At 32.4% G+C, this 72089-nt stretch overlaps 5 protein-coding genes across 10 annotated transcripts; 4 read left to right on the forward strand and 1 right to left on the reverse strand.

The window, feature by feature from the left end:
• The first annotated feature begins 1451 nt into the window (after positions 1-1451).
• Positions 1452-23822, forward strand: LOC111637482 (max-like protein X). 6 transcript variants are annotated; one of them, XM_023382978.1, is made up of 7 exons: positions 1452-1644; positions 13655-13774; positions 14821-14918; positions 16864-16960; positions 20251-20350; positions 20432-20516; positions 21123-23822. In XM_023382978.1, the coding sequence occupies exons 1-7, from the start codon at positions 1602-1604 to the stop codon at positions 21294-21296; spliced, it is 717 nt and encodes a 238-aa protein (XP_023238746.1). In that variant the 5' UTR covers positions 1452-1601; the 3' UTR covers positions 21297-23822. The 6 variants fall into 6 exon arrangements, with proteins under 6 accessions (XP_023238746.1, XP_023238747.1, XP_023238748.1 ...); XM_023382979.1 differs by lacking the exon at positions 1452-1644 and adding an exon at positions 1671-2009 and having other exon boundaries at positions 21123-21296; XM_023382980.1 differs by lacking the exon at positions 1452-1644 and adding an exon at positions 4294-4986 and having other exon boundaries at positions 21123-21296.
• A 1590-nt stretch (positions 23823-25412) lies between these two features.
• Positions 25413-30032, reverse strand: LOC111637480. The gene is made up of 14 exons (XM_023382976.1): positions 29470-30032; positions 29177-29246; positions 28981-29097; positions 28768-28911; positions 28647-28700; positions 28508-28561; positions 28385-28441; positions 28160-28318; positions 27964-28092; positions 27607-27897; positions 27491-27547; positions 27324-27401; positions 27063-27140; positions 25413-26367 (listed from the first exon to the last, which is right to left on the reverse strand). Exons 1-14 carry the CDS (start codon positions 29800-29802, stop codon positions 25595-25597), a joined length of 2394 nt encoding a protein of 797 aa, XP_023238744.1. The 5' UTR covers positions 29803-30032; the 3' UTR covers positions 25413-25594.
• A 52-nt stretch (positions 30033-30084) lies between these two features.
• Positions 30085-32459, forward strand: LOC111637481. The gene is made up of 4 exons (XM_023382977.1): positions 30085-30322; positions 30528-30948; positions 31012-31085; positions 31808-32459. Exons 1-4 carry the CDS (start codon positions 30231-30233, stop codon positions 32367-32369), a joined length of 1149 nt encoding a protein of 382 aa, XP_023238745.1. The 5' UTR covers positions 30085-30230; the 3' UTR covers positions 32370-32459.
• A 1096-nt stretch (positions 32460-33555) lies between these two features.
• Positions 33556-36344, forward strand: LOC111637485. Its single transcript, XM_023382987.1, has 5 exons — positions 33556-33752; positions 34593-34920; positions 35022-35091; positions 35179-35226; positions 35533-36344. The coding sequence occupies exons 2-5, from the start codon at positions 34597-34599 to the stop codon at positions 36342-36344; spliced, it is 1254 nt and encodes a 417-aa protein (XP_023238755.1). The 5' UTR covers positions 33556-33752; positions 34593-34596.
• Positions 36345-66415: 30071 nt separating this feature from the next.
• Positions 66416-67453, forward strand: LOC111637486. The gene has a single exon (XM_023382988.1). It carries the CDS (start codon positions 66416-66418, stop codon positions 67451-67453), a length of 1038 nt encoding a protein of 345 aa, XP_023238756.1.
• The last annotated feature ends 4636 nt before the right edge of the window (positions 67454-72089 follow it).

The raw sequence follows: 72089 nt of genomic DNA on the forward strand, positions 1-72089 counted from the left end.
AGCCCTGCTAATTTGACTCGAGCATTTCCAAAACACGTATCGTTTTTGAGAACGATCCGTATAAACAAAAAGTTGTAGGAATACTTTCCGTGTGTGCATCGTCATTTTAGTTACCTAGGTATACATTAACGGTCTCTCTTAAATGAAACAAATATACGAAAGCACGAAACAGTTCGTACGCATTTATATATATATATATCATTCGATTCTGCGTTCGAAATGACGTCACAATACGTCTAAATATTCTCATTAATAAAAAATAAGACCTGTTTACGGGATGGAAAACGTTAGCTTCGGTCTAACGCGGACAACAAAGAAGTCGTAAAGACCAAAATAGCAGTTTGTCTTTGACCTACTTTATACTGTAAAATCAATTTCGGTATTTAAGTTTAATACTTACATTTACGTCAAATCCTCTTCAAAAGACAATAATATTGCTCAATTAACCATTTAAAAAGTGTCTATCCGACTGATTCCAATATTTTCTAGACGATAAACAACACAGACCAACACACTACGAACAATACCTTCTATGACGTGTTTTTATAGTCCGTTCATACTAACCTTGTTCTTCCGCGAGAAATAGTTCCCTGTAAAACTTAAATTCGTTAGAAAACAATGACGTGTTTCCAAATAATTCCATCGTCAGTGGTAGTATTAAAGGAATGAAACTAAAAAATGCAGGAAAGGTCATATATATTTAAAGATTTTGTATTTTAACTCTTTCCGCCCTGCGGACACTAAAGCTTAGTTCACACTGGACGCGATTCGCTAGCGAAAGCGAAAAACAGAGCGATTAATACGTCAGACATGACGTCGTTTCCGGCGAATTTTACTTCTTTTGGCCAGCCCATTATGTGTTCGCCAAACCCACAATAGGGCTGCCGGATATCGAGGGATGAGCCCGACGTGTCCGGATGGACCACCCCCGAAAAATTCCTGGAGATTTTTCGATCTAGTCTACATTCTATCTTGGATCCTTCGGAGCGGTCGGCTGCCACCTTAATCGCTCTGTCATCCGGCCAATAATATTCGAATGTTCATTAATTTTACAATTATTATATAATTTTTTTCTTATGTATTGTTAAATTATTTGTTATATAAAGTAATTAATTATATTAATTTCTCGATTAACTTTTAATTCATTTATTTCTTAAATTATTTTTTTAAAATTTAGAGTAATCGGTACATTGTTCAAAATACCACGGAGCATTCGATTATATTAACCGAACGCTCCGTGCTGCACCGAGCGCGCTGTGCAAATACCAAAGCTCGATATTTCAGTTTATATTACCATTTGCTAATTAAGAGTTATATTATAAATAATCACAAATATAAAAATTACGTTTTTTAAAAAAAATTACATTTATTAATTAAACTTGAATAACTTTTAATAATAATATTATTATTTTAAGAGTTCTGCTCAAAAACGAACACTGGTGGCGTAATAAATCAAAATGGCGGAAGTTATTTCAGTAACCATAGTAACTTCCTCTAAAATCGTATACTCGATTAATTATCGTATAATTTAAGTAATCGGTGACATTTTACGTTATTCGGAAGGTAAATTATTCAATAATCGATTAAGAAACGAGCCTTAAATGGCTGAAGTGAGTTTTTCTGAGTCGAAATCCAACGAACAAGGTGAGTTAAGGTTTACGAACACGCTGCACCGTTAGGCTTAATATGTTCTTTTTGTATTTCGGAACGGGTGGGAAACGGACGATAACACTAATCTATCGAAGACATATTACGATAAACAATGTTATCTGAAAGATGTATCGCAGTAGTGGATGTTGCCTTATCTGCTGCCATGCTATGTTACGTATTGGTTGATACGCTGTTGTTACATCATCACATTCTCCCCTCTTAACCGCTTAATAACACAAAGTAACGCAATTTAAGAGATTTTACATGCTCTTTAATCATTTCTGATGTCCACAATTTCTTCTATATTCACTGATGAAGATATATGTTCCATTATAATTACACCTTAGGGAGAAGATCAGGTTGGTTAAATGTTATTTTGTAAGCTTAATTTAATGTTTAAAGTTATTTTATGAAGTACAAACAAAGCACAAAAGGCCTAACTCTCTCCGCTGCGGGCGCTAAGAGGCCCTTTTCTTAGTACATTCAACCCCCCTATAACACTGTTTTATATGAATTCCGTGTTGTACGAGTCACTTAGATTTTACAAATACGTGTGCCGGGCTGTGAACGGCTCACGTATTTGTAAAATCTAAGTGACTCGTACAACGTGGAATTTATATAAAACGGAAAAATCAACAGTGTTATAGGGGGGTCAACTGTATACCGGTTATGGGTTTGGTTGGGTGCAGCGAGGCGACCTCTTCCGGTTGTGCCCGTTAAGGGTTTTGTTATTACCCGCCCGGTTTTGGCCACGCCTTCGAACGGGCCGTCGGTAGGGAGAGATGTTTCTCGATCGACCGACTCACAAAACATTCCCGGGATTTATATAAATGAACTGCTTGTATAATTGGATATCTCTCGGAAGTAAATACCGACGACAGAAACACTTTATTAGACAAACAAATGCTTTCGATTGTCTTAAACGGTTATTCTCGGATTCTATTTCAATAATGGTTGTTTAAGATGCCTCCGACTTGTTGACGATCGTTTAAGACGGTTTGAAACGTTTATCTGTCTGGCAAAGGGTTTGTCGTGATGGGTTTTTAGTGTCGCTCTGTTTGTTTTCAATTCCTGAGGTTTCTCGATCCGTCCGGATTCAATTCCGCGTCCCTCAGTTTGGCAGATTGCAACTTTAGTTGCTTGGGTATTTGGCCATCGGACTTTTTATGCTGTTACACTATTGATTTGATAAGTATGTTTGTCTCGCAGATTAATCTTGGCCAGTGAATCTAAAAAATAGATTCTTTGCCCTAGACTAAATATTTAAGAAAATTTATTACTCTCCTTTTGATGTTTATTTGTAAATGAGTCATTTCTAAAGATTAATTTCCTGTCATGGTATCTTGGTTAAAGTCTGGTCGAGTTAGACAGTAATGTACTTAGGTCATATTTACAAAAACCTAAACAAAGCTGCAGCTTAAAGCTTGCCTAATTTATATAGAATTTCATTTCATCTTTAAAAAAATAAGTTTGTATTTGATGTTAGTAGAGAGGAAGAATTGTTTTGAAAGAAAAATAATGTTACAGGTTATAAAATGTCTAAATATGTCTTCAATTCTGTGCTAGAGTTACCATATTTCAATTTTTCTTGAAGAGTGATGTGTGGGGGGTCATTACTGAGGACAACTCCCATTTTAATGTTTCTCAGATAAAAAGTTTTCAAGAAAGGTCTTGCAATATATCCCAGAAAAGCTGTTGTTATAAGCTTCTCTGCTATATTGTCAAGAAACACAAATTAATTTCACTGTACACTAGGTAAAATTAGAAGCATGGGCTGTCGTATTAGCCACAATACTTGTTTTTAATTTTTTCTATTTATTTTCCTGTTAAGAAGGACATCTTATTACTAAATAAGTATGGAAGGAATGTCCTGATTAAATAAGAACAAGAAACTACTACTTTCTACTGTAATATTTATTGAAAAATCATAATTAAAGTGGATATCTATTCTTAAATCTGCTGTTATTGGTGATTAACACGCACTTCCAATTATGTCTTATGTAACGTACACTTGAAAATGCTATCGATACCCAATTCCGACGAGAAGAATTGTATTACCTCTGCACACGATTCGCTATTTTATCTTGAAATAGTCAATAAATAACAAATTATAATTGTTATTAATTTAGTATTTATTTACTTAGTTAATACTTAAATATTGTGAACCTTTGTTCTAACAACACAGGAATCCTGTTTTGTCTGATATACTTGCCTATATTGTTTAATCAAATTCTATATTTAATATGTAAAGATTAAATAAGACTAGAACTGCTCTAAAGTACACCACAGATAACTGATACATCCGTCGAAATAATATGTAGCTATTTGTCTAATTTATACTATAAAAATGATTTTTCTATGGGAAAAATGAACGTCTCTACATAGACTTATGAATACAGAGTAAATTATAATAAATTAATAGTAATAGTTTTATTTCCGAAACATGTATAAAGTCGTTTAAAATGTCCGACCGTCTTCTTTAAACATTGCGCATATTTTTTATATTAATATCGAGTTATTTATCTCCTCGTATAAAGGTTAATGTGATTATTCTGTTGTCTGTCTTATCTTATATAACTCTTTTAAAGTTTTTTAGATGTTAGTTTGAACCACTATAAAGTGAAAGAAGTATATAATTTTTATCAAAGAATAAAGAATAATTTTAGCTATCAATTTTGGAAAGAAGAAATTATTTATGCTGGTATTTGGTATTATTTTTTAAAATACATTAGTCGTAAATTAATACCTACTTGCATTCGGTTACATCCAAGAAACTGAATACGAGGAGGTAGACGAGTACCGACTTACGTCCATTGGTTATGGCATTAAGAGGTTAGCCAAAACTCGTCTCTGGAAAGCGTTGTACTTCCCAGGTCATATAAATCTCCCTCCACCCTGTCCTCTACAAAGCTGTTTGCTTTAGAAAAGAAGTTACAACTGGTAGTTGATAAGTGCTGCTCATTTAAAGATTTAAATAGCTGTGTATATAATATGGAGATTGATAGACCTTCTGTGCACATTTTTGCTGTTTTAAAGAATATTTTAACATTAAATGAGACTTAATTGTACTCAGTTTGTGGGATTTAAAGATAGAATCTTTGGCTCTTATCTTTGATTTTGTCTTCAGTTTGCATGACCTTTGAATCATGCAAACTGAAGACAAACTTCCCTTTCACTGCATGTTCTATTTCCTGCACAATGTTATCAGTATTACTATGAGGGAGAGATGAATACATAGGACTATAACTGGTGTTTTATAAGAGGTAATTTGATATAAAGAGATCATCCTAATGCACTATTGACTGTGGCTGCAGATGCATATTTGGTTCCTAGTGTGTGAGTATGCATTGAAATTTATGGAAATATTTTCTTTTCAATGTAGTCTTTGTTGAGCTAAGACAATGACTTGTGCATTAAATGAGTTTGCTGCTTATTAAACTAGAGGTATTGAAAAGCACTGTCTATATGCTATGGCAAACATAAAGGGATACTGAACTTAAAAATGTTTATGACGGCAAATATGATTTTTTGGACTATCCACAATATGATCGTCGTCATATGATACTTCCTACTATTCGAGTATTCAACCACTTTTATTATCTAGCTGTTATATTGCACATTTCACTGTACTCAGTAGTAGTTTAATTTGAAAGCTGTCTTTGTATTTAAAAACTTTGTTTATATTACAACAAAATCTTCAATTAATTTATAAATATCTACTTGAAATCACCTTTAGTTTGTAACATTGTTAAGTTTTTTAACTTAAATTTATCTTTCTCTTGAGATTAAGTAAACAAATTACGTTTAAATTTAGAAGTCAAAAGTAGTACTGTTTAGTTAGTGATTCTGGGAATGCTCCATCTTCATCTTGTGTAAATTATAATCAGATATTAACATTAGGAAGACTCAAAAAAGGCTACAAATTCCTATTAAGACTCGTGCCATAGTTTTTATGTAATAAATGGTAGTTCGAGTGAAAACTAGTTGATGGAGTCTAGCAGTTCAAGGTCAAGGTTAGGTTTGGAAGGGTTATATTTAATTAAGGTTAATTTTTTTACTTAATCTTATATTAAGATAAGTTGTTTTTAAATCTGTTACTAAATTTCTCATCTTCATTTATGTTGTATCTACTGAATGTAAAACATAAAATAAAGTGAGGCAAACTTCCAATCTTCTTTTATTGGAGTGAAAAATCTAGTACTGTATTGTAAAATAAATGCTGTGATAGTGTGTGACGGATAACATACGGGACTATTTTCTTCATAGTTATATCTCAGATTATTGGTTATTCTTAGATAAAATCACGAAATGCTAATGCTTATCTCTTGATATTCCAACTTGTTAGATGTTGTCTAAAATAAGGTTTTTTGGGTAGCATAACTGGCAATGAACCTGCTTGTAAATGGGAGTTGTGGGTTTGAGTTCCATACCAGGTCAATTTTATCTTCCAGAATACTTTAAATTAAATTAAATTTAACACAAGTTTTCAGCTTAATAGTCTACTGGATAGCTTGATAAGAATCCAGCTACTTGTTTGGATAATTATATTCAAATCACATCCTGTTAATATACTATAATACAATACATTCTTACTTCCAGCATATCTGTTTTATATTTGAACCTGTAATTATTTGTGTATCCATTTCTTTCTTTATTTAAACTGTATTTTTATGTCACTAGACTTTGTAGCTGGTCTTCATTTTGTTGCGTTATCTAACTGTATGCAAAACATACTCTATCTTGTAAGTGTAATTGCATAACCAAGACATTCGTAGTTTGTGTGGTTAGTAAATGAAAAATCGTACACCTGCCCTAATCAATGATGATTTACTTCACTGCTCAATATGGTTTTTAAACCACCACTTGGACTATTCTATTTAAATATTCATAAATTTTTTGATATGGATCTATGTCTCATGTATACTGTGCCTATTTGAAATGTAGCAAAACATGGAGAATCTCATCTCTGGATGCCCAAGTTGTTATGCTAAGTGTTTACAGAATCTAAACATTAATTTTAATGAAATGCTGAAGAATATTTTCAAATTTAAGCTGAATTTGAGGGTTAAGTATGCTTCTAAAAACTTTTAAATACTTCAAAGTTCATTACAATAAGTTTTCTCTGATTCTTGTTGATTCTTGTATTGAGTGTGATGTAGGCAGACTGATATAAATTGCATATACTTGCTGTTTATTAGGTGCTATTTGCAAATTTTACAAGTCAGATTTTGTCAGCAACTAATTTTCTTCTTACACAAACCAAATAACAATTGTGAATAGCATAGAAATGAAAGTAACGACCTTCCAGAGGTGTTTTAGGTCAGTATTATATACAGTGGAGTAAAATTTATTAATTTATCTCCGATGGGATAAAAGGAAACTGCATCTAACAAAGTGCAAGTAATTTTTATACTGATAAATATAGTTAAAAAACTAAACGTTTTTTGTTTTAAATAGCAATAGAGAAATTAAATAACAACAGAAAAATACATTTAGAATTTTTCATTCTTTTAAATTTAAAAATGAATTATTAACAAAACAAAATATTAATATAACACTTTTAATAATGTTAGAGTTATAATTTCGTACGTGCGTTAAATGATTAACAAAGTCGTCAAGCAGTTTAGTTGGTTAGAGATTAACAGTGTTCTCAGGAAAAATATACACTCGCCTTGATAAATTTACATTCTTTAGTGTAAATTATTTACACTTAAAATTTTAAAACTGCATTTTTAATCCAAAACAAACACACACAACACACATGCATACATGCATATAAACACAGAAATATGTAATGAAGAAAAATCAAGGACAAAATATTCATAACAAAATAATTATTTATTCAAATCACAGTTAACAGTCATTTTTTATATTCTCTGAAAAACAAGTTTTTACTGTGGAGGTATTTCGACCTTACATCTTTGGTATTCCGACTTGTCGCTCTCGGAGATTGTTTACTGCATTTTCATGCATACATTTTAGCAGTTTGCAAGTTCAAAAGTTTCTTCCATGGATAACTTTATTTTCTTATCCGGTACGCTTACGATTATTTTTATCAAATATGTTTTAACGAAAAGGATTTTAAGAGATTTTTTTATTATACATTAAGACACTGACTTGTTTAGGTATGTAAAGTGCATTCTTTATTGATTTGTATATAAACTTGTTCATTCTATTAACAGTTATAATTGCGAGTAGATAGTTTATTCTCACTGTTTTTAGTTGATTTTAGGTTTTTTTAAAGGTGTTTTTATTATTTATAATTGTTTTATATTTTTCTATAACTTGTAAGCTTTCACTCATAACAAAACTGAATAGGGTGTGTAATTTTAAATGTATAATTTATTGTTTAAACTACGGATGGGTGAATATCACTTATCTTGACTTCAAATATTAACCAAATCTCGAATACCTTGAATATATTAGTAATTTGTTTAATGTTTATTATTTAACTTGAAAATATCTTGGATGAATAAAAGGTATTAATGAAACATTCTTATATGTATTCAAATATTCTTAGTTTTTTGAGTTAGCACCCTTCTGGATACCACTACAAGGGTGCGACTATGCAGACGTGAGTGAGTGAGAATATGTTGCGAGAAGAGATGATGACTTCTCGCTCTCATCTGTGTGGTCATAATAAACAAGAGCGAGAAACAGAGAGCGTCATCACCTCTTCTTGCCATATATTCTTGCTTGCTTGGAAAATTCATATCTGCGTAGTCGCACCCTGACTGTATGATATTTGAGTATTCATTTCTCCTACTTATGCAGTGTTTTAGGTGTATTTCTTACTGCATTGTAAAATAATGTCTTTATAAACTACATTTTATGTTTATGTACTTTATTTTAAGTTTAGCTTCCTTAGTGAATCCTACATTAATAGGATTTCTGTATTATTCAGTATAGAAACTGTTTAATCAAAGAGTTATTTTGGAATCAAATAATAAGTATTAAAGTTTTTAGTATTAAAGTTCGAGTTTATCATAAACGAACAAAACAAAAGATGTAAAGAAGAAGAATCTGCATGTCATAGGCATGTCAAGTAGAGTGATTAACCAGATCCTTTTAGCATATAGTTGATTTGTTTTTACTTATCCCAAATTCTGAAGAAATTGTTATGTTTATTATTTCATTTATAATTAAAAATAGAAAAATTAAATACATATCAGCATTTGTAATGTTTTGTCTTCACTTTATTCACTGGTTTTTATTGGGTGACTGTAGTTAAGTAACAAATGGCCTAGATGCTCGGAAATTATCTTGATAAGGATAACATGGAATTGCCGACTTGCTCCGACTGAACCCAAGTCCAGATGAAAAGAACTTGTCAATAAGAGCATTAGGCTGTAAAATGAAGCCAAAACAAGAGAATGGATTTGATATACACTTCCTTTAACATTATCGTCATTTCATTTTCTTGCTACTCCAGCTGTGCTAGGTCAGCTGTATCAATTTACTTGTCATTCCTCTATTTCTTTTGAGCTTCATCCAATTTTCTTCATTGTTTCTTGCACTATTTCCCTTGGCTTGTCTTTTTTCAAATAATCTAAAAAAGGACTATATTTATTCAGTATTTTATATGATAAAACATCATCTTTCTCTTTGATTGTTATCCCATTTTCTGTTTCTTATTTGACTTCATATTCTAATTTGAGCCTCATGAATTTCCCTTATGAATTCCCCATTCTTTAGTGCAGGAACTGGTTTTGATTATGTTTACAGTTAAAATTTGATAATTCTTTAATTAAATTAAATTAAAATGGGTTATGATTTCAACTCAGTTATGCTGAAAAGTTAAATTTTATCATGCTTTTCCCAATGCTTAAAATGCAAGCATAAATGTATAAAGAATTTGAATAAAATTACTTCCAGCTATGTTCGTAACATGTTAATTTTCATACATTTTATTTAACTGGGTCATTTGTATAATTATACGACCTTAATAAACAGTTACGTAACAGATTTTTGTAATAAATAATTAAAATTTTTATATTATTTGCAAATTTTATTCATAAGTTTTGAAGAATAAACATGTGTATAACAAATTTTCTTAGTTGTAATGATATATTTTATTTTAATTTAAAAAGAGGAAAGCATGAAGTATCATTAGTGATCTAATATATTATTTAAATTATAACAATGGTCGTTAATATGATAAATGGTTTTCAGGTTTTGTACAACTTTTTCTATGAACGCGATTAACTATATCAATACAAGCTATTTATATATCATTATATAAGTTATTCTGACAATAGTATGCAGATATCTGATAATTCGACCTTCTTTTTGGCCGATGAACTCCTTGACGTTTAAAATACGTTTAATTTATTAAGCTAGACATATTAAAAATTGAATATTTAATTATGTAATTGGCAAATAATTTTAAGTAAGCATCCTGTTATTTTTACATCCCATGATAAAGCTTGCGTTTTTCATTTTTTGTGTGCAAATATGGTTTCTGACTTTTGACCTTTGACATAGTGAACATCAAAAAGTAATTATACAATTTAATAATTATTGCTGTATTTGTTTCTTTATAACATTAATAATTACTCCTTGTGCAACTGTCTTTAAAAATGTGTAGTTGACACTTAAATAATTATTTAATTAATGTAATTAACCTAACCATAGTCCAGAGTTTTCTACATTTGTATATGTCTCTTCATGCATGAGGATTCTATTTATATATTATATTTACAGAGGCATTACTTTATTTCTTTGTTAATAAAGTGTAATTACATATAATTTAGAGATTTACTTAATTGTAGGACCATATTTCTTTCTAATTCACAATACACAACTCTCACAATCAATTCCATTAGTCCGTCAAAGTTTCCTTTACTTGCTGCAAGTGTTTGAAGTATTTTCTCTTGGAGCTGTGACCACTTTATATGGCCATCCTTCTGGCAGTACAGCTATGCATCGCCGTTTGAATACTAACAGGAGTACAATCTCTTCAGGCAAGAATAAACCTTAGTCTTTTGTTCTATCTGCCGATATCATAGCCTATCTTTCTTTCCTTGTTTACTTTCCTAATTAGCAAATCTCTAGCACTTGTTCATGTCCGAAGTCGGCTTGTTAATGTGTCAAAAACGTTTGTTATGCTTGCATCATTATTTAAATATCTAGAAGAAGTGTTATTTTTATATATAGAAAAGTAAAATGAATATTTCTTAATATACTGAGCATAATAAAAGCATAACAAGTAGCAGCATGCTAGTAGAACAAAGCAAATTTCTAATTATTTTTTGATATTTTCCTACAACACATTAGAAATGAAATTAATATACCTATACTGTATTTAAATTTGCGTAAATCGACGTTCAGTGTTGTTAAAATAAAAGAAACAGTCGTGAAAGTTCTAAGAAGTCACTCGAAATATCAAAAGAAAAATAATAAAGAACAATCACAATCTTGTAATTACTTCGGGAGATATATTACTATTATTTAGAAAGTAGGTTATTGCTCGAAGCAAGAAAATATAATGAAGTTATGATGATATTTTTTTTACTAGAAAATGGACAATACGTCTCTTCGTGCACGAGAACGTCGACAAATTCTCGGGATTAAATTATTTGTTTCTGCTGCAAAACGCATGCATTCTGGAGATTTTGCTGGTCATTCTATATAAATTTTAACCAATGCTTCTAGTTATTTATATACCGGATGAGCTAAGTAACGAACAAATCAGCGTTTAGATGATGTATAACAAATCGGCATTTTATTTCATTAATGTAATGACATAAAATTCATGAGTTTACTTCACTAAAATTAAATATCTAAATATAAAAATTTGGAAAAATTCCTCGTAGAAAGTATTTCGTAAAAGTTAAGTATTTACGGACTTATTTTTTTTGTTCGTTAATTATAATTTAGGTCAAATATTACTTTTATGTTACAGGAATTTAACACATGCATTAATATTTAAAATTTTTTTAGCAATGATTAAGATTGTTACTAAAAAAATCTGGTAAAGCATACTTTTCTTATAAATTACAGTTTTAATTAACGAAAATTTGTGAGAAATCATCATAACTTTCAGGTTTTTAAGTCACCTTACCAGGATTTTTTCAGAAAGTATTTATTTTTTTGTTAAAAAACGTCTGCCAAAATCGGCCGACTTCAAATATTACTTTTCCGAACTATATTTAGCTTCAAACCAGGCAAAAATAATATATTTTTCGTAATCTTTGACGATCTGTACAAACCGTAAGTAGTCAAGAGTAATAATAATGTATCTCAGATAGCTGTAATGAGTTTTATTGTACGTTAATTGTATGTGCAGGTGCTTTTCTTTTAGAATTTTAAACATTCCGAAAGAAAAGCACCTGTGTGTTCAAAATTTTCATGGCTTAAATAATTATAATGATTTATTTTGAGTGTAAACACAATATTAATCTTGTTTATGCTACAAGATTGTGCGTTTAAATATTTTCAAATGAAATATTTGTTCTGTTTTAAAATATTTTATACTATTTTTTTTTTTGCTTAATTTTGTTAGTTTTGTGCTTTGGATCCAAAGACAATGAGTACAATCTCTCAAAAGATGTTATATTTTGATTAAATCTACAAAACTTTGTGTATTTTTATTAATTTTTTATACTTCTGTTACTTTTAAGGTCTAGAAAAAGTATCTCTACCTATTTTTGACTACGTTCCAAGCTGTCGAAAACACTGGATTCATTCAATTTTTAAAACCATTCTATTTGAAAAAAAACGATACGAGGAACAGATTTTTATTATTATTTTAAGGAGTATTTTTTTAGACTTAAATTTATTATATTGAGTTGTAAAGGAGACATCTCAATCTAATTATTTTGAGCTCTTCGTATGTGGTTGCGAGAAATTTTACTTACTTTCTTTGGATTTCTCTTATTGACTACTCTTTGGAAAAGTGAACCAATGGATCTAGGACTTATGTGGATCGCAACGAGCAAAAGTTGAGATTTGGTGTTGGCTTCGCTGTTCGGCAGTCCTGCGTCGTACTAATAGATCACTAACTTTTTGATGTTTTACGTATTTTAGTTCACTTTAAATAGTTGACTTCAATTTTATGTAAATTTAATTTAATTAAATGAAAACGTGAATATTTAAAGTATTAAATTATGTCTCAAATTTTAGTCAAAGGTTAACTTTCTTGGTCATAAATTCATTCTATCTAATACGTTAGAATATTGAGATATCAAATGTATACTTTGAAGGATGTAATTTGAATATTTCAATAAATTTTCAATTAAATTCTCTGTAATCCAAGCCAATTCGTTCTTAAACTTTAAACTTGTTTCGTATCAATAGACCAATGCATATTGGTTACTTCTAGGTTTAATTTAAGAGCGACTACCATCATTAATTTCTAGAGAATTTGTAGAAAACATCATTCAAATGCGAATGTTAATGGTAGTTATTTCAATTGTTTTAATACTGTGACATTAAAAAAAATGCACCTTTGAGTTGTCTCGGTTATTGATTATAAACTTTCAATAGAAAAGTGCGTGCGTATGTGGTTTTAAACTTATCGCAACTGATTGGTAAATCTATAAAAGTATATTTTAATGTTTATGTAGTGCTGTAATATGTTTAAGAACCTTAGACTCTGTTGCACAATTGGACATTGTTCATGCATTTAAAGTAAGTCTTAATACTTATACACTATTTTGGTTTGTAAATTGCATTCTTTACACTTGTTTATCTTTATTAACGATTTCTCTTGCCACGTGAACAAGACGATTTTGATCTTAAAGATATCGAGACAATAGGATATGTAAATAGAGAAATTAAAAAAAACTTCTCCTCGGGTGTTTTGAATAGCATTACAAACAAGGTCATTCAGATTAATTTTTGATCTGATTATACTTTTAAGGTTAAGGTGGTCTTTACTAGCAGACCAGAATATGCCTATATTAATAATGAGTTACTATCATTAACCCGAAAAGCAGTATAAAATGCTTCATACTAATGATTGATTTAAGGTCAGTTTACTAAAAATAATTAATTTAATTAGGTGAAGGAGATAATACCAGCATTCCCAGTCCAAACACTATTGCGGGAACGTTTCCATTTTCTCGTACGTCGTCGACCGGTTCCATAGACATGCTGACTTCTTCCTCCGCCCAGAATACAGGTACGTTGCCCTAATTGTAATATCTTACAACCATTTTATATCTAAAATTTAACATGTATCATAATAAACTCCTATAATTTATTATAAAGTATTGGGATTTTCAGAGGTAGAAAATTGCTAGGAATAATTGAAGCACTTTGAAAATTAGAAAATATTCTATACCATTCAATATATTTTTACGAAACTTGACACGAATATTCTTTGACAACCTAGAAAAATACTGTGGGCATTTCCCATCCTTCATCATCCCTAAAGCCTGAAAGTTTTTGAGTTCTGCTGTTTCATTATTGTAAATACTTGTCAATAAATGTACATTTTAGTTACTAAGATCATTGTTTTTATCATCCTCTCCCCATCCAAACTCATCAATTCCTACCCTTACAAAAGCTCGAGCAATGCTGGGCTCACACGGGTATAGTCCACACAGAGAAAGAGTAGACAAGAGTCAGCCTCAGCTGGAAGGGTGTATGTCAGACAAAAGGTATGAAAAGATACGTGTTATTAATCTCTATGAGTAATGTTAGAATTAAGAATAAGTAATAAAATTTGTAAAGAAAAATAAGACAATAAAATTATGATAAAAATGTTTTAAAAGTATAAAAAACAAAACAGTTAAGTGATCAGATCCATATGTCAACTCCCAAGGGGGTAGCCAAATGTCTCCTTCAATCCCTTTCATCCAACATAGACCTTTCCAGCTCAGGCTGACTCATATTTACTCTTTCACTGTGCAGATTATAGCAGACTATATATGCTAGACTACCTATGAAATGATGATGATGTGCTAAAAGTGTTAGCATGTATTTGAGGTATATTTGATATAATTGTGTTGTTCAATATTAACTTCCAATTCCCAATAAGTTATAGATTATCTACTTTATTGGAGAACAGAATTGCTTATTAACAGTTCTTAAATACTTTCGAGCATCACCAGTTCTTCCAATTTTAAACTTTCTTTTATTGTGATTTTAATCACATTTAAACATAGAAATGCTAAACTTATAACGAAAGGACAAATTAAACGTTACTTTGTTGGCTTATTTTAGATGACGAAGACAGCGACCACAAGTCTACTCTGAGTTACAAAGAAAGACGAAGAGAAGCGCACACTCAGGCTGAACAGAAGAGACGAGATGCCATTAAGGTAAAATGGAATTATAAATTTTTTTTGAACATTATGCAAAAATAAAATTATAAGTTTTTAAAAATGATTTTTCTTAAAAAATATATCTGAATATTAAATATAAGGACTTTGACATTTACACAAGTTATAATAATTACAATTGAAATTTAAATATTATGCTTACCATTATACAAGTTAAGGGATTCGGTCTTAAATTAGATCATCAAATTCTATTCATTTTAATAAGTAAAAATACATTTGGTTTAAATATAGCTTGAAAATCTGAGAATTAGATATTTTCATATTAATACCAAATATATAAATACTTGGGCACTTGAAAAGTTCCTAGAATTGTAGTATAACAATTTAATGATACAACATATGTAAACACTTACCTGATCACTTTTAAAATATGACCCTTTGATGCTGACATACTTGCCCCATTTATCCTGCTATTGTTGGAAACACTGTCAGAAGATGACTTTTGGAATTTTTGAGAGTTTGCCTGCTCATTTGATTTGATGTCCTCCATGACATGGATGATGTGGTGCACCGTATGTTTGTACTTACTGGATAGTGTGTTACTGTTCATTTCTATATGCAAGTTTTGCTTGGGTTGCAAGATGCAGTTCAGAGGAAATAGTGCAATGTGTGACTGGGAGGACTGTTTTTTATTGTGATAACATGACAAGTCACTTGTTGTTTGTCTTGAAGCAGTTCCGTGCTGACAGAAGACTTTTTGATGTCACCTGATTGCCTTACTCACTGGATATTCTTTTTTGGCCATCTCCTACACTGAAAATGGGTGTCAAAGGGTTGCGTTTTTGCAACCAGGGATGTCATCGAATTAAATGCAACTGCCAAACTCCCAAATATTAAAAAAAAAGCCTTCAGATGGCACTTCCAACATTGGCTGGATTAATGGGGCAAGTGTGTGTGTTCCAAAGAGTCCTACTTTGAAGGTGATTATGTTGCGTTTCTTACCACTACATTGCTATACTGCAATACCGCTATATATTTTTGTTCTGTAATTCTCGACTTAAAAATTTGTAAACCTTTTTTAATATTTAATATTATTTAGAAATAACTGACAATCAATCTAACCTCAATTGTTTCTTACAACAAACTTTCCTGCATAAGCTGAATAATTAATTACATTTCTAACTGTTACAGTTAGAAATGTAATTAATTATTTTTCAAATCAATAAAAAATTTGAAAAACTGACCATTCTCACACCTGTTCATCTGTCATTGTGCTCTCACATGATAAAATGGGATTCTTTGGTGTAAATAATTTATTTTTGGTGTAGAATGATATTGGAATTGTTTAATTTTATGTTATTTACAGTCTCATTTGATTTGTGCTTTGAAAAAGTTTTTTATTGTTTTGAGTGATATGAAGGTTATATAGGAAATAAGTTATACTATGCCAGAAATGTGTGGTTAAATTGGAAAATATTGTATAAGTAATTCAATTGAAGGTAGAAATTATTTTAATAATGTAGAAATAAGTTTTTAACTTTAAAGTGTGCGAGAAAATGATGTGTTTGTAAATATAAATTTAAAAAAGTGAACAATGTATGGCAGTGTTACAAACTCAACCCAGTATCACCAACTTGTTTTTGTGTGTAAAATTCCAAAAGCCGTTCTGCATAGCTCCCAAATGATAAATGTTGTAAAAATTACAAGATTTAATTTTAATTCATGTCTTTTCTATTTTATTTCTTTACAAATGATCTTTCACACTGAAAACTTTGGCATGCATAAACATTTTTCACATTTACAGACTTGTTTTTGGCACATGGACACAAAATTGTTTTCTGTCTTCATGTTAGTTGATGATCGTATAAATTATTAAAACAATTTCTGCAATAAATGATGACATATGGCGATTAAATATATAATCATATTTCAGTCCATCTCAATAACTAGATACATAATAATAAGTTTAGAAAATTTTATTTAGAAAGGATACGAAGATCTTCAGAATCTGGTCCCGACCTGTCAGCAACAAGACAGCGTTAGTAGTTACAAACTTAGCAAAGCCACGGTACTTCAAAGATGTAAGTAGCAATTAATATCTATTATAATGAGTGTAGTAAAGAGAATGTCATAACTTCATTTGAAGACATTTTTGAATTTATAGTCTAAATATTTATGACAAAATTAATTAGTAACTTTTATAGAATGAAAATGAATCTGAGGCTAAGTGCAAACTAGTTGATATCACAGCACACAATCACATGCGACGTTGAACTAAATTCATATGATTATTGTAGGTTCGTTCATCAACCATGTGATCCTTGTTTTGATATAACTATGTCACACTCTTCAACAGAAAGTTGGCGACTCATAGATCCAAGTTGTTTGATATTCTGTGTAATGAAATATTTATGCCACTTACTTCATCTAAAACTTGTAATTTTCAGTCAGTTTTTTGATTTATTATCATACTTATACGGACATTATAATTATTTCAATAAATTGTTTACATATGACTATATGTATTTTATATATCACTTTCTAATTAATTCATTGTCAATAAAAAACACATGAGGTTTTAGCATGAAGCTATAAGTAATACAATTGTGATCACCAATTTTCTTTATTTTGTAAACTAACTCTTATGAGTAATAGTTTGTAGAGGACATAACAAATGTTCATTAGTTCTTTGAAGCTTGTCATGAGTCAGATGTCATGAATTCGTTGGAGGAAAACAGTCACATGACTACAGGGGTCTTGTCTGACTTTGCATTGAAAGTAACGACATCTACTAGTTTGCACAGGGCTAAGTTATAAAGCCAAACAAAGGAGTATCACTACTTGTGTATAATTTAAAATAATTTTTTTATTAATATTGAGTTAAAACATCACTTTAATACTTTAATGATTGATGTTTCAAAAATTTCTCTCTAGTATAGATTTTGGATCAGTTTAACACAAGTTACTACATTAAAATGTATCTAAAAGGCACCTTCTATAAATGAAAATATGCCTAAACAAAAAATGAATTTTAGAAAATGACAATTTGATATGTAATATAGTATTGTAATGCAGAAACTGTTTTGGAAATCACTTATGTGATATAAACCGAGTTATGTTAAATTTTCTGGCGTAACAGCAGCTAATTTCTAAATCATAATCAACGATGATGGAGTTTGCCAACAGATATATTTGAATGCTGCATAAAATATATATTATAAATATATATGTTGCTTGTAGTGCCAAATGTGCCTTAAGCCCTGGTCACACTATGCGATTTCCAGCCGCGCAGGCGACTGCAACCGCGACAGTCATTCTCGTTAACTAGTAATCCCCCTCGAAAACTGGTGCGACTGCAATGACAATTAGAAACAAAAAGTTTGTTCTACTCACGACAATTGCAAACATGCATCCAATCAACAAATGCCTTTGTGCCACGTCATACAGTGACAACATTGAAAATAGTTCATCATCATTGCTGATAATTAGAGGATTACTACTTTTACAGAATTGAGATTGATTGCGCTTATTCATACTCACAAATACCTGTGGAATTTTAATTTTTTGTTTTATCGAAAATTTTATCTTTTTGTGTATTCTCTCCAGCTCTATCAAAATAATTACCTTTTTTCTTTTATTCATTCCGAAAAAGGAACTGCTTGCTATTTTAATAAGAAAATGGCTAAAATTCCATAAATACTGTGAAGTAGAATATAAAATGTCGGAAAACTCACAAAAGTAGTCAAAAACAAGCTACTGTAATTTTATTGGTTTATTATAGGGTCAGTGTTTCCGAGTTGCAACGTCAACGAACAATGTGTGACCACGAGAAGACACGCACAACTCGCGCTTGTTGCAGTTGCAGTCTCCTGCATGGCTAGAAATCGCATAGTGTGACCAGGGCTTTAGAGACTATATTTTTTATAGAAATATTTTCCATGCATCCCAAAATATTTCTTTACAAAACATCAAATAGAGGTACTCTCAGTTATGATCACTTGGTATACCTGTAATTTATTTTTTATAAGACTGTATAATAAATTAATAAAGAAAGGCTAAAAGAACTTATTTATTACAGTAAACAAGTTGATTTTATTTATCCAATCTGTAATGTCAATTTTCAAATGAGATTTCTGTAGTCATATCACTGTTTTTTTAGATGGTGTCAGTGTTGGAGATTATGATATTGTTTTTAATGTAGTTCTAACGACACAATAAATACTTCATCCAACCTCTAAATTATTTCTTGGAAGAATTTGTTTATAAAATCGGCAATTATGATGCGTTCCTTGTAGCTTTGTGCTACGACCTCTTGCATATTTTTTACTGAGAATGAATTAATAAGTGATATAATATCTATATACATTGATACCTCAGTTTTTGTTGATAATCCGTCTGAAAACAATCTGCAAAATCCGAAACCCGAAACCGACAAAAATTGAGGCAATTATTTCCATGTGAATCAATGTAAATCCAATTAATTTATTCTAGACACTCCAAAATACATATTAAAAATACATTTTATAGAGAATGAATATAGTGTTGTAATACTAAAAACAATAAGAAATTAATATAAAAAATGAATTTGAAAGATTAATATAAAGAATAAATGAACATTTAACATGGCATTCGATGGGCTACTGGCTCTGAAAACATTCTTTGGTCCCATGATGGAGCTAAAAGGAATGGAAAGCAATGGAATTGTTTGGCTAGACGTGCAGGATTTAGCTCACACAACGAGAAATGACACACTGAGCAGGAAAACATGTGGGTCTCACTATGTTTATGCAAAATTAGCAGGAAGTTATGTGGGTATGCTGATGAAATTCAAGGTGACCGGTGAAAACCGAGACAAATTTTTACAAAAAATCAACAGAAACCAAAACCGATGATAACCCAATAAAAACTGTTATAATTTCAATAATTATGGTAATCAATCAGAAACCTTTTATTCAAATTTGCAGCTTGTAGCCAAAACAAATGTCATAAATATTTTTTTAGTGCAAGAAATATTTAACATGTTGAATCCAAGAATTGTCAAAGGGACTGCCTACTTTCTGTCAAAGTGTGTAATTTGCAATGACATCCTTGCAATCTTCAACAACCTGGCAGTCATTAGTCAAACCTAGGATGAGCATATAAATTTAGTTTGATGTAAAGTCCCATGAGTTAGTTGCAACATCAACTATTTTGCACTTAGCCATAGGAATTTGGGTGTTAAGATTGATTAAGTTTAAGTAGAAAATAATTTTTTGTCACATTTTAGTTGTATACTTTTTATTATTGTGTGTAGTTAAGCTCAAATATATTAATAATTAATTGTGTTAGAATATAAAGTATAATCTTAATAAGTGATTGTTTTTATTTTCAGCTATAGATTATATCCAATTCTTATTACAACAGAAGAAAAAACAAGAAGACGAATTAAATGCGCTACGCAAAGACGTCGTAGCGCTGCAGATCATGGAAGCGTAAGATTTGTATTATGAATGATTTATCATTAGAAAATTTATTAAATTTCAGTTTTAATTTGTATATTTTGATGTCAATAGAAATTACCAGCAGATGGTTAAAATGCATCAGAGTCAGCCCGGGCAGAATCCTAGTCAAATCAGTGATGAAGTGAAATTTAAAGTTGTAAGTTGGATTTTTTTATATTAATAACAATCTGTGCTTTTAGCAAAGAATAACTGTATGGTCACATGTATATTTTTGTACACAGTAGATTTCTTACGTGGATATTTCATGGTTGTAATTATAGCATTAATTAATTAATTGAACATGACTTTGGATGCAATTCTTTAGAAGAAATTCAGCTAATTGTTAGTTATTTTGAATTTCTTTGATTAGCTGTGTGTTAGTAATTGAAATCATTGTACCATTATAGGTTTAATAAGTTTTATTACCTGAAGATTCTTAATTTATTAATAAAGATTCGAAGTTTGGTCACAAAAATTAAAACAATAATTCATTTCATCAAATATTTGAAAAAATTTCAAAGACATAAATAGATAGAAAAAAATGCTTTTTGTGAGAGTATAATGCACTAATTGTTGTAGAATTTTCAAACAAACAGGAACAAAAGAGTATACGAACAATATTTTGCTATGTTTCCATAGTAGCAGAACTGAATTTCTAATGACGAACTGTATTAGTACATTACATTACACAAATAGCATATTTTTCTGTTTATTGAATTCATTTCATAATGCTAATTTTAAATTTCTGTATTTCTTTTTTCAGTTTCAGGCCGTCTGCGATTCTCTCTTCCAGTCGTTTAACTCTTCGATTTCGGTCTCCAATTTCGCCGAATTATCGGGATGTGTTTTCAGTTGGTTAGAAGAGTTTTGTAAGCCTCAGAAACTTCAAGAATTAGTGTTATCCATACTTCGTCAGTTAAATAGTCAGTTATCTTAGTTGTATGTTATAAATCTAACATTTTTGCTGCAGATTTCGATTAATCTTTCACACCTGGTTATGGTTGAAAAGTAGTGTTTTAAGATAGAATCTCAGATAAGAAACAGTATTAGATTTATTTATCATAACTGTTTATTTTGTGTGCAAAAACTGTACTAAACAGTTAGAAAATAGTATATGTAACCTGATACAGTCACCTTCTACAATTTAAAAATGTTTTATAAATTAAAACTGTACTGTTAATTTTTCTGTTCAATTAATATAACACTAAAACGTATTTAAGTTTCACAAGTACATTAGACTGCAACAATTCTAAATTTAAAAGTTTTATATATAAAATATATATTAGGTAAACAAAGGGCAATACTTCAGCCTACTATCTTAAGAATTATACTTTTCAACACAATCTGCTTAGCTTTTTCATTTGAATTCTGAGAGAAACGAGTAAATATCCATATACTTTGGAGCATTAAATTTAATTAATAAATGCTGACTCGAGATTGTCTTATTTACTTATATTTGTAATATTTATGTTTAATTTTGTACGGGTTGTTTTGTACATCTGGAAAGCTGCACACTATTCTAATAGTGCTCTGTAGAATTTTTATATTTATATCAATGATCTGTGATGTGCTTCAGATTTGTTTAAGTTAATGTGCAGAGGATGCAAATTGTACATACTTGTACTTATCTTGCTACCGTGCGTAACAACGTTAATTTTACTTCAATTGCTTTATCAAAAATTTCTTAAAAAGTATACAAAAGTAAGATTAAATTTAATTTTTATGTTGTAACAATTCTGTTACTATGTTAATTCAAATCTTTAAGTAAATACATGAAATTTATGGCTAATTTATTAAAATAGCATTGATAATGTCGGAAAACAGTATTATCAAGGTAATAAATTGAATGTGAAATATGTTAACAGGCTTTTAAGTTCAAATAGATTCAAACAGTGTCTTTGACACTATAAATGAGCTTATCGGTTTAAAATTTTAATTCCAAATATTTAATTTAGATAGGAATTCTGCAGCAAAAAGTTAGTAAAATTTTATTTTTGTTTTAAGAATATGACAAATATATGTTGTATAGTCAAATTAGGGATATTCATGAAGTGAAATTTATGAATATCCCTAATTTATTTCCTGAATTTCAAATTATAATATATATATATACACACACACACATCTTTGTTTTCTAAATATAAATTCAATATATTTTTTAGAAAAATAAATTTACTATATAATATAGGATAGGTATTTGTAATGTGATATACAAAACATTCTTTAATCTATGCATGCAAAACTCCTCCAACAATAGACGAAAGTGTATGATTATCAGCTTTATTACTATTAATAATGTGAATTTAATTAACTGATGAATAAATCTTCATCCTGACATTCCAAGTTTAAACAATACATTTAAAAAAGTTAATTTACTATCATTTAAATTTACAATTGTTAAAAAATTTTAAAATATTTGCAATTTACAGCATTTTTTTAGTGCACATTATTTAAAACACATTCAACAATGCTTTTATGGTGTTCATAAAACATTTAAATAACCTTTCTAGGAAGAATATGCACATATACACATGGATGTTGGTCCAAACATCTTCGGAATATAGCAAATTTTATTTATTGTTGTAGTTGACACTATCACGAAGTGAAAAATCAGGAATGTAAGAAGAGTAGTTAAGAACTCTACATTTAGATGATTAACAGCAACTTTGCAAGTTAAGACATTAATGTGCATGTGCAACTAACTGTCTTGTCATGGATAATGGGGGTTGAACTCTGCAATGATAACTACTACATGATAGATTCAAAATAATGCCATTTGAAAGCAATTTTTCCTGAATAATTAAATTAATTTGGGAGCAGAATATTTATTACTTTATATAATAAACTTGTTAAGTTGTTAATAATGGGAACTTTCAAAAGAAAATATTTCATTGAATGCATAGCTTAAAGGATCGCTGTTGTATGTATATACTATATGTGTAGAAATATATATTTCTCATTCTTGTTTTGTCATATTAGAAGTTCAGACAGAAAATCTGGTATCAATACTTGTTTAAGATTGTTTCCATCAGTTCAAATATGGTGTAGCATCAAAAATCCAAACTAATTGGAGCCAGACTTAGTCTAGATTTTCAAATGTACACATGTAAATCAGAATTTTAAGTCCCATAAATAAGTACACTGTAATTTGAGATCAGGTGTTCTGAGTTGAAGCAAGTATTTCACAAGGAATGTAAAAATATTTACAGATTCAAACTGAATATTAAAACAACAACAACCAAGTCACCATTGAAAGGGTTAATATCTGTTTTTCAACAGTCTAATCCAGATTTTTGATGCTGCACTGTATATCAATAAAAAAAAAAGTTATGTACATAAAATTTACAGCAAAAAATACAAATTAAGTATTTATAATATTTTGTTAAATATCATATTGTTGTATCAATAATGTACATATAAAGAGAAAACATATTTAATAAAAAGTGTTTTTTGAGATTGTTTATTGAAGTGTTAAAATGAAAGTTAATTTGCAACTTGTTACGATTATGGAGTGATCAAATTAACATTTCACCAAGCAAGGGGTTGGATGCGGGTGATCAATTTATTTAGAGCGGTGTGTAGATTCCAGTATGCATCAAACGGCACGTCAACAAACTGACATACTAAAATTGTTTTAATTTTCACTGACAGGTTTGTAGATTCAGTGAGTATGGTAAGCTCTGACAAAGCAACATGCTGACCTCCGTGGTTATACTATTGATATCGTTCTTACTACTAATCTGTATTAACATTAAGTTATTTTGACAAAATAAATCTACAAATGTCAATACATTGTTGTTTGCTTCTGCTGTCTTGTTCGGTTGCGAGATGTTTTGGTAAAAGCCTATTAAACTGTTCACTTGTGCATTGCTTTTGGCCAAGATCGATGCATACTGCAATGTACAGTACCTAGTGATTCTCGTCCTGTTCATATCCCTTCAGCTACAACTTTCTGGTTGCTTAAATATCAGCAATGGATTGTCTTTGTGTTCTTTGTTTGACAGCATACATACAGATTTAGGAGTACTGATAAACTGTTTTTTCTATTATGCATTTTCATACTGCAGAACCTTCATATACTTTATATCTTTAAGGAATCCAGTTTGAGAAGTACTGATTTAGAGTTTCATGTGTTAACTTTTGAACATTTTGTTTACAAACTAAAAGTATAAATGGTTATTTTGTGGCACGAGACAGGACAGTAATGAGTGTGGCTGGCTCATGACATTGCAATGTCTACATAAGCTTTACATTTGATCACACCCTATAACAAATCAGTAGTTGACTGCTAATGATTTTTTAAGCCATTCTCAATAATACACATCTGTAAACATTTTTATTTAATGCTTTAAATGCAACAAATTCTACAGTTGTTTATATTATTTATAATGAAATAAGTGAAATATATATATGTAGTGACCTATAAGTCGATTAATCATTTTAGATTTAAGGTAATTTCCCTTATTGAACAGGAAAGATCTCATTTTAAACATTTTTTTTTTTTTGTAATATTTATTTAAGACAAAACAGTTTTTAGTCTTTACAGTTGTTAATTGAGTTTTGGGCAATTCTTTATAATTTACATTTGTTATAGGTTTTAAATAGTGTAGGATGATATTTACTTTTAAAGCATCAAAAGTTGGAAACTACATTTTATACATGTTTTAAATTATATCTGATTTATTATATTATTATTAAAAGAGGTATTGTTATAAGATTTTGTAAATTTGAAAACATATGCACCACTCTTATGTCCAGGTGGGGAAATACTTAATTTTTTGGATGTGTGATAGAGGGATTGGAGGCACTCAAACCATTTCTTCCTGTATCTATAGCTCTGGAGGTAATATGAAATTGTACCCTTAATAACTCTAATTTAAACCCCCTAAACTTTGGAATATGTAAGTAATTAAGGCTTGATTGCCCTTTACCTTTGGACAATTTGCCGATTCTCCAGGAGTGCAGCAAAGATGCGACGTAAGGAATTTGGCAGAAGTGAAATTTATGAATGACTACAGTATTTCACAGTCCATTTACTACCAAATTAATTGCATTTGGACTTTTTGAATAATTTAATTTTACCACCAGGACATACAAATGCACCACCCCGTAATAATAAGGTGTATCCACCGATTTAACTCATGTGTACCAATTGATAATGTTAAGCAATTTGTTACTGTTGAGTTTCAAAGAGATTACAATAAGTAGTTACTACTGTATATAAGAAACTTCAAATTATTCTTCATTCATACTTGTGAAGAGAAGGGGATAAGTAAGCAAATTTCCTTTATCCCAAGTGTAAATAGATTGTTCTTTCCAGTTGTATTTAACCAAATAATTCTGTCGAAAAGGATTAATGAAATCTGCCACAATCTCGTTGGTAGTGTTGAGGTACAGGTCGAACACGAGATAGATTTTAGTGTCGATATCCTTCACGCTGTCCACGGCGTAAAGCGAGCCACAGGCCACAAACATTTCGCCCACTCTCTGTTGGTCTAGGGTCAGGTTCCATTTGGATAAAATTTCAAAAGTGATCGAGTCGATTTTAACCACTACGATGTTTTTAGAAAACTTCGAAGCGTAAATGGCCCAAAGACCATTTTCGTCGGCTTCGAAATCTATGTAATTGTGAAGGCTGCTGTACAAGTATTTGTCATCACCATAAGCTGCATCCTCTATGGAGAATTCCTCTGATGTGTTAGTAAAAGTGTTGAACTTGACGATCCTGTTGCTGTTTTTGGTCTGGTAGTAAAGGGAACCGTTGTAAACGATATGGCCATTTCCTGTAAAAGCCTGCGGGAGGGTGTAATTCCTGAAGACGACGTCGTTTCTGAAATCTTCCATATTTTTGAATTGGTATAATTGTTTAGTTTCTCCTTTGGTTTCCTTTGTTAACCAAATGTGTGAGTGATCTCTATCGTTTAGAATTGGATCCGTCATCCACGATCCCCAGTCCAGTTTGAAGGAATGGCAGAAAACAGGCTTGCCAATTTGATGAAGAACACAGTCTGGAAATCATTATTTAATGTTATTATAATAATTGTTATTGCTACATTTACTGTATTAGTAAATAGGCAGACAAAATAACAGAACAGATAGCCTAATTAACAGTTCTTGTAAAGCAGAAAGATTTTGAGAGAAATTACTACTAAATGCAATACTACAAATTACAATTATAGAATTCAGCATAGATGATGAGGGGTAAAATATGACATTTATAGGATTGGCCATCACTGAAGACTTCCTGATATTTCTGGTCTGCATGCCTTTACTGCTTAACCGTCTAACCAGAGAGGAGTTATAAAATAATGGAAAGTGATATGAGTTTTTCAGTTGATCAGGTAGCACCCAGTTTGAGTACAGTTACAATTAGAGGGGTTGGTCAGTATGCTGGCCTAAAAAGTTTATTGTGTTGTTAAATTAGAGAATGGGGAAGAAAATTGGGTGCCTATTCTCCAGTTATGAACATGATATGAATGTAAATGGTTCCCATAAACCTGAAAAGTAGGGAAAATTGAGGGATTTTCATTAGTGTTCAGAAAAGGTCACGAAAAGTCAGGGAATTTACCTGGATATTGAGTGTCAGAGGGCGTTAAAAACATATATGTGAGTTATGCAAATAGCTCACAGATGTAGCTATTGGGCATGACAGGAAAAGCGTGCGAATATACGAAAGTTACTTGTAAATAAACTTAATAAATACCATTTTTTCTTTTTCCTAAAAGTTCTTTCCATTTTGCATTATATTTTTCTTTATTTATGACATTTCCCGTATATATTCCTGTAAAGAAAAATAAATTCGGTATGAAAAAATGTTTCAGATGTCCAACAATTCTTGAAGTGATTTAGAAAGCATTTAGCATGTTTCTGAAATGATTCTAATTGAAATTAGTGCTAAATAATGAAACAATTGAAGAATTTGTGACTTTAGATGCAACAGTTTCTAAATTTCTTTCAAGTTTACCTGATTTTGGACATTTAGGTAATTCCGGGCAAGTTTCGCAAGGAGTACATTGCGGCTCTTCTTCTATTACAGGTGGAGCTACCACACAAAGAATACATTGTATAAAAATATATACGCCTCAAATTACAGGAGAACATAATGTGAAAAATTTCCTGAAATTTACGTACGTGTTCCGTGTACTGAAGGCTTCGGATCTTTCCCATTAAATTCCGAGGAATGTAATTCTGGAAATTCGAAAATTACATTTTAAAACACTGCCATAAACTTGTGTTTTGCTACTTACCGAATATGGAGAATACACCAGCAACTTCTTTATTCTCGTTTTTGTAGATGCAACGATACATGTTGTATCCGTAATCGTCTTCTTCAATGTGTTTAACCCTTAGAATCATCAGCGTATTGTACCCGGTCTCTCGATGCGAAACTTCATATTTGGTGCTATTTTGCAGTATGTTATTCTTATGCAACCAATAGAAGATACCCAAAGGATAAGCTTCCACGTTACACGTTAATTCTAGAGTGGTTCGTTTCCTCACCCATTGCACGGAATTCTCGATTTTTATGTAAGGCGAAACTGAAATAAGCATTACTTCAGCATCTTTAGAAACCTTAAATTATATTTCTTGTGTTTTAAGCTTACAATATACTTCCAATTTTATCGTTTTTATGTCTGGATAAGCCAAACCGTTGCTTGCCATGCAGACGTATGTACCCATGTGATTTCGCGTCACGGGATCTAGAGTGATGTTTTCGCTATGCACCGAAGTTGCTGAAGAACAATAAGCATTAGTAACATTTTTCTACAGTAAAAATTGGAGCATGATTTATATCCTTACTGAAAGTTCTGTTTCCGCGGTGTAGAAAAGTATGTTCTTTCCTTTTCCAGGTGTATTTGGGTTCGGGTATTCCAGTAGCCTTGCAGGAAAGCACAACTTTAGAACCTTCGGGAACTGATACGGTAGCTTTATCTGTAGTATCTATTATCTTGGCTGGAACTGACAAACATATTTATTATTTACAATAGAAAAAGGATAATTATCGATTCAAAATATTTAAATTACTTAAAAGCTTATCCACTGCCGAGCCGTTGAGTTTGTACGTTGAAATTCCTGGATTACCTGAAGAGAGATTACATAGTTTACTCTCAGAATTCGGGAGGAAACAATGAATTATATACTACTTACCAGGTATTCCTGGATATCCGGGGTCACCTTTAGCTCCCTTAGGTCCTGGCAATCCTGTTTCAAGGACGAAATTAAATTTTTTTATTTAAGATGCTATTTTATAATAACGTGAATTTTATTTATATATAGTTTAACAAACCTGAAGGTCCTTTAGGACCGGGTGCACCAATTTCACCCGGTGGACCCGGGGAACCTGTGAATAAAGAATTATTTTAACAGCTAAGTTTGGAGGCAAGAATTAAATGTTCACTATACCATACCATCGGTGCCATTTTCTCCTGGAATTCCAGGTCGCCCCGGGATGCCATCGAATCCATTCATTCCGGGTTTTCCATCTTGTCCGGGTGGTCCCGGTATTCCATCGTGACCATCAAATCCCGGAAAACCTTCCACTCCTCGCTCTCCTATAACCAATAAGTGTCATTTATACCAATGATTTAAAAAGATAATTCATTAAGAAGTGTGTAATTCACCTTTCGGTCCTCTGGCTCCGGGTTGACCGGGTGGACCCATTACGCCTCGCATTCCCGGATCACCTTTCTCTCCTTTAATTCCCATGTCTCCTTTATCGCCTTTCTCGCCTGCTAATCCTGAATAATATGGTAGAATGGTGGTTAATTTTATAACCAGAAAATTACTAGCACGCAACTTTACCCCATTGTTACTTACCCGGTGCACCCTGTTTGGCTTTTGGGCAATACTCTTGAGCGGAATAACAGTATTCTTGGAGCGAAGTCACCTGCAGACATATCTCTAATGTAAATTAACTTCATATTTTCAGCCCAACGCACCATTGTATCGAGACACATTTGAAATTCGCGATGGGTTATTCAGAATGTATCATAAATGAAAATTACTCGATTTTTTACTCTGGTTTGCTAATCTTCATCCCGAAGAGCGAAAATAACGCGCATTACTTTGTTCAAAGGAGATAATGGGTTAAAAATAACTGACACACTTACCGGGACTCTAGTCATAGAAGTGAGCCAAACAAAGTCGTTAGTATCTTGTGTCGGTTGAGGGTGTAAGTAGAATTCAACCCCAGGGGGCTCGTTCGTTCTTTCGGACGATTGCCCCCTTTTAACGATCTGGCGCGCGACTCGAACCACCTCAACTGGCAGGTCGTCATCACTTCCGACGTAACGAACACAAAGATTTTCCTGGCACGTGTCGCTATAACGAGTCAATGCATAGAAGAAAAACGGAGAAGTCAGCAATCCGATAAATTGCAACACGGCAAAAACGTAAAGGATTTTAATGTGTTGATGGCAATTCCGATGCAAACCTTCGCTCATGTTTCGAACAATCGCTGAAAAACAAGTGCTGCGGAAAAAAAATCCCCTTAAAAACGTCTTTCTTCGCTTTATAGATTGTCGGAAGATAATCGCGATTTATTATAAACAAGAGCGAGGTTCACCCGCTGTTTCGATTATTATTTATATGATATTTCTATATAGAATCGAATAAAAACACCCACACCACAATTTCCTCGATATTACGCTATTTACATTAAAAAAAAATTAATTAAATTCTGTTCGAATCGATAACACGTGCGGTTATTCTTGGAGTTTCGAAAAATTAAATTTAAATTTCAAGTATTCGTATTGCAAAATATTTCAGCGATTTTCAGGAATTTATTGGGAAATAAATATACATTTATTTCTTTTTTCTGGATGATAAGTCATAACTGTGTCAAAGCGATTAGTTTTTATCGCCATACAAAATGGCTGGTTATTGTTTGCAGCTTGGAATCAAAATTAAGTCTTGGTTTCAAAATTTAGGAAGACGGCGACGAGACAGGGGGTCAATAGAGAGGTATGTAACCGTTTTGTCTCCTAAAATTCACACGAATTTAGTTGCCACGCGTAGAGATAAGTTGGCAAGAAAGTGGCACAAGGTCGTCCAAGGTCTTTATCTCTCCGATAACTCGAAGAATAACAGATTATAGCTGTAAATCTTTAGTTATTGTGAAATTCCGTTTCCGGTTTAGTGTAACCGAGTGCATTTTTAAATGTTGCAGTGGAGAGTACAATGGGCAGTTCAGCATTTGGAACGAGTATTTGGTTCCTCTGGACACGTCGCCGGATAACGAATGGCACGTGAATAGGGATCTTTCTCTACAGGTGAGATGTTCTAGAAGTCATTTCACGGGATCCGAAGCGGAAGAGATGGAAACCATACCGTCCCTCAGTAGTTATATGGAACCCAGCAGGAACACCAAAATCGTAAATGATGCGGTTTGGCCCGAGTGTTGCGGAATATCTTCCAGCATCGTGACAGTCAGCAGCTGCCCTTCTATAATTCAAACTCACGATTGGTTTTTTCCTGAGTTGTCGGATAATATTCACTCCGGGGTCGAGACGGGTGGCGTGTCAGAAACGAAAGTGGATATGAAGTGTTGCCAAACGGACGAAGAAAGTAAAACTAAAAACGAATGGGTGGTAAGTTAGTAGGCTTTTTAGATTCAAGAATACTTTACGAGTATTAACAACCTGTTTATTTAGTGGTTTCCTGGAGATGACGAATTTCGTGAAAAATCTCCGGAGAATGCCCAAATGGGCATAAATAATGGCAATAGGTACGTACCTGAAATTAATACACTTTTATGCATTAACTCGAAATATTGCTAAACATCTGAGGGCATTATTCGATTTCTTGTGTATAGAAGTTTGCTTAGAGAGAGGTTTTAAAAATTTATAGCATATTAGCATTTTAAATAAATTAATTATATGCTAAATTAATCTTCGATAGATGGCAGCATGTCCACAACAATTAGTAGTGACTGCATGCTTTGGCGCCATCTATTGATTGTCGTCCTAATTTGCTGGAAAATAGACTTTTTTCCCTTCTTTCTTTGAATCTTCTTGCGGGCATTCGGAGGGATTTTCTTATTTGCTTAATTATCATTGGCTTGCAAAGGCTCACAAAGTAGTCTAGCATAAATGACCTAACTATGAAGCTCCTACTCTTCGCCGTCTATCATCACTAAGAAGGCTTTTCCTATGACCATCTTAGATTTGGCTAGGCCCACAATAAAAGAGGGCGGATAATGACGTATGAGGCATAACCAGGATATTAAAATGTCGTTTGTAATGCAAAACTGTATAATTAGACAATTATCAATACGCAGGAGTTCTGTAGTGTTTGTGGGGGGAAATCTATTCACAAGTACCTATTGGCGCTTTAGGTGGGTAGCTATATTTAGGAGGGCGTTATATCGACGCCTTGACTATATTTTGAGTTAATTAATTATTATTTCTACTGATTAAAAAAGTAATAATATATTTCATCATTTTACAGTTTTCGACATATGTCGGATACAGTTATTTCTATTTCAAAAGCTGGAGCTGATATTAAGAACGAAAATAATATCTGGAATAACGTAGAATACAAACGTGTGTACCAAGACAATCGACTCAACATACCTTACAATTTTCCTTCATATAACGACATTTGGAACGGAAGTAACGCTAGCGATAACAGATCAGAAGACGTCAACGACACTCTCGTAGTTGGTAAGGATCCAAAGCAATTAGCCGAAACAGAAAAGATGTTAACGGATATCTTATTCGACAATCCGGCATTTACGACGGAAAGCAAAGAGGATGATTTCCAGAAGCCTTCTTCAACCGCTCCCATCGTCATCGAACGATGCAACGTAACTCAAAATCAAGATGGAGGTGTGGATTTTCTTCATCCTCCTATGGATAAAGTACAGAAGACGAAACGTATCGATAGCAAAGTCTCCAAATTGATCGACGAAATGACTCGTCTGATAGATGAAGTAATAGTGGACAACGTCGAAGATTCTTCCTGTGTTACAGATGACAAAAATTCCACCCGAGACCAGCTTTTATGTTAAATATTTATCTGAAAACTCGAACCTTTTATCAAAACATTTCTTTATTGTTGTAGATGACTTTTGATAATAAAGACGAAACACGTTATTTATGAATACACCAATTAAGTTGTCTCGATGTATTATGACGCCAAAATAGTTCAACATAATTTTTATGCTGTTTTCAGTTATTGCAAAGCCATACCTTCACCCTAAAAATGGCATTAAAAGTATTTGACAGTTAATTCATGTCAATTTTAGAAATTTCGGAAATAAACTAAGTAAATTGTTTAATTTATCTACAAAACTTAGAATATTTAAATATTAAGGAATTTACCGTAAGAATGGTTTTTTCTTCTACTTTATCGACATCCTCGAGTGCTGACGGATGAAGTAATTAACGGCAAATGCATTTCTCTCCGGAAGATCGTTAACCACTTGTACTTGCGATAAACCGCGTGTTTACTTGACTAATTATTAAATTTACGAGTATTATTAAATTTCAACTTCATTTTATAATTCACTTAAAGTATGTATATGTGGGTTCCCAGACGAGGTTCGAACTCGAGTAAACCGTGAAATTCTTGCGCGACACAAGATGTAAACAACGAGACTCGGGACGGTTCGAGTATGTGTCAACTATCTGTTAATATCTTACAAATTTGTACTTCATTCAGTTTGTCTGTGGATTTGTCTGTTTTGTCTTAATGTCCAGAATAAAGTCAGATGGATATAATTAGAGACGGATATGGAACTAATAGAAACAGGAGACCCAGTTTCAGTATATGACATCTACAGACACAAATTAGAAGTCACATTATTTCGATTCAAACGTTTCTCCCTTAATGCTGCTAGATTGATGACCGACACGACTGTTTTCCTATCAGGAAAAGAATATTGTACAGGAGGAAGAAACTCCTAATTTGTGGTTAAGTGTATATATTTTAATCATCACAATACAACAAAGAAGCTAATATTTATTGTCACAAGTTGTGGCCATAAATATCACCTTTTTTCTATACTGTTAGTTTTACAGTCGATGAATTTATTAATAAATTGATTGTTTATTTGCCACATTAAGGATTTTAATTTGAAATATGAAACTAATTAATACTTTGTAAACACATAATTCAGTTATATTTTTACCCTTCGGTCAATTTCCGCTTTACTTTACATTTCGAATCAATAAAAGGAAATTACTACTTAAATAAATGTGTTTCTGATATTTTAAACAGAAGTTTAATAACTGATATCAGCTAATTTGGAGTATCGACAAGCTGTAATTAAATAAACCACGTCACACGGAGTCGTAATCTAAAACTTAAAACGAACGGAAATTCGTGTTGAAGTCAATTAAAATTCCAAGTAGAAGCGTAAAGTGTGGAAGTCGAAACAGGAAATCACTCGGTAAGTATTCGTTTTATATAAAAGAATTTATTTAAAGTAAATGTTATTGTAATTTTCTTATCATAAAATAATTACAATTAAAAATTTAAAATTAGCTCTAGATTGAATTTTACAACTAAAATTTGCTTCTGTGTTGAATATTTCTATTATTAATATACAGAAATTAAAGCAAAAATAGATATTAATATCGATACATTAATTTAGGAATGGTTCGTTCGTATCACAGCTTTATCGTTATAACAAAGAAGGCGAGTCGCAAGTTTTTGTGATTGTTCCTTTAATAGTGTGATAATCTCTGGTGTTTACTTTAATTAGTGGAATAATTTATATAATCACGTGCATTTAAATAATGTTTTGATGTGAACACTTCGGGACGTATTTTAAATTTATTGTTTATTTAATTGTTAGCTTGTAAATAAAGTCGTTATTAAAAATCCAGCAACGACTCGCTTAACTTCTCCGGAAACATTTGCTGGCGCCGTGTGTTACGATGTTTATAAAAATGAAGTTTCTTATTTTTAATTATAATATGGCCAAATAACTTAATTCTTAGAGTAGAAATGAGTTTTATTTTTAAAAAGTTGTAAATTGTAATAACGAGTAAATTTGTCTTCAATCTGACCCTACTGGAGACGTGACACGAGTACCTTTATCTTCCCACCCTGTCAACTTTGAATTACCTAAAACGAATTAAATTCGAAAAATTCAACAATGAAGCACCCCCCGTATTTAATATTATATAGTTTTAATCTGTTACGAAGTTTATATATACTGTATGTACAATATTTTATTTTTGCAGAAAATTATTGAATAATTAATTTTTATATTCAATAAAAATAGCATAATGAAGAACAATATAGAAAACGACAATAAAAAAATACTGCTGCTATTCCTGCTTGTTCTCGTACAACCGTTTATATTTATGTATTTACTTCAACATTCGAATATTCGAATGGCTTCACCCGTTATCGAAGAGGGCAATATGAAATTTCAGAAAACTAACGATGAGAATGCCATCATCAATGAAAACACTATTGGTCATCAAGTGAAGAAAAGAGAAATCACTTCCGAAACCGAAAAAGATTGCCAAGGGGATTGTTCTCTGACACCAAACTCATCTGAAGAAGACGACGATACAATAATGATAAATGAAAATTGGAGTGTAGAAGTAAGAGTTTAATTAAACCCGTGTGATGTAAAATAATTAATAAGCATTACAATATGCTATGTTTATTTGTTTAAATCGTGTTTCCTTTATTGTTTATGTAGAAAACTGATATGTTGGAATTTTGTTTCGCTGCCGATAAAGTTTGTGGAAGAAACAGAGAAAAATCAAAAGGTATTTCTTTTATTATATATATGACTTATATATAGAATTTTTTATGGAATCGAGACGACATTAATAAATTAACTTTCGTTTAAACAGACGAAGAGAAAGACAATTTTGGAGGAGAAAAGCTACAAGAAAATAAGAGTAAGAGAAATTTTTATTTTACTTATTTACATTAGTAATAAAGAATAATGAGTCAAGAAAAACGCTGACAAGGCTTTGGCTCGACTTTCTCAAACCTCGAACGACAAGTTAAGAAAACGAGGAAAGACAAAGGTTTTAATTGTTGTATCATTTAAATAGTTGAATTTTAACTCAAAGTTAATTGTGACGTATTATATGTTGATAAAAACATACCCATTACAATAATTTTGAATAAATGTGCAATTTATTTGTAAGTAAATAAAAATAAACGTAAGTATTTAATTGACGTTTTTCTTTTCTTTTCAGATTGCATTCTCCAAGAAATTACAAATGAGGAGGCTTTTCAGTATAAGGAATTCGGTTTTTATTTCAGAGATGAATTTAGAACGTCAACATTGATAAATATTGAAGAGGGTCCAAAAGACAGTTACAAGATTATCTTCGAAGAACAGAATAAACGTTTAATGACGGAATTTCGAGTTAATAAAAGACGAGAAGTTAATATACTGAAACAGTATGAATTACCTGAACAAATGGATAAACGGGGAATTATTAAATACAATGGAAATATTTATAGTAAACATAACAATTTCTTGGACGGAAGAATTGTCAAGTATAACATTAAAACACAGAAGTTGACTTTTGGGGATAATGTCGATTTTGTTCTGCATCAATATTATGTCCTAAGTTTACTTCCAGGTGACAATTGTTTCTGGGCATTGAACGTCATAGATTATAAATCAGATTCACGGGCTCACATGATTACAATAGAATCAGGTTTCATGATCACTTACGGGTTGTATAAAATGGATTTGGATAATTTAAAAGTTTTGTCAAAGCGAAATTTTAACCTGACTTGTTTAGCTAGATTTATGTTTGTTGCTTACGATAAGGTGTATTGCGTTCGCGATCGCTCACCTAAGTTTTATATTCGGTCGGCTTCGAACGACGAAGAGTTTCTGTACTTTGATTTACAGAAACATCCAGACTTTTACCACATGGAAAGAGTCTTTTATAATGTTAATGAACAAAACCTTTACGTACTGTTTAATCATTTCGAAACACACTATAAATTTTTTGTAAAAAAGTTACACTTCAATTGTTCAAACGAAGATTGACGAATTGCGTCGAAACCTGAATTGTTTTTTTCTTATTTTTACCTTTCTATATAAAATCGTTTGTACAACGAATAATTTTAATGTTAACAATTTCTTTGTACGCAATATTAATTAATAAACACATTATCTACTTACTTTGTTGATGTATAATTTACAGCAATAAGTACAAAATATTCATATTTTAATTCTGTAATTAAAAATTGCACAGTTATAAACCATAGTAAATAATTTTGTGAATATTTTTATATGAAAAGTAATTGAAATTAACCGATTATATTTCATAATGGAGTTGGACTAAACAGGATATTGATTAATGAGATAGAGTATTACATTTATATGCAGTATCGATACCGTATATACGTTACTGTTAACCGGTTGCAGCTATCCCAACCAGTGTTGTTTTCCGTTTAATTTATCGGTTTAATGAAACGATCGCTTTAAACAATTCGGCTAAAATCCGCTATTATTAATTACAAGCTGATAAGCCCGGCGTTGCTCGAGCAAAAAGGTAACGATAGCGAAGATTAAGGTAATTACATTATAGCCAATCTAACACGTTTTCACAAAATGCAAGAATTAGGTTTCAGATTAATTAGAGAATTTTATATGGATTTAAAAATATGTGCCTTAATCTTCTCCCACTCCCCCCGCGGGGGAATTTTAGAAAATCCCTTCTTAGTGTCCATTCTCATGGAGTACCCTACTAAAACGCAGATAAAACAAAAAATCGCATTTAAAATACTACAGTAGAAGCCGTTTTTCCGGTTAAGCCTTAATGCTCTACCTCTCCCCCCGCGGGAGAATTTCGAAAAATCCCTTCTTAACGTGAATTCCCATGGCATTTCCTACTAAAACGCGTATAAAAAAAATTGAATCGAAAATAGTACCGTAGAAGCCGTTTTTCCGGTTGAGTCTTCCCCCGCGAGGAAAACTCTCCCTCTCCCCCCGCGGAGCAATTTCGAAAAATCCCTAATTCTTGTGCGTTTTCATGACGTACCTTAACTGTGTATCAAATTTCACCTCTTTAGGTTTAGCGGTTTGCTCTGGGCGATGATGAATCAGTGAGTCAGTCAGAACGAGCAATTTTATATATATAGATGATCGACTACATGACTAACAATAAAGAAAGGAGCAAATATTTATTGTGTAAACGTCACAATGCCGGCCTGATATTTTTTATTATATTAGAAATAGAAATATTAAAGGCTACTATCAATATAAACGAATTGCAATAGAAATTAAAATGCATAATTAAGCATTTTAATGTATGCATTATTGAACTTCCACAAAGAAGCAAATAGAAAGATTAAATAAGAAAGTCAATTTTTCAACCAGAATTCGAACTTTCTCCGAGACAAATTTCGCCCGTCAACGCTCAACTTACGAACAGAGAGGCTAAATCATTTCGAGAGAAACAGAAACTTCCATTCACCACAAAGTCAGAAAGATCACGCACAAATTGATCGAGAAAGAACAAACACTATTATTCCACCGAGAAATCAAGCGGCCAGAAACGAACAAAATAGGGTTCGAATCAAACCACAATTAGAAAATAAAGACCAAGACAAATGGAGAAAACGAATCAATTTTAAGAGAACAAATTTCGACTCTATTAATCAAGTTTATGACACCAGAATTCCAACAAAAATGGACGTTAACACTGCGGATAGTTTCACTCTTTTGTTTAGGGAACTAGCGGATAGTTTAAATTATATTGTACCGTGTGTCCGAACTATATCGTGTTCAAAAATGACAGAAATTAAATTATACCATTATTATTTATTATCGATTATGACAGCAAAACAAAATTAGAATATGCTACAGGTAATGAGATACAGAATATCGGCATAATAAAGCTGAGATTTTAAGATAAGAGGACAAAATTTATCGCTACCTGTTCGCATTGTAAATTCAAAAATAATGAGCATCATAGTGATCTGATAGTACAAGAAGGTTCGGTCCTGGACTTTGCAAATAACTGAATACTGTTTTCAGAGGACAAAGAAATAAATTTTTGTTCTCCATATCACGGAAATAGAACCCAAACGAATAAAAACAAAACAGAGAAAATGTCCTAAAACTAAAGTTGTCAGGAACAGTATAGTCCGGGTCATGCAGAACGAATACACTCCTATTAAAGATAAAATGAAAAGAGAAAAAACAAAAACGTCAAATATAAAAGTAGAGAAGAGGGAAATTATGATTGTAATGGAGATAATTTGATAGATTCAGATGAGTTAAATGAAAGTCTGACATTAATTCAAAATGAAATAAAAATTATAACGGTGAATACTAGTTGTATAAATACTAATGATAAGGGAAATATAAAGACAATTGTCGAAAACAAGTATGTCCAGATATTAATAGTCTTAAAAAGACTTAAAGTAGCGTCACGATGGTCATTATTGCTTTAATAATGACAATGGTAGGACTCTCAGTAGTGACTAGTACTTCCTATTCCTATGAAGTCAACGTAATTAACTGAATCGTTACGTAATTACTGGAGTCATGTTGAAGTTACATTCCGGAACAAATGTATTCTGACACACACGTAAGCGGAGTAAGCTTTAAAAGAAAGATCGATCGATTGATAAATAAATAGAAAATAAAAGTTTTGATAACGCAAATATCTTGTTTTCGAGTGTTATTTAAAGGATTGATTTAAAGGAAAATGCAAAACCGTCAGATGTCCTGTTACGTGTTTCTACTCCTTAACGTTCTAAAACGAACTTTATAAAAAGTTGTTTTTCGATTCCAACTCTTTCTATTTCACAAGACACAAACAAGTAAACTCTAAGAGAATATTATAGAGAAAAAAATAGTCATCACAATACATTTGTTCGCTTCGTTTTTAAATATTGATGGATCATTTCCTGAAATTCATATTCAACCAAAGATGTTTGAACTGTTGAAATTATGACTTGAAAAAAATAATAGACATACCTGTAGTAATTTAAATTTCCATTGACGCTGCCGTAGTAAGGCCTTTTCTTTTCTTTTATGATAATCCTCACATCGACTTTTCTTCATATAATGGATGGTCACTGACCAGACAACTTTGATTTGCTTCCTGATTGGCATTATTGGGAATATAAATCTAATTAAATAAAAAGTTCTCAGAACTAGAAATGATCAAAACTAAGATAAAGCTTTGAGAGTGCAGTGAAAAAAACTTTCAGAAAAACTCTTGTCGCACTTTCCTGAACAAGTTATTATACCGATACAAAGCAAATTGAAAGAATTATTTAGGATGGGCGTAGTTCTCAGATATGTTCTGTTAATTTCTGTCGTAGAAAATAACTGCGATGAGTGGAATTGTTAGAAAAGGTTACTTTAATTGCAAGCTACACTTTCGATCAACAATTTAAAAATAAGCAAAAATAGTAGGCAATAAATAATTGCATTATCTCACAGGCTAAAATCATTTAATAAATTAAGAGAAATATATCAATACAATTTCATGTTTGAAGAAGTAGATTAATAGAATTTTTTATGCAAGAAATTCTCATACAATTGTTAAAAACTCGACAGGGTCTCGACGTTTTAAAACAAACAAAAACAGAACACTTATTTTGTATGACGATAAGAGATGTTAACCTCTCACCGTACGAACTATTAAAAAGAAGGGCTTCAAATGAAAAAATTGTTTATTATTATTTAAAAGAAAGCATCTATTTTATCTGGAAAAAAGTTTCATTCGAATTTTTTCAATTTGTTAAAATTGCTTCCTAAATGGCATCTTCTCCTTTGGATAGCCAACTTTACAGGGGCCCCCTGCGATTCGGCTTCTCTGTACTATTATTAGTTTTGCCGAGAAGCTGCCATTCGTCAGTTAGCGATAAAATAATTTAAAAAGTTAACCACAAAATATATAATGAAGGTAATGTAAAAAATGAAATGAAGTTCGTAGCTATCTAAGCTTTGATTTGCTTTCTTTTATTTGTTTGAACCAATAAATGTTTTCTCACCACCCTAAGTCATAAATATTTCAGGAAAGTCAGTCCCTTACCATTGTAAAGTAATTAGCAGTAAGAAGACAGATTATTGGCTGATAAAATCAATAGTAATCTTTTTAGAACTGTAATTGGTTTATTTCTGTATTTGTTGAGACATTATTTGACATAAAAAGCTTTACAATAAGCTCCCACAAAAAATCAAAATAATTTATAATACACCATTTTATAAAATAAATTTATAGAAAATTATAGTATAAATCTTCATTTATTTTATAATGTATTATTTAGAAACTTATTATTTTTTATGTAACACAATACTGGCAAAGAGACACTCGATACAAGCTTCAGTACAGATAAACATCTGGACGACCTTGAAAACAGCTGATTGTAAGCTTTCGCGGGTTGTTCCCAACAACAGCCTGAGGGGAAGTAGGTTTCCTACACACGTCTGAACTAGTTACTGCAAATACTCGATTGTATTACGTTATTTTCTGATAATTTTTTTTTATTTTCTTGTTATTACCTATATTATATGCTAATCTAAACCTCATTTACCTAACATTGTTTTTTTGTGTTTTACAGGAAAAACTCCCAAAAACTAATTAAAAAAACATTTAATACACCAAATTATGAATTAGATTTCTAAAAAATTTTAACATATAACTTAATTTCCTTTACTGCATATTATTTAAAAACGAATTGTCTTTAAAATAAAAAAAAATCGCGACGGATCACGTGACACGCGCCGCTGTTCGGTGTAGTTAGCGTAATGTCCTTGAGAACAGCTGTTTATAGCCATTAGCGGGATATTCTCATACAAATCGCAGGGGAAGACCGGTTTGTAGACAGATGTGCATCAGTTACCGTAAACACTCAAATACATGACGAATTTTTCCATTCGATATACTATCTCTATAGATAGGGACCAAAGAAATGGTCAAAAAATAAACTTCTATTACGTGTAAAATTACGAAACTTGCTGAGGTCATCAACAACATCCAATAGAATGTAAATTAGCTTTATTTGAATTATTTCGACCAACGAGAAGTTACGTACGATTATTTAAATTTGCCCGAGTTATCTCGGGACCGGGCATCTCTTTGTGAAAACGTTGCCCTAGTATACTCGGGACCGGGCGTTAAGGGTTAAACACACTCAGGGAAATACTTCAACTTCTGGAAAAATATTCATTGAACGAATTTGTCAAAGCAAATAATCTTTTCAAATAATGCAAATCGATCTTCACTCTTGCAGTAGCTCTATCAAAAAACTAGAATTTTTTCAAAAATGCCTTTTAATTACACCTACTGAATATTATGATACTTATCAAATCTTAGAATTACATATGTAAATTCAATTGTTAAAAGCATTTGCATATTTTCAAACAAAATATACTATCATAGAATTATCTACGAATAGACAATCATAGACGATGTTAAAACATAAGAATTAACTGTTTACGAAACGTCACAATTTTATATCTTTATGCACCTAAGGTACCAATTCAAAAAGATCTGTTAAATACTCATTACAAATTTGAAAAATAATCGAACGATTAAAGATATTTGTTAGAGACATACAAAAACAATTACTCTACAATTTTTAAAAGTACATATTAACGTGGAAAATTTATATACTGCATCACTACTCCACTCGTTATACCTATAATAGCCTTTCTATTACCAATCCTTGTAGCTATAAAAGCTTTTGTATCAGAAATATTTGTAGCTATAAAAGCTTTTGTACGAGTAATATTTCTAGCTATGATAGCTCTTCTATAATTAATATTTGAAGCTATAATAGCGCTTCTATTATTAATCATTGTATTTATAAAAGCTTATTTATGACTAATTTTTGTAGTTATGAAAGCTTTTGTATGATTAATATTTATAGCTATGAAAGCTTTTCTACGATCAATCGTTGTAGCTATAAACGCTCAGTTATGAAAGCACTTTAATGACTGATCATTGTTGCTAAAAAAGCTTTCGTATAACAAGTCTTTGTATCTATAAAAGTTTTTTTTATCACTGATTGTTGTAGCTATAAAAGGTTTTTTATGACTGATTTTTGTGGTCATGAAAGCTTCTGAATTATCAATATTTATAGCTATAAAAGTTTCTCTATGATCAATTGTTGTAGCTATAAAAGCTCATTTATATAAGCTGTTGAATAACTGATTATTGTAGTTATAAAAGCTTTCGTATGACAAGTCATTGTACCTCTAAAAGCTTTTTTATCACTGATTGTTGTAGCTATGAAAGCTCGTTTATGACTGATTTTTGTAGTTAGTAAATCTTTTTTTATAATCAATATTTATAACTTTTAAAGCTTTTCTATTCACTCGTTATGGGTATAAAAGCACGGTTATATAAGTTTTTGAATGACTGATTATTGTAGTTATAAAAGATTTTTTCGTATCAGAAATCATTGTATTTTTAAAAGCTTTTTTATGACTGATTGTTGTAGCTATAAAACCTTTTTTATGTCAATTCCTTGTATCTATAAGTGGTGTTTTGTGACCAAAATTTTTAGCTATGAAAGCTTTTCTATAATTAATTGTTTTAGCTGTAAAAGATCAGTTATGAATGCTTTTGAATGACTTATCATCGTAGCTATAAAAATTTTCATATGACAAATCATTGTATTTATAAGAGCGTTTTTATGACTGATTGTTGTAGCTATGAAAGCTTTTGTATAACTAAACTTCGTCGTTATGAAATTTCTTCTAACTACTAATCGTTGGAGCTATGAAAGCTATACTACGAGTAATTGTTGTATCTATAAAATCTTTTGTATGTCAAGTCGTTGTATCTATGAAAGCTTGTCTATTACTATTCTTTGTACTTTGCTCTACTAGACAACAAATTTAGTTTTGTGAGAGACGAACAGACCTTCAATAAAGCGTTATTTTAAATTTTAACTATCGGAAAATCTAATCATCTAACTTCAAGCGTATTATCAAGTTCGGCTAAAAGCCATAAAAATTATTACTCACGGAGTTGGTTTTTTGTTGAGGAAGATCCAGCTAGTTAGTGATGTGTCACCCGATACTTTTGATAAAGTTTTAATATTAGACTTCAGACCCTTAACAACAACCTTTTGATTTCAGGTGAAAACCCAAGAGGAATAACAAGAAAGAACGGAAAAGACCACCCGAGGTCAGTCGTCTTCTAAAGTTCGTCTAATAAAGTCGTTTTCCATAATTAATATAGTGCCTATTTAAGGATATCATACCCACTTACGTTCAACCACACCTCTGTGCTCCTGTTAACGTACAAGACCCAGAAAAATTTTATCGAACATTTCATCGGCGGTGTTATCTTACCACAGACCTTCGACCTAAAAGACCTAAAAGAAAGGTATTTATTAACCTGCGATTAGTTTGTAAACTTTCTCTCTCGAACGGCCTAGTATGTACTTAGGGGAAACTTTAGGCATGCTAGATAACAAATATATCTGTATTTTTATTTTTTTTGGTTCTCATTGAAATTGTTATTTGTTAGTAAATATGGAATTCGAGTGAGTCACTTCTTCGTTTCTCTCCTCACCTCTACTCCGAAGCCAACCGCTCGCGTGACGTAAAGTCGCGATTTCAGAGTCCTGAGAGACTCGGTGGTGTCACATCCTGACCTGGTTTCAAAGAGACACCGACTATACAGTCGCACTTTCTTCACTTTTTTTTATTAGCATGTTCAATAATTCTGAGATAATAGAGTTTCGAAATGCAGGTATAGAATATTTACCTAGAATTATTCTCATCTACAATTTTCATAGGCAATCCACGATTTAAACAGAGATAGCTCAACAATTGTAATATCTCCTGTTGAAAAAATTTGAAAGTAAAACGGAGTTACAATTTTTTCAGAAAGAATTGACGCAACGTCAAAAAAAAAAAACATTTACAAATGAAATTAGATCTGGACGTCAAAATGGCTGACAAATCGAGCGAAGAAGTAAAATACGTTTTGGTTAATTTACTGCGAGTAACGAAAGTTGTTTCTTTTATTCCAATCGTTTTACCTCAATTACATTAACAATCGATGTGTTGGTACTGCAACTATCAATATGTGCATCATTTGCATATTGCGCATTTATCTTTGAAAAACAAACATCATAAAATCTGTCAAAGATATCGAGTTATAAAGGAAAAAGCTATCTCATTTCAAGAGATTAAAGAAGAAATTACTTCAAAAGAAGATGTAGAGCTCAAGATTATCCATCATGCAAATCAACAACCTGAATTTACGTATGACTTTTCAGACTTATCAAATTTAATTGAAAAACTTAAGAAAGACATTAATTCAAATTTTTTACATTCGTTATTATTTTTATTACTAGCTTATAGCAATAAGGAACTCTTGGCTCAAATATTCGTAATATTAGTCGATTTGTTTGCTTAGAAAGAGATATTTTTTCCCACCAAAAAATCTATTTCTTCGAAAATAAGATCAACAAACTACAAACAATACATTAATTTTTAGTTAAGCCAAATTTAATAATTTCATCTAAATTTTTTTTAGTTATGAAAGAAAATTTAGACTAGAGAAAAAAACTCAAACTTATGGAAAGAAGTAGGAACAATTTCATGTTTTCAACACCACTGTGACAATTAATAGAAAAAGTAATAAACATTGACAGAAGGAAATAATAAAATTTAATTATAAGAAAAACATCATACCCACCTTAAGTTTTTTTTTCCTGTGAAGACGAACATCCTATTCGCCTCACTCTATTTTTTTTTTTTTTTTTTTTTACAAAATAAGTATTCCACTTTATTTTAACAGGTCAGACCTCATTCAAGCAGAAAGGTAGTTTCCGCCTAACCCAGGTTGTTGTCTGTCTGAACGAGTTATCCGCCATAAACAGGTTTTATCCGACCTTTCGCTTTTTACTTCTAGATCATTTTCTTCGTCGTTTTCCTGTTTTAGATGTACTTCCGGTTGAAAAGAAAGTATAGAAGTCAAGATAAATTTGTCCCAAAGGTCTACATAGATCGATTCTTGACTTACTTGAGTAGTTTTTATAGCATCGTACGTCTTGTCGGTCTACCGTTATTTCGTTGCCGAGTTCAAACTCTTTTTTAGCGATTTGGGGTTTTATTTGGTCTGCGAGAACGCGTAACTTCTTCTTTTTATCTTAACATTTTCAATTCGATAATTAATGGGTCTTGGTACTTCTGCTATTCCATACTGATCCGACCATCGAAGTGCCAATTTTAGTTTTATTATCATTTCTCCCAGATTTTTGTGATAAGATTTTCATGGAAAGTGTATAAAATATACTTCTTTAAGCTTGAATGTATAACTATTTGTTTCCACACGTTTGTTCGCCTACTATTTCCGTGGTTGTGATAGAAAACTTCTTCCCCGTGTAAATAAAATTCGTATGATTTTAAATTGATTAATTTTTCTGCGGTTGTTTCCTCTTTCGAAACTTAAATAAGTAGTTTTCATCGTACGTCCCACTGTTGTAGATTTCTTATCTGTGATAAATTCAATCGCAACAGTGATGAATTATAGCTTAATGGGGCGAGGAAAATTTGAATTAGGAGACCCCGTGTGCAGTGACTGCATACATTTTTCTTCCGTGAAATATTTTAAAGAAAAGTTTACTTATAAAATATTGGATTGGTCCCCTGGCAATTTTTTTTTTTCACGCACGATAACGCGCGATTGTTCCAGGAACGATCGTTGAATTCTACATGGACAAATGGTAAAATCATTAACCGTTATAATAACAACTACGATAAAGAGAAACAAAAAAAACGAACGAAGTAATGATCGTTAAGGGCAATTAACATTTTACTTATTTCGAATTATTATTTACTTTCCTTTCTAATATCGCTATTATATTTCGCGCAGTCAGCGTGCAATTAGCGATTTTTATACAAACATTACAAGAAGTAGTTACGGTATATCAACCGGAAACACCGACAATATAAGTGATAACATAAATAAATATATGTTTTCATTATCATTAAAATAACTGATAATATTTAAAATGGCGCAAGGATAGTACCTGTATTAGTTAATATAAACAGTACATTAACTTTTAAATTAATTTTTATACTAGTGTATAAAAAAGTCATTAAAAAGAAAGATGCCAGTCGCCATTTCTAGTATAATTTACCTTATAAATGAAAATTTTCATAAATACACAATTAAACACTTTGTTAATTACCAACACAAACAGATATGTGCAAAGACAATAATAACCTTTCCAGAATAGTAAAAAGGTGTTGTTTGTTCGAATAAAATGGGTGTATAATTTCAAGTAAAAATCATTTAATTAATTAAACACATAGTCACAGTTATTATTCTCGTGTCGTTTCAAACGTACGAGTTCGTTCATAAAAAAAGCTCAAAAACGTTTTGCGTAACTTTTCTGGAATTAAAATTTAAATTCCGCGTAACGCCATGTATAATTATGTTAAAATAAGACCTAGCGCATCTTTCGGAGGAAAAATTAATATAAGACACTGTCTTATTTTCGGGGAAACAGAAATTTTAATAAGTTCCTGTTTCAGGGGGAAACAGGAACTTATTTAATTTTAAATGTTTTTTTATTATTTTAAAATGATAAAGAGCTTAATTTTTAGACTAGAGACAAGCTGTATAAAAATTCCTAAATGATTGTAAGGGAAAAAATTTAATTTAAAATATAACATATGTACTCATTCCATTTCCTTACCCCGTTGATCTTAAACCATCAAAATTTAATATTGATAGGATCAATCCTTCTATACACAAATATCCCTGCAAAATTTTAGAAATTTTCGACAAAAGGTATAGAAGTTAATAACTTCAAATTGTGTAAAAAAAAACGTGTCTTTTCCACACACTAACATCAACACATAGAGAAAAACCGCCAAGTTTTTTTCAACATTCTTGTATGTTTTAGGTCCACAAAAGTAAAAATTTTAAAGGAGATTAATATTTGAACGATCGCCATACTTTCCCTTTGTCAGTCATCACATTAGAGAAAGTAGAAAGAGCCGAGAGTAATCTAACTAATTTCAAAAATTGATATTTTTTTTGTTCGAATAGACAATGCTAAACAACAGTTACCTCATCTTCGCTTTCAGACGAATGAAATATCTGTATCCGTTTGTTGATGATCAGAATCCATACCATTGTTTGCCCATGATTCTGCCGATTAGTTATAAAACTGTAATCACCTCTTACGCGCCGTGTTGCAATCTTTAATGTCTAGGAGTGTACAGTGTACCGGTGAGAAATGATAAATTGCGAAGGGATATAGTGTATAGTGGCTCATATAAACGATTAACACGAAAGAGGGTACGTGAGAATCAATACGTCACTACGAACACCAGGCATGCCACCGCCTTAACCACGTGCGCCGCCTCCCAGGTCGGGCATAAGAACCTCCAGAACACCAAGTAATTAGGCAGGCCTATTAAATGGACTATATTCGTAGCCTGGAGGCTTTGGAAATATATAAACCAGCCAGACCGGCAGGTGCATTGGCTTTAACGACTGGAATACGATATTGCACGCGTGGAAGTGCTTTTATGAAACATTCTGGCAAAGTTAACCTATATTACTTCATCTCAGACACTGTACATCTTTAAAATGTGTATGTGTGATATCGTCATACGCTTCCGATTTTTAGTCTTTCTACCGTTCGAATTTGGTTTGGAGAGTAAACCTGCTCGAGTTTACTGCAGATATCTGAAATGTAAACATAAGTCTAGGTATCAATTGAAATTTCGCAAGATGTTTTTGATTTGCTTTTATGTATTGAACTAATGTGTCTAAAGCATTTTCTAATTCATTGCAAATTACAGTAAAGAAGAAAAATAAGAATAACCTTAGCATTATCACGAAACCGCAGTAAAAACCGCAAAAGGAAACACAAGAAAAACACGCAGAATTGCATTATCAGTTAGATCAAATGTTCTGATTTTCGTTTGTGCTGGCTTGGCTGTTAAATACGTTAAATACGAAAAATAACGTGAGAAATTCATAAAAAAGTTACTTTCATTTTGATAAATTTGGGATTTCTTCCACTGTCGAAATAAATACCTTCCCCTGTAAATATTCCCGTAAACAACTGACAGATATAATTCTTGTTAAAGTAAAAATGGTACACGGAAATATAAAATAACAAAATATACAAGTATAAAAATGCACGAAAACGATTGTTATTATCAGCATTGCTTGTAATATAATTTCAGAATTATTATATAAAAGTAGAAGAAATAACCTGCGTATAAGACAACCACAACGATGATAAGAGCATCGAATAAAACAATACAGTTCAATTCAGGAAATGCGAAGAATAGAATTCAAGCATCCCCGAATTAGGCTGAATATTAATTATTTAAAATTAATAAAATGAATTAAATTACGTACAAAAAAAACCAAACATTTTCGAATGGAATCTTAAAATTTTATATTAAGTACAGATTAATATGCTGTTATAATTACAAAAAGGATGTTAAACTTAGAGAGAAAATTAATCTACTTAATTTTAATCTTTCTTATTTTATGTAAACGAAGTAAACCACAACAAGGTAAATGTTATTTCTGGAAAAGAGTGAAAAGTAGTTGATAGTTAATTCAAATCATTTTAGAAATTTCAAAAATAAGCACGTTACTAAGTACATTGTACGATTTATGTAGAAGACTTAAAATATTTAATTATTAAGAAATTTGCCGTAAAAATGGTTTTTTCTTGTACTTTATCTACATCCTCGAATGCTGCCGGATGAAGTAATTAAGGGCAAAAGCATTTCTGTTAACGACTTCTATTTGTGATAAACCTCGTGTTTACTCGACTAATTATTAAATTTACAACCTCCATTTTAGTTATAGTTTAATATTATTTTTATTTCTTTATTTATATTGATATTAAGTGTCTTAATTATACAAATTTGGACTTTTTAAATACAGTAGATCCCCCTATAAAACCGTTTTCTATAGTTACGATTCCTATAAAAATTGTGGCAGTATCCGTAAACAACGGTAAAAATAACTCCTATAATACGTAAAACGTCATCGGGCAGCCGAACTACTTTCCCGCTGTCCGTAGCGCCACGCTACGGAGAGATTTCTATCGTCTGGACAGTATTATATAAATTAGGTACTGTACATATAATTATATATTAATTATATATAAATTAGGTACTGTATATATAATTATATATTAACTTATTGTAACTTTGTTATAATTAAATATATAATTTCCGCCGTCTAGCGTGGCGCCACGCAACGGAGATTTTTACGCTAACTATCGTCTGTCAGTATGTAAATTAGGCACGGTAAGTCTAATACAGTACTGTAATTTTATACATTTCTTGTGAAAGAAACATTTCTTATTCAACGGCGATTAAAATTATTTATATTAATGATGTCTCCGAAGTTCTACGAAGTTTTCACAGAAAAATAAATTGTTAGAAATCGGCCGCTCTTTGCTGAGCTGTTCCGCGACGAAAACAATGTTGAGCAATGGCGATGTCGAATGGTGACACTCGGTAAGTAATCTTACAATTTTTTGTTTATAGCGTAGTTTATACGGATTATTCCTAAAAAAATATACGTATTTTGGAAATGTTGAGTCGAATTAGTCTAGAATCGATTAATTTTATGGAAGAAAACCTTTCAAACAGCTGCAGTCTGTAAACTTCACACGTGTCGGGCTATGATTGGCTTGATTCCTACAAAATCGGATTCGTAAAGAACGGAACATATCTACCGTCTTATAGGGGGATCTACTGTATATTTACGTAGGAAAAAATTACAATTTTACTTTTGTATAATTTTGTAAGAACGTTCATTGCATTTTCGCAATAAAATAAAAATCAATTTCAATTTTATTTTATCATTCAATTAAAGCATGTATTTTAGGCTGCAATTGTAAAAAATTGCAGTTTTACAAGTTTGCACTTTAATCCGTCTGTCTGTGGATTTGTCTGTTTTCTCTTAATGTCCAGAATAAAGTCATATAGATGTAATTTGAGACGGATATGTAATGAATAGAAGCAGGAGACCCAATTTAAGTATATGAGATCTACCGATACAAATCAAAAGTCACGTTATTTCAATTCAAACGTTTCTTCATTAAAGGTGCTAGATTGATGACTGGCACTAATATATTGCTATCAGGAAAAGAATATTGTACAGCAGGATAAAACTTAAAATTTGTGGTTAAGAGTATATATTTTAATTATCACAATACAACAAAGAAACTAATATTTATTGTGACAAGCTGCGGCCATGAATATCAGCTTCTTTCTATATTGTTAGTTCTGCGGTCCACGACTTTATTTATAAATGGATTGTTTATTTGCCACATTAAGGATTTTAATTTGAAATATAGAACAAATTAATACTTTCTAAACACACAATTCTGTTATATTTTAATATTTCGGTCACTTTCCGCTTTACATTTCGAATCAGTAAAAGGAAATTACTAATTAAAGAAATCTGTTTCTGATATTTTAAACAGAAGTTTAATAACTGATATCGGCTAATTTATAGAATCGACAAGCTGTAATTAAATAAATCACGTCACACGGAGTCGTAATTAAAACTTAAAACGAACGGAAATTCGTGTTGAAGTCAATTAAAATTCGAAGTAGAAGCGTAAAGTGTTTAAGTCCAAACAGGAAATAACTCGGTAAGTATTCGTTTTATATAAAGCAATTTATTTAAAGCGAATATTTTTCCAGTTCTTTCGTCATAAAACAATTAGAATTTAAAATTTAAAAATATCTCTAAATTAAATATTATAAGTAAAACTTGCTCCTGTGTTGAATATTTCTATTTTTAATGTACAGAAATTAAAGTAGAAATAGATATTAATTTGGATGCAATAATTTAGGAGTTCTTCGCATTACAGCTCTATCGTAATAACAAACAAGGCGAGTCAACAGTTTTTCTGATTATTCCTTTAATAATCTGATAATCTCTGGTATTTGCTTTAATTAGTAAAATAATTTATATAATCACGTGCATTTAAATAATGTTTTTGTGTGAACACCTCGGGACGTATTTTAAATTTACTCTTTACTTAACTGTTAGCTTGTAAAATCGTCATTAAAAATATAGCAACGAATTGCTTAACTTGTCCGACAACATTTGCTGGAGCCGTGTGTTACGATATTCATAAAAACAAACATTTATATTTATAGTTATAAAATAAGCAAATAACTTAATTCTTCAAGTAAAGATGAGTTTTATAAAAAAAAAATTGTAAATTTTAATAACGGATGTATTTGTCTTCAATACAACCCTTCTGAAAACTTGAGAAGAGTATCTTCATATCCCCACCTCAACTTCAATAATGTCGATCCCCTTACACGCAAACGTACGCGCAAAATTTCAAAAATTTTCGCAAAAAGCACAGGCGTTATTAAACTTCAAAATTTTTTTTCACATCTAAAGTATAATTCATAAATGCAAATAATATTCGAGATAGAAATCTCGAATATTATTTGCATTTGAAGTTCGAACAGAACACGATGAAAAATGCACGAGAAGTCGTCTCTGGGTCGCGCGTTGCGTTCGTATGTATTTTGTTGTTTTATCGCTTTATTTTAGGCGTGTTTGTTTCTATCTGTTAAATTGTGTGTTATTCGTCGATTTATAACTATATAATTACATTAGAAATCAAAATTTCCTTTTAAATAAATACTATTATCTTTTAGTAGCAATAATATGAGGTTGTGTCCTTTATAATTAAATGTAATGAATAAATGACACATCTATGATAAGTAACGAAAGCTATTAATATTTCGGGAAACATTTCTGTTAAACACATTATAACCATTGCTTATTTAGGCGATTTTCATTTTATTATATCTTATTCAATTATTTTATTTACTGCTTTAAACTTTTAATTTATTATTAACGCATTTAATTGCTTTATGTTTACTTTAAATTACGTGTGCTCGCCGCTGTTCTATGTTTATCGAAATCGATATCGTTTCGGGTCGAGATATATTTAGTTGACTTTTTGTTATTTATAACGTGAAAATTTCTTCAGACTTCGTACGAGTGGCCTGCTAAAATTAATTAAATTTAAAAAATTCGACAATGAAGAACCACTGTATTTAACGTTATATAGTTTTAATCTATTACAATGCTTATAATATCTTATTTTTGCACAAAATTATATAATAATTAATTTTTATATTCAATGACAATAGCATAATGAAGAATATCAACGAAAACTACTATAAAATTCATATAAAACTTCTGTATTTTTTTATACTACTGCTGTTTCTCCTTGTTCTCGTACAACCGTTTATATTCATCTATTTACTTCAACATTCGAATATTCGAATGGCTTCACCCGTTACTGAAGAGGGCAATACGAAGCCTCGGAAAACTAATGACGAGGATGCCATCATCAATGACAACGCTATTGGTCACCAAGTAAAGAAAAGGGAAATTTCGTCTGAAACCGAAGATTGCCAAGGAGATTGTTCTCTCACACCAAACCCTTCTAAAATAAACAACGGTACAATAAATATAAAAGGAAATTGAAATGTAAAAGTAAGCGTTTAGTAAAACCCGTATAATCTGAAAGAATTGCCAATTATTTACTTAAAATAATTAATAAGCAGAAGAATGTGTCACTTTTATTTGTTTAAATTGTCTTTCGTTTGTTGTTTATGTAGAAAGCTGATCTCTTGGAATATTGTTTCACTGCTGATGACTTTTGTCAAAGAAACAGAGATAAATCAAAAGGTATTTCTTTTATTATATATATGACTTATACATAGTATTTTCTGTGGAATCAAGAGCAATCCTATTAATGCATTAACATTCATTTAAACAGAAGAACAGAAAAAAAATTTTGGAGGAGAAAACTAACAAGAAAATGAGAGTAAGATAATTTTCTGACTCGTTTAATATTATGTTCAGAATTAATATTGACGTAGTAGAAATTATTAATTGTTTCTTTAAGGAAATTCTCAATTTATTGTACTTATGATAAGACTTGGCACAACACATAGGCAATTTTTTTTAATAATTGAGTTGTTTTGCTATAAGAATAACTTCTTGGGTTAAAAATAGTAGAGTGTGTGTTAAGATTTTCATTCTGCATGGTATAAACAGTTGTTTATCTAGTGGGAAAAAAAGTAAAGTGTTAAGATTAGTTTTCCAGGAATCTTTATATATCAGATCACTAAATTTTATTTAAATATGAATTTCAGTTTTTTGTTTTTCGACACTTTGTATTATTGTAAATTTACATTTTGATTAGCGTAAAGTTTTCAGTGCAAGAATACAAGTGCAAAAAGTGAATGTGTCACGAATAAGTTTTTAATATCATTAAAATCATAAAAACTTTCATACTATCATATACTCTTTATATTTAATTTAATGTGTTAATGTCTTTCGATCTCAGTTAATTAAATCTTTATTTTTTTTACAAAATTACATTTGCCTAGTTGAAAACATGGAATTTTCTCTTGATTCCAGCATGCACTAACAAATTCAAATTCAAAACGGTTCGAACATTTGACTAAAAATTCGAAATATATAGACATATTTATAACAATGTCTGAAATGTTGTCAATTGAATACACCTAAAAACTCAATGAAGACAAAAACAAGACGTAGTCGAAGACAAAAACAAGACGTAGTCGAAGACAAAAACAAGACGTAGTCGAAAACAAAAAATCGCATCTAAAATAGTACAGTAGAAGCCGTTCTTTCATTTAAGACTTAATGCTCTGAATCTCCCCCCGCGAGGGAATTTCGAAAAATCCCTTCTTTGTGTACATTCCATTGGCGTAACCTAACAGTGTACCCAATTTCATTTTTTAGGTTCAGCAGTTTCCCCCGGGCGATGATGAATCAATCAGTCAATCAGTCAAAACAAATAATATTATATATTTAGATTATAAGACATATGATTTTCTTGATTTAGGATTGGGTGTTCAATTTTTAAATAGAAATATTAGAGAGTAGAAATAAATTATTTTGATGAAAATATTCAGAATGTGGCTGCAATTTGGAATTTTACGTATTATTCTCGGTCCATCGAGACACCTATATTACTAGATGTACTGAAAATTATTAATATATATAAAAGGCAAAAGCTTATCTTTGAAATTGGTAGGTGGATTTGTATTTATATAAAAACAATTGTAATGGCAAAAAAGAAAAATATGTTCTATTCTTTTCGTTATGCTGCAAATAATTAAAACGTTTTTTTCATACAGAATAAAAATGTTCTAATTATATTGTAATACTGTAGAACCTCCATTATCCGGATTGTTCAAAATAAACAAAAATTTTACGAATTTGCTGATTTGCACTTGGCGAATCACGATACTGTTTATGTACGTGATGGAATGCATAACTTTTTTTGTTTCAAAAACGTCTCACCCGGCACAGTGGTCGTAAACTCTTAAATATATTTTACGTAGTAATAAAAATATAACTTGACATACGTATTTATAAATAATTTATATTCAAATTACATAATTTCTATGACCAAGGGCGGCATAAGGCACAGACGACGTGGGCCACCGCCTACTCCTCGCGGTCCGAAGGGCCTCGCGCCTCGAAGGTTTATGCATTACTTAAAAGCCGCGAACGCGACGAAAAAATTTTACTCATCATAAAACGATAAATAATTTGTCGAATTTTTATACATAAAAATGAAGTTTCAACTGCTTTTTATTTTATAAAATCCGTCTTCTTGCGCCGCCAGAGGGCCTTTTAAACAATACTGTATGTAGTCTGTTAGCGCTGGTCAGTAGTAGTCCAAATTCAATACGAACGTTTGTTTGTTGAAAATTTGATCACGATTTAAATACAGTATTTACTTTCAATATTACCGATTATGATATTTCATCGAAAAGAAAACGTGTTGTATTATCATTAAAAGACAAATTAAAGTATTTGTTTCGATTATCCGGATTTTTCCTTATCCGGACTATCTTTATCCCCAATTAGTCCGGATAATCGAGGTTCTACTGTATTTAAATAGTTCAATTTTAACTTTGTGAATTGTGACGTATTATGTGTTGATAAAAACATTTTCATTTCAATAATTTGGAATAAATGTGCAATGTATTAAGTAAATATAAATAAACGTAAATGTTTAATTGATGTTTTTCTTTTCAGATTGCCTTCTCCAAAAAATTACAGAGGATGAGACTTTACACAATCAGGAACTAAGTTTTAAATTAACAGATTTTTCTACGTCACTATTGGCAAATATTGAAGAGGGTTCAAGAAACAATTACAAGATCGTCTTTCAGGAATGGGCTAGACGTCCAAATGATAGAATTTCGACTTAACGAAAAACAAGAAGTTCAAATACTGAAAGAATTCGAATTACCTGAACAAATAAATAAATGGGGAATTATTGAATACAATGGAAATATTTATGGTCGACCTGAAAATTTCTCGGAACAAAGAACTATCAAGTATAACATTGTAACAGGGAAGATGACTTTTGGGGATAAAGTCGATTTTGTTGAGTATGATTACTCCTCACGTTTAATTCTAAGTGACAACTTTTTCTGGGCATTTGACACTATAAATTTTACAAAAAATTCAGAAGGTTCGTTGTTCGACGTTATTTTCGTGGCGTATAAAATAGATTTGAATAATTTAAAAGTTTTGTCAAAGCGAAATTTTACTTTGTATAATTGTGTTTTTAGATTTATGTTCGTTGCTTATGATAAGCTGTATTGCGTACGTTATCGCCCGCCAAACTTATATATTTCGTCGGCTTTGAACGACAAAGAGTTTCTATACTTAGATTTACAATTACACCCATACTTTTTCCAGGTCCATAGAGTCTTCTATAATGTTAATGAACAAAACCTTTACGTACTGTTTAATCATTTCGAAACACACTATAAATTTTTTGTAAAAAAGTTACACTTCAATTGTTCAAACGAAGATTGACGAATTGCGTCGAAACCTGAATTGTTTTTTTCTTATTTTTACCTTTCTNTTGTTTCTATTGTCTCAACTTCTTTCACACAACAACAATTATTTAATACTAGACACCGACTTATTTATAATACCGCACCATTGTACACGAAGTTCCGTCTTTTCCGATATACTTCTTCGACCATTTTGAATTAGTTTTTTTTTTTTTACCGTTTCGAGTAACGGGTATTTGTTCACAAAAAATTAACAATCTGGAAGAAAGATAGCTCTTATTTCCCAAAATTTCTATCGATAGTTCTGATTTTATTTAAAGTCGGAATTTTCTTCCAAATTCGTGGGCCAATTTTCAAAAAATTACCAAATTATATATATGTTTATATATATATATATATGTTACCGTTAAAGTTTATAATCCGTTATTCCAGAGAATATCTGATTATTTTATCGAATATCTAAACATACCCGTTAAAGCGTACAATTTTTAGCTTTGCGTACCTTAACTATCTATTACATAGAATAACGATCCCCGCTTCTTCGTGACAGTGTGAAAAAAAAACTGTTTATAATGATCGGTGAATGATATCAATAATGAAGATAACCAGTTGCAGCTATCCCAACCAGTTGTTGTTATTGTTGTTGTTGTTGTCCGTTCAAATTATCGGTTTAATCAAACGATCGCCTTAAACGAATGGGTTAAAAATTTGCTATTATTAGTGATTAGATTAACTAATTTGGTACTAAAAATAGACGCCAAGCGCATTCATATCCGGTTACTATTCGGACGAATACCGAATATCTAAAAACAGGAGTAAGAAATAACAAAAACACAATAAATTAATCATTTTGCTATTTAGATTTAATGTTATCGGGTTAGTGTTGTTTGTTTATATTTATTTATAATTTATAACATGCAGAAGATAAAAAAGAAAATAATATTAGTCACATGTATTCACAATTTGTAATTACAAAGATCGGCAGACGTACACACCTATTCGTTCGAGAATCGTCGCGCATCTGAGGGTCTGACCCTGCCTATCCCTCTTTTTTAAGCGCTCGTCTTTGCTGTTTTCTTTCTCTTTCCTCTATCGCTCTAGTCCACGTATGCCTATGCATTCATCATAATACGCGCTCACGATTCTTTCGATTCCTTACTTTTCCGTCGCAGATTTCCCATTTTACAATTACGTGACTCATAGCCTAGTGATAACGGAGAAAACAAACAGATAGGACTTCTTATAAGTCAAAATTACGGTTCATAGATTCGAGACAGCTCGGTAGCGCGAACGACCCCAGGCTTTCGCCCGTGCACGCTAGGTAACTTTCATTACAAGCATTTAGCTTTCCGAAGTCTATGACAACAATTGTTTGGCATTGACTGCCATGAATTTCGCGCCATAAGCTGCCTGGACTTGTTCGATTATTTTATCAACTCAATTTCATATTTATTTTCACTTCGCGGTCATTCTCTCTTCTTTTTCCGTTATTTACACGTGTAGGTCATTTCATTGTTATCCACATTTGATATCATTTATCACATACAGTATTGCCTTGACGCTCTTGTCTGTCCGCTACAACTGTCAAGAATTAACGCGATTGGCGAAGCGTAGTGATAGTGGGCCAATAAAAAGCAGGGTCCTTGCCATAATGCGGTTTGCGCGCCAATTTTTGTACGTGCGTTAATCGAGCCGAATAGTTTGGCCGAATATTCGGCTATTCGGCCACGCTCCTAGCCGAGTATTCGGTATTCGGCCTGAGGCCGAATATACTATTCGCTGCAACACTAATAATAGTAGATTTATGGCTCGATTGAACGGGTCGTTTGATTGAGTAGTTGATGAATCGGGCTTTGGGGTGTTTAGTCAAGTTGTTAGTTGTTTTCCGTCTTTCTACGTTTGCTCAGTGCTGAGACAATTGTAAAATTTTTGAACTTAACTTTTTTAAAATTATTTTTACACAATTTTTTGGTAGGAAAATGAGTAAAATGGAGGTGATAAAAGCGAAGTTCGAATTTCTTCGAAATCCGCGTATTGCAAAAGACAAAAGTTCTATGCTAACTGATCTAAAGAATTAAGAATTAAGAATTTTAATGTATAATACGAAAATGATACAGATTAGTGAGATTTTCAATTACGTTTGAAGCGTAGTTATTTTTGAAGTATACGTATATTGCATTAGAAATTTTAAAACAACATAATTTTTATTTCGAACGAGAATGCTTTATTCACGTTATACTATCAGCTTTTCGTTAAAAAAATCATTTCGAATAAGTGAAGTCGTTTATAATTAATGGAGGACATCGTTGATCTAAACTAGAATTTGCTGGAGTGATTGGCAAAGAGGAGGAATACGTCATAAATGTGAGGTCGCCGAATTGGTTGAACTCGACAGTGATTCATTCGATCAAGGGAAACTAATTAATGCTTTCTGCTCTTATTTAAGCGTTTTAATGTTTATAAATTCTGAAACATCGTTTCCTTTTAAGGTTATGTAATTACTTAATTTTCCAACCGATGAATAATTTTATTAATTTCCGATTTCATTTAGGATTTTATTTTAATTTTTACCACTGCTGAAGTCAAAGCCCGATTGGACAACAGAGAAATGTAGTCGATACTTTATTCGTGTCACTTTAAATTCAGGAAATTAAAACGTAAGTAAGTAAATTGCCCAATTTGTCCAGAAAATTTAAAACTTTGCGTTAGAATTTATTTGTCTTCTACTTTATCAATATCCTCGAGGGCTGTTGGAAGGAATTATCTCCAAATGCATTTCTGTTCGGAAGACCGTTCACTAGTTTTATTCGTGATAAATCGCGTGTCTACTTAACTAATTATCAAATATATACGAAATAAAGCAGAAATGTACGCTCAAAAACTGAAAAAATTTAATGTATGATACAAGGAATACTCACAAGCAACCAAGATTTACAAAATTGATAATGATTAAAGGAAAACTATCATCTACTATTTAAAGCTATAATAAAAATATTTATTTAGTAAATAAACAATTGCTAAAACATTGTCTTCTCTATGGGTGGACAATCATATATGCTATTACAACATTACGACTCGGCTGTTTATCAAACGTCAGAATTTTATATATATGCACCGAAGGTACTGATTCGAAGAGCTCTGTTAATACTCGTTATACATTAAAAAATGCTCAAACGGTTAGAGAACTTTGCTCCAGACATATAGTCACGAATTACTCCCCAATTTTTACAAGAATAAATTAACGCGGAACGTTGATATACTCCACCTATACTCCACTCGTTGTAGCTACGACAGCTCTTCTATGACTACTCTTTGTACTTAGCTCTACTAGACAACAATAGTCACATCCCGTACCTTCTGCTATTAGCAAGTTCAGTAATACTGAGATAATAAAGTTTCGAAATGAGGTTGTAGAATAATTACCTGAAATTATTCTCATCTACAATTTCCATAGGCAATCCACGATTTAAGTAGAGATAGCTCAACAATTATAATATCTCTTGTCGAGTAAATTTAAAACAAAACGGAGTTACAATTTTTTCAGAAACAATTGATGGAACGTCATAAACAAGAAAATTTAGAAATCAAATTAGATTTGGACATTAAAATGGCTGACAAATGGAGCGAAGAAGTAAAATAGGTCTTGGATCATTCGCTTCCAGTAACGCAAGTTGCATCTCCTACTCCAATCGTTTCATCTCCAATTACATTAATAATCGATGTATTGGTACTGCAACGATCAGTTTGTGTCATTTACACATTCCGCAATTATCTTTGAAGAAACACGTGACAAATCTATTTGTCAAAGACATCGCGTTATAAAGGAGGAAGATATTTCATTCCAAGAGATTAAGGAAGAAACTACTCCAAAGGAAGATGTAGAGCTGAAGGTTATCCATGATGCAAATCAACAACCTGAATCAACTCGTGACCTGTCAGACTTACCAAATTTAATTCAAAAGTTAAACTCAAAAAAAAAATTAATTCGACGTTTTCTACATTTCTTATTATTCTTATTACTAGCTTATTCGATAACCTCTCGCTCAAATTTTAATAATATTAGCCGACTTTTTTTCTAAGAAAAAAAGTCGCTTTAAAAGAGATTTTTTTTCTCACCGAAAAATCTATTTTTTCAACAATAAGATCAACAAACTATCAATACAAAACAATACATTAATCTTCAGCCAAGTCAAATGCAATCATTTCATCTAAATTCTTTTATTTTTGATAGAAAATTTAGACTAGAGGTAAACTTAAATTTTTTTTTTATTTAAAAATTTCCACTATAACTTATGAAAGGGAAATTTCATTATCCAAAAAAATCTTGACATCAACACCACTGTGACAATTAAGAGAAAAAGGGATAAACACTGGCAGAAGAAGGTAATAAAATTTAAATAAGAAATGAAAAGGTAAAGCGTTCCACACATTTAAAGTTTTTTTCCACGAAGACGAACGTCCCATTAACTTCCGTCCACTCTTTTTTCTATAAAACAGGTATTCGATCTTATTTTAAGAGGTCACGACTTTATTTAAAAAGAAAGTTAATGTCCGCGTAACCCAGGTTGTTGTCCGCCATAGACAGGTTTTACCCGAGCTTTCGCTTTCTACTTCGAGGTCATTTTCGTCGTCGTTTTATTGTTCGAGATGTTTTTCCGGTTGTGGAGTAGGTATAGAAATCATGATGAATTTGTCCTAAGGGAATATATAGATTGATTCTTGTCCTATTTAAGTAGTTTCTATAGCATCGTACGTCTTCTTGATCTACCGTTATTTCGTTGCCGAGTTAGAACTCTTTTTTAGCGATTGGGTGTTTTATTCGGTCTGCGAAAACGCCTAACTTCTTTTTATTTTAACATTTTTAATTGGATAATTAACGGGATTCGGTACTTCTGTTATTCGATACGGACCCGACCATCGAAGTGCCAATTTTAGTTTTGTTACCTGCTAGACGACTACTTCTTTTGCAAAAACTCTGTTTTCTACTTAACTATGTGGCGGTTTGTTTTGTTATCGGTGCCTTTTTTGCCCCGTTTCTGCGGCGTGTTCGGCATACTGTTGTGCTGTATAATGAGTGTTGATCATCCGCTGTCGTAATTCTTTTTCTTCGTAGGATATTGTCGCAGGGCTGGTAACTAATTCAAATGGATATGTTGGGTGTCTTTCATACAACAGATAAAATAGACTCTCGTTATCGGAGGAATGCGGTGCGATATTATAGGAGAATAAAGCATATGGGATTCATTTTTTTAATAAGCGTTATATTAATTTATTTGACAACACTACTACATGGGTGATAAGTTGTAGTATGCAGTCGTTTAATCCGAAGTAGGTCGCAAACTTTCTTAATTAAATATTTTAGAGATAAAATTACGCGGTTTAGCAGTTAACAATTGAGCTGGCGTTGAATGACTTAATATCATATTTGTAACAAACGCTTCCGCAATTATTTTTTTACTAACGTCCGGTAAAGGAACTGCTTCTGCCTATCGACTGAAGTGTTTACAAACTCCAAGATGTATAGGGGAGACCGGGGCAAGATCGGCATGTTAAGCTTTACTTACATTTTGTGTAATTTATTACACAAAATGTAAATACTGCTGTAAACTGGAAAAAAGCTTTGCATATTGTCTATTGGAATGTTACCTTACTATAGAACTGGTTAAAATCAGTTTGGAAATAAAAATAATTAAAATAATTATAACTTTACATAAAGAGAGAAATTGCCGAAGTTTCCTTCGGTATAGGGGCAACAGTAATGGAGGAAGATAGCCAGGTATATAAATTTATGTTATTAACAATGTATAAGTTGGAATTCACTATTAAAACAAAGAAATACAAATCCAACACCCATTTAATATTATTACAACGAAATGCAAGTTCAAAGACATATATACATGAATAACAAATGCAAACATGTTTTCATTTATCATCTGTTTGATTTTTATCCTTTGCTTCTAATGTGGCTTTATGTTGCCGATCTTACCCCGCTAGTCATGATTTCGAAACATTAAGTACAACCCTGAGAACAGAATGCCAAGCCACGATCTGGCCACGTGAATAAGTTGAAGTTACATCCTTCTAACAGGAAAAGTAACTTTCGTTATCATGGAATTATAACAAAACCTGCCAATTCAATATAAATGGAAAAAAAATATTATATGGAATTGAACGAAAATGAAAATTTGCTTGATAATTCAACTACGCTTGTTGGAGAACAATAAAAACACTACACTCAACAAGCCACCAATAAAACTCAACTGCCTAACCTATAACCAGAGTCTCCTTTTAATTTGTTTTTAAAAAAAGTGCTTGACAAACTTGCCCCGTATGCCGAAGTTGCCCCGGTCTCCCCTATGTTTGCATTTGTTGTAAGAAGTAAACATCCGATAATGTTCATCGCTGAACTGTCCAACAGGTGTGTAAGAGTAGCAAATAGTTGTCGTTTTCCCTGTGTTTTTTGGTTTCGTCGTCGATGTTCAGCACGACTTTGAGAGCTTTGACAATAACTTTTTATTTCTTTCTTCATTTCTTCAATAAAACAGTTTTTTCTACGTTGGTTCGCATTATCATTTCTCCCAGATGTTTTGCGATAGGATTATAACGGAAAGTGTATAAAATATACACTGCTGGCCATTAAAATTGCAACACCAAGAAGGAAAGCAAATGAAAAAAAAAATAACTATTGTATGTAAACAGTATGGCATGAAGACAAAATGATTAACTTTGAAAGCAGTTTGGGGATTTACAGGGGTGCAAAATTAGTAGACACAGTTGCCACTCCTGGCAACTAAAATGGCCCTTATCCTGTTAGGCATGGAGTCGAACTGGGCTTGGATGACAGAAACAGGCAACTCATTCCGTGCTGCTTCATGTCTATGTTACAGGAATCAGCGTTAAGCGAGGCATCGTTAAGGGGATCTTACTGTATATCTGTCACAAAGTCGTAAGATATTTCGATAAAAACTTGTCACGGGTAAGCGTTTTTTACGTCGTTTATTACTTACAACGTGCGCTGTTAAACGCCGTTGATTTTTTTTTCAAAACGACCTATTTTTTGCGAGTTATCGCTTTTTTTGGTTGAAGCCACGTGGTCAACTTTGTTTGATCGTAACTAGGGATCCAAGTGGTCTCCGTTTTCGCCGGTTGTCTTGTTTAACTCGGAACATTTTTCTGGTTACTTTACTATATTATTTATTAATTTTCGTTCACGGGTCCTCTTGGTAGGGCGACGGTTGTGTCCTTTATTACGGGACCATCTACAGGCTTAACGGGCCTTTTTTTTTATTACTTTTTTTTAGGGGCGCAGTCACTGTGGTAGCGCCTCACGTCCCGTTTTTTATGGTTCGTTACTTTTTATTCGAGTTATTTTATTAACGCCGCCAACGACACGACACGCAAAGGCCTTTTTGTTTCACACAAAGGCCTTTGTTCTTCCACCTCGTTTTGTGCTAGCCGAACGGCGTGTTTATAGCCGACCGGCGGTTAGTTTTTTCGGTTGTGCCGTTGCATTTTTCGGCGGAAGCTACAACCGCTCGGCATTTGCTGTAGCTGATCAGCGTATCGTATTTTCTCGGCACGGAGTTAAATTTTTCGGCGTTCCTCGTAACCGTTTGGGGGTTCGAGTCAGCCTCTCGGCGTATTGTTTAACCAATAAGCGTTCTTCACTTTTCTTCTTATTTTTCACTCTTATAATGTCGGGGCACGAGGCTCCTGGTATTTTAAGCCACATGACGCTGCATTTGCTGTTCTTGATGAACTTAAAGACTATATCGCCGATAATGAATGTGCCAAAATAGGAACCAAAAAGCATGCCGATTTCATCACTAGATGTGTGGAACGTGTCATCAACATTTTTATGGGACATTCGGTTGACAACTCCATCCGTGAGATATCTAACAAAATCGATAAACTGATTAATAAAGACAATGAGGTTATTATTAACTCTCAAAAAGAAGTGTTAGGCAAACTCAATGAGATTGCCTCTATCACTGGATCACAACCTGCTAAATCATCTCTACCAACTTACAGCACTATTCTAAAATCCGGCTTTGTGGCTCACTCGAAACAAGTGGCCAAGACTCCTCACTGTCAAAAGAATGTGCTGCTGGTATACGGCAGCGATGACAACTCAAACAGTGAAAACCTTCGCAACCTAATACAAAAGAAAATAAAGCCTTCTCAGCTACAAATTGGTGTGGAGAAAATCCGCAAAATCAGACAGGGAGGTCTCGCAGTGGAACTAACTTGCAAGGAGGACACCACCATTCTTGAGAAGTGTATAGCGGACAACCTACCTGAGCTTCTGACAAAAATACCCAAGAAACGAAACAATCATATCGCTGTATACTCTGTGCCAACAGAACTAAAACGCAGTGACCTTTCAAAATATATTTATGACCAAAATTCTATCATCAATGAAAGCTACTCAGAAAAAGAATTCAATGACCAGTTTAAAGTAAAATTCAATATCGGACACAAGGAGACACCATTTCACAGCTGGGTTGTGGAGGTATCTCCACAGGTGAGAAAGCATCTACTTATAACCAGGAAAGTTAACCTTGACTGGTCGCGGTGCAGGGTGGCCGATTTCTGCCCAGTCTTGCAATGCTTCCGGTGTTGCAGGTATGGGCACTCCGCAAAATTTTGTGAGCAGGAGACTGCCACATGTAGCCAGTGCGCTGGCANTGAGCACAACATCAACGAAATCGAAAACGCCTGTGACAAATTTATTCCAAAAACTACCCCAAGACGCGAATCTGTGCCTTGGTGGAACACACGACTCACCGACCTGCGTAGGACCAACAACACCCTCAGAAGAAGATATCAAACCTGCAGAACCGAACCAACTCGTACCAACCTCAAGCAACAATACCACAATCACCAGACCCTGTACAAGAAGGAAATCAAAGAGGCAAAGATCAACTCCTGGCGGCAGTTTTGCACTGCTGCATCTACCAATCCCTGGGGTTACCTCACCAGGATGTGCACCGACAAGCTACGGAGGACACANACCAACCTCAAGCAACAATACCACAATCACCAGACCCTGTACAAGAAGGAAATCAAAGAGGCAAAGATCAACTCCTGGCGGCAGTTTTGCACTGCTGCATCTACCAATCCCTGGGGTTACCTCACCAGGATGTGCACCGACAAGCTACGGAGGACACAGATACTCGTCAACGAAGACACTAAACCCCCCCAACGACTGCATTATGAACACCTTGCATCAACACATGGACAACTTCTGTATTAGTGACAGCACTGACAATGACACACCTTGGCAGAGCTCTATTCGTGATACTGTGAACATCCCTATTAATACAGACAACTCCCCTGAATTCAACTACCACGAAATAGACAACGCTTTCAAAAAGCTAAAAGAGGGCAAAGCTCCTGGCATTGATGGCATTAACGCTAAGCTAGCAAAGAAAATCTGGAACCTCATTCCCCAGCAACTAACAGACATGTTTAACATTTGCCTGTACTCAGGTATCTTTCCCCGCAAGTGGAAAACTGCTAAAATCGTGCCCGTGCCAAAACCTGGCAGGCCAAAAGACCTCCGGCCAATCTCCTTACTACCTATACTTGGCAAAGTTTTAGAGTGTCTCCTCACTGACCGTCTAACTTGGCATATTGAACACAATTCCTTACTTAACAGTACTCAGTTCGGCTTCAGGCCTCAACTCTCCACCAACGATGCCATTAACCATGCTGTCCATTCCATCAAGAACTTGCTGGACAATTATAAGTACGTTCTGGCCATCAGCCATGATATATCAAAGGCGTTTGATAGTGCCTGGTGGCCGTTCGTCCTTTGCCAGCTCAGGAATGCTGCTTGCCCTGCCTGCCAACATCTACAACCTCCTTAAGGATTACCTGCATGACCGCAAAGCTGTTTACAGTATGGGACCCATTTTGTCGAACGAGAAGTAGAGCGTGGCTGCCCGCAGGGGTCGGTCTGTGAGCTGCTTCTGTGGAACTTAACCTTTAACGCTTTCCTACAAGAAGACTTCAGTCAGGACGCTACAACTGCCTACACTGACGACGTCCTTATCTTGATTGGAGGAAAATCCCGTGCAGTCTTGGAACAGCGTAGCAGTGAGATCCTTGACAGGATCTACCATTGGGGTACTCGCGACAAACTTCTATTCAATCCAGACAAAACCACCAGTATTGTCTTTAACAAACCAGGTAAACCTAACCTGTACCTCTGCACCCCAACTGTGAGAATGAATAACCAATCTATTAAGGTCGAAAAATGTATTAAATACCTTGGCGTCTGGCTGGACTTTCGTCTCAGCTGGGACATTCATATCAAATACATCGCCAAACGCACTAGCCTAATTTTTCACGCCTTCTCACAGATTGCGCGGAAAGGCTGGGGCCTTAATTCTGAGGGGCTCAGTGTCATATACGACCATATCTACGTCCCCATCATCACCTATGGCTGTCTTTGCTGGGGAGACGCCGCTCAGAAGGTACATCTACATAGAAAGTTGATCTCCTCCCAACGAAAAGCACTCCTTTTAATAACAAGAGCATATCGTACTGCTCCAAATAGCAGTTTGCAAGTGATCTCTCGCAAACCCTTCATCACTGAAATCATCAGGATGGAACGAAGTATCTGGAGCCTCAAGAATGGGAATGATATCTCCACTCCATCTTGCAACATCCAGGCCTGTAATTATGAATATCTGAGTCCTTACACTCAGGCCATACCTCCCCATATCAACAACCTTATTGGTAACAGCCCGCCCCTCAATCCTGATCTTGTCATCTACACAGATGGCTCTGGCCACAACAACTCAATAGGCTGTGCTTTTGTTGCCTACTGCAACAATATGGAAATTTACTCACAACAGAACAGACTTCATAACACCTGTACTGCCTTCCAATCTGAAATTCTAGCCATAAATATGGCCATTAACTGGATTGAGCAAAGGTACACGGAAAACAGCATTCACATCATTACCGACTCCTCCTCTGCCATCGAACTAATCTGTGGCACCAAACTCCATCCAATAGCCACATCCATCCGGCACTTAATCCTTCACTCCAGCAACTCATACCATATTACTTGGACCCGGGGGCACCAGAACACCGAGGGAAATAAGCGGGCTGATCAGCTGGCGAAGGCCGCGGCTGTTGATGACTCCCTTACCATCATCTACAACAAAATCAGTCACGACAGAGTGAGAAAAATTATGTACAAGGATGTCTTAAGTCGCTGGCAATCATCTTGGTCTCAACGACACAACGAACCNTGAAGCACCATTGTATTTAATATTATATAGTTGTAATCTATTACAAAGCTTATAATATTTTATTTTTGCACAAAATTATTTAATAATTAATTTTTTTTATTCAATGACAATAGGTTAATGAAGAATATCAACGAAAACTACTATAAAATGCATATAAAAATTCTGTATTTTTTGATATTGCTGCTGTTTCTCTTTGTCTTCGTACAACCGTTTATAATTATCTGTTTACTTCAAAATTCAAATATTCGAATGGCTTCACACGTTACCGAAGAGGGCAATATGAGGTCGGGGAAAACTAATGAGGAGGATGCCATCATCAATGTCAACGCTATTGGTTACCAAGTGAAAAAAAGAGAAATCACGTCCGAAACCGAAAAAGTGTGCCAAGCGGATTGTTCTCTGACACCAAATCCATCTGAAATAAACGACGATACAATAAATATAAAGGAAGATTGGAATGTAAAGGTGAGCGTTTAGTTAAACCCGTATAATCTAAAATAATTAGAAACAAATTACTTCAAATAATTAATAAGCGTAACAATGTGTTATTTTTACTTGTTTAAATTGTCTTTCGTTTGTTGTTTATGTAGAAAACTGATCTCTTAGAATACTGTTTCACTGCCGATGACTTTTGTCAAAGAAACAGAGAAAAATCAAAAGGTATTTCTTTTATTATATACATGACTTAGATATAAAATTTTCTGTGGAATCGAGAACAATGATATTTATATTTTAACATTTATTTAAACAGACGAACAGAAAGACAATTTTGGAGGAGAAAACCAACAAGAAAATGAGAGTAAGAGAATTTTCTGACTCTTTTTATATTATATTGAGAATTAATATCGCCGTTGTACAATTTCATAATTGCTTCTTTGAGCAAATTCTGATTTATTGTACTTTTGATAAGACATGCGTTGTTTTTGCTGTGACAATAATTTCTTGGGTTGAAAATAATAGAGTTTGTGTTAAGATTTTCATTGCGCGCGGTAGAAATAGTTGTTCATCTAGTGTAAAATTTACGTCTTCATTAGCGTAAAGATGTTCGTCCAGTTCCTTTTCGAACGTTTTTATTCTATTTGGTATAATTCATAGTGTTTATACAGATAATTTCCTTCTAAAATTGATTCATTTTGTTTCGAACGTGGCAAGCAAATCATATAGAAATTTTCCTGTAATTGTTTGCTTTTAATTATTTTTCGAAATTCTCTTTTCAAAAGTAATAAAAAATATTTTCTAGTGAAAAAATCCTTTAATTCATGAAAAACGTTTTTCCAATTTTACAATAAAATAGAAACAATACTCACTACACTAAAACATAAATGTGATAGAAAGGTAAATTGTAAAGTTTTAAGTTCAAGAATACATGTGCAAGAGTGCACAAATAAGTTTTTTATTATAATTAAAATCGTAAAAACTTTTGTACTATCAATATACAATTTCTATTTAATTAAATGTGTTATGTCTTTTCATATCGATTATTTACATTTTGTTTTTTTTCTAAAAAAATTACATTTACTATGTTGAAAACATGAAATTTTCTCGTAATCTGAACATTTCTGTCAACTTCGTGTGAGAAATACTTCCTTAAAACTCTTATTTACGCTAGTGATAAACAAATGAACCGACAAAAAGAATGGCGAGGCTTTGGCTTCCAACGAAAAGTTAAGAAAATTAGGAAAAACGTTTGATAATTTTTAATTATCCCGACTTGAACTTTCATTTTATATTACAATTTTAAGACATTTGACTTTCTTACGAAACACAGACTTTTAATTATCTTGTAACATTTAAATAGTTCAATTTTAACTCAAAGTGAATTGTGACGTATTACATGTTGATAAAAACATTTTTATTTTAATAATTTCGAATTAATGTGCAATTTATTTTTAAGTAAAATATTTAATTGACGTTTTTCTTTTCAGATTGCATTCTCCAAGAAATTACAGGTGATGAGACTTTTCAGTATCAAGAACTCAGTTTTGATTTAAACGGAATATTTTTGTTAAAATTGATAAATATCGAAGAGGGTCCAAAAGACAATTACAAGATTATTTTACTAGAAAAGGCTACTTATTTATTGAAAGAATTTCGACTTAATGAAAAACGAGAAGTTAAAGTACTGAAAGAGTTTAAATTACCCGATCAAATGTATTCTCGGGGAATTATTGAACACAATGGAAATATTTATGGTCGACACGACAATTTCTCAGAAGAAAGAGTTGTCAAGTATAACGTTGAAACTGGAAATTTGACTTTTGGGAGTGATGTCGATTTTGTCGAGTATGCGGTCGGCGTACATTTACTTCTGAGTGACAACTTTTTCTGGGCGATTGACAATACATATATGACAACACGTTCGGAAGGTCTTCAAAACAGTGTTTTGGTGGGGTATAAAATGGATTTGGGTAATTTAAAAGTTTTGTCAAAGCTGAATTTTACTCTGAATAATTGTTTACTTTCTTATATGTTCGTCGCTTATGATAAGTTGTATTGCGTCCATTATCGCTCACCTAAGTTTTATATTTCGTCGGCTTCGAACGACGAAGAGTTTCTGTACATTGATTTACAGGAACACCCAGACTCTTACGATATCGAAAGAGTCTTGTATAATGTTAAGGAACAAAATCTTTACATACAGTTTATAAATTACAGACAAAACTATAAAATTCTCGTACAAAAGTTACACTTCAATTGTTCAAACGAAGATTGACGAATTGCGTCAAAACCTGAATTATTTTTACATTTTCATAGAAAATCGCTCGTACCGATGAATAGTTTTAATGTTAATTTCTTTGTATGTAATACTAATAAAAAAAATCACATCTCTGGCCATACATACAAATACTGCGACTAACAAAAAATATGAGTTGAACGCTCGAAAGACGAAACAACAGCACATTTTGCTCAAAAACTTTTACAAGTCGGTGAAGGCACATAACCCAGTGACTAGACGAATCAGCCTCATTAAACTGAACAGTGATTTTTGCAACATAGCCACTACTGAAAACGAACTCATCCACCAAATTTATCCAAACATTGTTCACAACTATACCAATCCGGAGTGGCTATTTCGAAGGCAATTTTGGCAACTAAAAATGATATTGTCGACGATATCAACTTTAATATTCAAAAAAAAATTTCGGTGACGAGAGAATATACAAATCGATCGACAGAAAGTGTCAACTTTCCTACAGAANCAACTTGTAAAGAAACATGAGGTAATTGCCCCTCTTGCCACTAGCAACTAAACCATCTGTATATACTGTTTCGTATTGTAATATATTTTACTGCCTCCAGCTACAACCCACTTTTCATTGTACTCCCCACACCTTACCACTTGTTACAATACTGTAATTAAATGCCCTATACTTTACTGTATCTTTTTGCTATTTGTATATACTGTAGTTCCCACTCGGCTATGCTTAGCGGTACCGAGTATGTATTGTACCAATACGTTAATAAATAATAATGTAATGTAAAAAAAATGTAATGTCTATGTTACACTTCATCAACTGTATTATCTGGAGAGGGGTGGTGGGCTAGTCTCTCAGCAACCCATGACTAGATGTTTTCAATTAGTGAGAGATCTGGAGACCGTGCAGGCCAGGGCAGCAATCGAATACCTCTGTATTCAGGAAGGTCAGAATACGACGTGCAATATGAGGGCTTGCATTATCTTGTTGGAAGATGGCATTTCGCAGGCCTGGAAGATAGGGCACAACCACTAAACATAAGGTGTCAGAAATGTACCGATCTGCGTTCAAATTACTGTCGATCCTAACTAGAGATGTGTGTGCCATATACCCAATGGCACACACATCTCTAGTACCCATGTACCCTGACCATCGAAGTGCCAATTTTAGTTTTGTTACCTGCGAGACGACTACTTCTTTTACAAAAACTCTGTTTTCTACTTAACTATGTGGCGGTTTGTTTTGTTATCGGTGTCTTTTCTGCCTTGTTCCTGCGGCGTGTTCGGCATACTGTTGTGCTGTATAATGAGTGTTGATCATCCGCTGTCGTAATTCTTTTTCTTCGTAGGCGATTGTCGAAGGGATGGTTACTAATTTAAATGGATATGTTAAGTCTCTTCCATACAACAGATAAAATGGACTCTCGTTAGCGGAGGCATGCGGTGCGATATTACAAGAGAATAAAACATATAGGATTCTTTCGTTTTAATAAGCGTTTTATTAATTTGTTTGACAACACCACTACATGCTGGGTGATAAGCGATAGTATGCAGTCTTTTATTCCGAAATAGGTCACAAACTTTCTTAATTAAATATTTTAGAAATAAAATTATGCGGTTTAGCAGTTAACAGTTGAGTTGGCGTTGAATGGCTTCATATGATACCGTATTTGTAACAAACGCTTGCGCAATTGTTTTGCTACTAATGTCCGGTAAAAAAACTGCTTCCGCCTATCGACTGAAGTGTTCTACAGACTCCAATATGAATCTGCTTGCATTTATGATGAGAAGTAAAAATCCGACAATGTTCATCGCTATTCGTTGGAACAGGTGCGTAATAGAAGCAAATAGTTATAAGTCTCCCTGTTTTTTTCAACCTCGTCGTCGATGTTTAGCACAACTTTGAGAGCTTTGACAACAAGTTTTTATTTCTCTCTTTATTTC

Source organism: Centruroides sculpturatus, unplaced genomic scaffold (assembly GCF_000671375.1).
Source record: "Centruroides sculpturatus isolate CEXI.00-Female unplaced genomic scaffold, Cexi_2.0 scaffold1111, whole genome shotgun sequence".
Classification (NCBI taxonomy): Eukaryota; Metazoa; Arthropoda; class Arachnida; order Scorpiones; family Buthidae; genus Centruroides; species Centruroides sculpturatus.

Coding starts and splice junctions, on each gene's coding strand:
- LOC111637482 (XM_023382978.1), top strand. CDS start 1,602: ATGGCTGAAGTGAGTTTTTCTGAGTCGAAATCCAACGAACAAG. Junction 1,645..13,654: donor GTCGAAATCCAACGAACAAG/GTGAGTTAAGGT, acceptor TAATTTAATTAG/GTGAAGGAGATAATACCAGC. Junction 13,775..14,820: donor TTCCTCCGCCCAGAATACAG/GTACGTTGCCCT, acceptor GGCTTATTTTAG/ATGACGAAGACAGCGACCAC.
- LOC111637480 (XM_023382976.1), bottom strand. CDS start 29,802: ATGAGCGAAGGTTTGCATCGGAATTGCCATCAACACATTAAAATCCTT. Junction 28,319..28,384: donor GGCAGTGGATAAGCTTTTAA/GTAATTTAAATA, acceptor TATGTTTGTCAG/TTCCAGCCAAGATAATAGAT. Junction 27,402..27,490: donor GCCTTCAGTACACGGAACAC/GTACGTAAATTT, acceptor TTTGTGTGGTAG/CTCCACCTGTAATAGAAGAA.
- LOC111637481 (XM_023382977.1), top strand. CDS start 30,231: ATGGCTGGTTATTGTTTGCAGCTTGGAATCAAAATTAAGTCTTGGTTT. Junction 30,323..30,527: donor GACAGGGGGTCAATAGAGAG/GTATGTAACCGT, acceptor TAAATGTTGCAG/TGGAGAGTACAATGGGCAGT. Junction 30,949..31,011: donor AAACTAAAAACGAATGGGTG/GTAAGTTAGTAG, acceptor CTGTTTATTTAG/TGGTTTCCTGGAGATGACGA.
- LOC111637485 (XM_023382987.1), top strand. CDS start 34,597: ATGAAGAACAATATAGAAAACGACAATAAAAAAATACTGCTGCTATTC. Junction 35,092..35,178: donor AAACAGAGAAAAATCAAAAG/GTATTTCTTTTA, acceptor TCGTTTAAACAG/ACGAAGAGAAAGACAATTTT. Junction 35,227..35,532: donor AAAGCTACAAGAAAATAAGA/GTAAGAGAAATT, acceptor TTTTCTTTTCAG/ATTGCATTCTCCAAGAAATT.